General features: G+C 33.2%; 3 protein-coding genes and 1 long non-coding RNA gene across 4 annotated transcripts; 1 reads left to right on the top strand and 3 right to left on the bottom strand.

The window, feature by feature from the left end:
- Positions 1-12,629: 12,629 nt before the first annotated feature.
- Positions 12,630-32,601, bottom strand: LOC126740348 (protein Red). Its single transcript, XM_050446322.1, has 9 exons — positions 32,169-32,601; positions 31,958-32,102; positions 31,074-31,228; positions 30,816-31,020; positions 20,593-20,733; positions 20,300-20,537; positions 13,119-13,291; positions 12,931-13,060; positions 12,630-12,868 (listed from the first exon to the last, which is right to left on the bottom strand). Exons 1-9 carry the CDS (start codon positions 32,391-32,393, stop codon positions 12,781-12,783), a joined length of 1,500 nt encoding a protein of 499 aa, XP_050302279.1. The 5' UTR covers positions 32,394-32,601; the 3' UTR covers positions 12,630-12,780.
- Positions 32,602-33,247: 646 nt separating this feature from the next.
- On the bottom strand, positions 33,248-35,341 carry LOC126740411 (uncharacterized). The gene is made up of 2 exons (XR_007661900.1): positions 35,177-35,341; positions 33,248-34,186 (listed from the first exon to the last, which is right to left on the bottom strand). It is a non-coding gene; the product is annotated as an uncharacterized LOC126740411 (long non-coding RNA).
- A 2,243-nt stretch (positions 35,342-37,584) lies between these two features.
- LOC126740344 (uncharacterized) lies at positions 37,585-39,639 on the bottom strand. The gene is made up of 4 exons (XM_050446319.1): positions 39,139-39,639; positions 38,867-39,040; positions 38,612-38,788; positions 37,585-38,118 (listed from the first exon to the last, which is right to left on the bottom strand). The coding sequence occupies exons 1-4, from the start codon at positions 39,355-39,357 to the stop codon at positions 37,882-37,884; spliced, it is 807 nt and encodes a 268-aa protein (XP_050302276.1). The 5' UTR covers positions 39,358-39,639; the 3' UTR covers positions 37,585-37,881.
- Positions 39,640-46,995: 7,356 nt separating this feature from the next.
- LOC126740275 (mitochondrial import inner membrane translocase subunit TIM16-like) lies at positions 46,996-52,853 on the top strand. The gene is made up of 2 exons (XM_050446227.1): positions 46,996-47,311; positions 52,574-52,853. The coding sequence occupies exons 1-2, from the start codon at positions 47,082-47,084 to the stop codon at positions 52,728-52,730; spliced, it is 387 nt and encodes a 128-aa protein (XP_050302184.1). The 5' UTR covers positions 46,996-47,081; the 3' UTR covers positions 52,731-52,853.
- The last annotated feature ends 1,421 nt before the right edge of the window (positions 52,854-54,274 follow it).

The following is a 54,274-nucleotide window of genomic DNA, read 5'->3' as shown; positions in this document are numbered from 1 at the left end:
AATAAATCAGTGACAGTCGATATCTGAAAACAAGTATGAATTATTCAATCGACGAAAAAATAGCCATAATTAAGTGGCATTATGCGGGAAACGGTTTTAGAGCAGTATCTGAAATGTTTTCAGTTTATTTCCCCACCAAGCCCATTCCGTCCATTTGAACTATTAAACGTATTGTCAATAAGTTCGAGTCCAAAGGTACTGTAATAAATAATTGTAAGTGTTCAACACAGGATATCGAAAATAGAGCCGAAGAAAGAGAGAACAGAGATCTTAATATTCTACTGAGTGTGGAGGAAAACAAGATGGTTAGTACGAGGGTTCTTGGTACGAGGGTTAGAGGTAAATAAACATCATACAACGGTATTGCGCACTTTAAAAAAACTCAAATATTATTCGTGTAAATTCGAAAAACATCAAGAGCTACAGAAAGGAGATGAAGAGCGAAGAATGGCATTTTGTTTTGAAATGATGGAAAGAGCAAATAATGATAGGAATTTTTTAAGAAATATTTGTTTTACCGATGAATGTACATTTACCCTCAACAATGAACCAATGCTCAGAATTGCTGGTATTGGACCTAAGAAAATCAACATCGCTTTGTTCATACTCGGACACAATATCCTCAAAAAACAAATGTATTCGTAGGAATTATCGGACATCATATCAATGGACCCTTTTTATGGACTATAACCTAACAGCTGAAATCTATTTGGACTTATTTCAAAATCAAATTGGACCCGCCTTGGAAGAAGTTGTTCAAGAATATCAAATGATCTGGTACCAAATGGATGATTGCCCGGCCCATAATGCCTGTATGGTTAGAGAGTGCTTGGAAAATGCTTTTAACGGCAATATTATTGGTCCACGGTACCGGATACTTTGGCCAGCCAGGTCACCTGATCTTTCACCGAATGACTTCTTTTTGTGGGGTCATTTAAAAAGTGTCATTTATAAAAGTGTAAAATTTGAGAATCTAAACCAGTTACAAGACGCTATTTCGTTAGAATGTAATAAAATTTCCCAATATCAACTTAGTAACGTTAGAAATGAATTTTATGATCGGTTAGGATATTGTTTAGCTGTTAATAGGGGGTTGTTTAAACATTTAATTAATTGATGTTTTTGTGTAATTCTCTATTATGTTTAAAAAAGTTATTGTATTTTATTTTATTTTTCCACACTTAATATTATTCCACACTTAATTCAATAGTAAAATATTAAGAGTTCTGTTCTCTCTTTTTTCGGATCTATTTTCGATCTTCTGAGTTAAACATTTACAATTATTTATTGTAATGTCTTTGGACTCGAATTTACTAACAATAGGTTTAATAGTTGAAATGGACCAGATAGGCTTGATGGGAAAATAAATTGAAAATATTTCAGATACTGCTATTGGTTTAATTAAATTTTAAGTATGATAAAATAATTTTTTTAATAATCGATAATAATAGTTGTTATTGGTTTAACTTCATCGTTATATTAAATAAAAGTTTAGATAAAAAAGTAATGTTAACGTGTCTTACTTTGATTGTATGTTTGTGAGATTGATAAAACGAAAAAAAAACATTTCTTGTATTCGGCTGTACGTCAGATTTGACAAAGCCTTATAACAAATTGTTTGCTGGTGGCTGGTGTTTGGTTTTACCTGAATCGAAAATTTGGTAATTTTGCAATTACATTTAATTGAATAATTCAAGATTCGCTTAATAACATTTTTTGAAACTTTGCACGAGGGTTTGCCAGATTGGTCTCTTCAAAAAGTTATCTTACATTTTTTCTGTAAAATGTACAGGGAAGCCAATAATTGACCCCCTTAAAATTTACATGGGATTTCTTATGTTCCGCTCGGCGACGCACCACCCGGTATGTATACACGTTTGGCGGTTGAAAAATTTTGAATATGATTTTTGCGTAATGTGTAAGAAGGAGACGGAGTAGAGCGAGAACAAACTTGGCTCCACCCTGGGCGGCTATCGCGTCGTCGTTGCGCTTATCAGTCCGGTTAAAGTTCGGTTGCAATTCCTCGCATACCTATGTACGTGTTAGCCTATCATGTTTACAATTTATTTCAACCTTTGGTACACAGAACACAAAGAGGAAAAAAATTAAGTTGATGATGGTGTCTTCGAAACGAAACGTCGTACGAAAAATCTCGCAATGGTATTTTTTAGAGCTTAAAAAGTGGCCATAAGAAAGTGTCTTTTGTTTTTCCACATCTCTTTAAATAACGCCAGAAAAAATAAAAACGAAATCGGCAAATTTCGGTTTTTCTCGAATGTCTCCGGAACTACTCAAAATTTTAAAACTTTCTAAACGGCGTATTGTTAGGCTCTAAAATGCGCAACTTTTCTCTAATTTAATAAACCTCGTATCTCCTATAGCTGCCGAGATCCCCATGATAGACATCCTTATCTTGGACACACTGTATAAGGGCACTTGAAAGTAGTAGTCTCAGTTTAGTTTTAATCTTCTCCCGAAGATGCTAACACCGTTAGCGACGCACGCGTCGACAGACAAATAAAGTAAAGTTATTTACGAAAGACATACGTCATTTAATAAATGACACAGTAGTGATACAAAAAAAAGGGAAGTGTCAATAACTTTTTTACTTTTCAAGATAAATGAAATTTGGTATATCAATAGAATAGTTATAAGAGCATCTTTTGACATATCCTATTGTTTTCCATCACTTCCGGTTTAACAGGAACTGAAACTAACTTTCATATTTTAAATGGGACATTATTAGGTACGTATATACGTATATAGATATTTGGTATATTATTAGGTACGTATTTCTATAAAAAATTATATTCTGAAAACAATGAGACTATATTTTCTACTTTTTGTTCTGTACTCATTGAATTTTTTTTTAAATATTAAAATAGAGTGCCATGAATACCGTTGAAAGTTTTAGTTTTTAATCAAATAACAGAAAATAGTTTTCTTTACATTTTATGGCTTAAATCTTTTACACGCCTATTTAAAATGTCCAAACCATTAATTTTGGCATTTACTTCATTTTCTTAAATAGCACATTAAATAGACAACCACTTTTAAAATGCGGTTTCTTTTTCCCAATAATTTGATATAATTATTTTTTAAATCGGTTGATCAATAAGCCCATAAGAAAAGAAAAAACCTAAGTCACATAAATAAACGCATTTAATTAATAAAAATATCATAGAAGGCTTTGATTGCTTGAAAAGGCTGCGTTTTGACGCGTTCTTCAATTATTTTTCAATTCAATAGTTAATACATGACATCTTGTTAAGCGCAATTATTATTTATTATTTAAATAATCTTGCTAATATTTGAATAGATAGAAAACAATAGAATATGTTAAAACATGCTTTTATAACTATTCTATCGATATACTAAATTTCATTTGTTTATCTTGAAAAGTAAAAAGTTATTAAATGTTCCCTTTTTTCTGTGTCACCCGGTAGAGTTTATATGGATAAAGTTAAAAATGTAAAAAAAGTATCATAAATAAATAAAATTTAAAAAAGCTATTCAATAAGAGTTCATAATAATAAATTGTCTTTTTTTTAGGGAAATAGATTCGGTAGACACAGAAGAAGCTTACACATTTAAAATTAAAACTTTTTGTATTGACTATTATAAATATACCTATATAGTAAATTAAATTCTTTATTGGTTTTATTCTTAATGAATTTTCTTTATAAAACCAATTTTTAATCAATCAAATTATGCAATGATAAAATAGAAATATAATACGAGTAAGTATACTATTACATAACATTCAATATACAGGGTGTTTGGCGGAGGGTTAGCCAAACTTATGTTCTAAAAGTCTCGGGTTTTTTTATATCATTGATTTTGTGTTATTTTCAGGATTTTCAAAAAATTATGCCTTTTGACATCTATAAATTTTTTCAGCATATTTTTCACGTTTTTTTACATTTGTATTTAGTCTGTAATGTATCCTGAATCTAAAATAGAAGAGAAGACTAGAATCAATATCAAGTACAAATAATACCGAAATAATTCGTTTTGAGCTCAAAAAGTTAATACAAGTAGCAAAAAAAGTTATGAAAGGTAACTTTAACTTGACGCAAAAAAAAACTAAAATCTATCAAGATGTTCAGGTAGTTTTAAAAACATCTCCAGTTAATACTCTTTTCAATGATATACGATGTGTAACACAAAGCCGACTAACTTGCCACAATTCATGACTTTAAAGGACAATAAAGTAAAAAAAAATATTTTTTTAATTTTATGTATTTATTTCAAAATTACAAATTTTATTAAAACTACGCTCCCCTGGCTCTAATACATGCCCTACGTCGCCGTCGCATTTCCACTGTCGTAAGACGAAGCCGCATCTCTTTTCTGATAGTTTGAAAAGCCGCATCGATTCTTTGAATGGTCAAATGAGGAGATCGTGGTACATGCTATGGGATTGTTGTTGTGATAACAACAATATGTGCTACATATTGTTGTTGTCATTTAACATTTGTCGTGGTGTAACTTTTTAGCTTTCTTACGTACCCAAGTCGTTAATTTAGTATTGTATCGTTTCTGTATTGTTATTGTTAATACTGTTGTTATTGTTGCTGTTAATTGAGTTTTTATATTGTTTTTGTGACTTTCTTTATTTTCGTATCATTATCGCCACAATGGCTGTATACACTACCGAAGAATACGTCGATATTGTCTTTGCTTATGGAAAAGCCAATGGTAATAGGCGACAAGCATAAAGAATTTATGAGGAGCAATACCGCAATAGGCGTGTGCCCCACCACAACACTTTTGCTAACACTTTTCGTCGATTAAAGGAAACAGGCAATCTAAATTTTCAAGAACCAAGGATCAATCGGAGGCAGTATGATGTTGCTGTAGATGAAGACGTAATTCGCGTATTCGATGAGGATCTCACCACTAGTACAAGGAAAGTAGCTACAGATCTGAACATTTCTACATGGAAAGCATGGTCAGTTGTCAAGGTAGAAGGAAGACATCCTTTCCATTACACCCCAGTGCAAGGTAATTTCATACTACATCAACAACTTAATTCCGCAATTTTTACTGGCATCGTGATACTCTATTCTAGGTCTTCTACAAGCCGACTACGAGCGACGGGTACAATTTTGCCGCTTTTTGCTTCACGCAGACGTTGAAAATGGACACTTTTTAAAAAGCATCTTATGGACAGATGAATCAACATTTACACGTGCGGAGATATTTAACCAACATAATTTACATTATTGGGAAAACAAAAACGTAAATCCGCATTTGACCAGAGCCAAGTCTTTCCAAACAAGGTTCAGTGTTAATGTTTGGGCAGGTGTGATTGGGAGACACCTCATCGGTCCACACGGTTTGCCGAGAAACCTCAACGGGGACAATTACTTACATTTTTTACAAAATGATCTCCCACAATTATTGGCTGATATACCCATATTTAATGAAGACGGGTCAATCGTCTTCCAGAATGACGGGTGTCCTGCACACTATCTCAATTTTCTGCACACTATCTCAACTTTTCCCAATTCGTGGATCGAAAGAGCAGGTCCCGTCGCATGGCCTCCACGGTCCCCTGATTTAACCCCTCTCGATTTTTACGTATGAGGACGTGCGAAAGAACTCGTGTACGAGGTGGAAATTGACAATCTAGACCACTCAATTCAAAGAATCAATGCCGCTTTTCTAACCGTCAGAGAAGAGATGCGACTTCGCCTTACGACAGTAGAAATGCGACGGCGATATAGGGCATGTATAAGAGCCAGGGGAGCGCAGTTTCAACAAAATTTGTAATTTTGAAATAAATACATAAAATTAAAAAAATATTTTTTTTTACTTTATTTTTCTTTAAAGTCATGAATTGTGGCAAGTTAGTCGGCTTTGTGTTACGCATCATATATCATTGAAAAGGGTATTAGAGATTGAAAGAGTAGAGAGACTTTTAAAACACAAGTTTATTAAGAAAATATCTTCTATCTGAGCCTATCTATATGCCCACCAAGTTTGGCTAACCCTCCGCCAAACACCCTGTATAGTTCTACATAAATATATGCTATGCATAGATTTAGGATTCAAAACAAAACAAAAACATAACCATAACATTTCTAACGACTACATAAAAATGATATTAATGATGATCCACGAGCACGGTCGACATCCGGAACAGGAACAGTTACATTAATACCAACAATTTTCCAAATAATATAAATAGTAGGTAAAAGCATTGTTTGGGGAATTTCGCAAATACGAAAAACCTTGTTTTTCAACTTTTTTCTTGTAATATTTCCTACTTAAACAAATTAGGCTCAACTATAAAGAGGACATTTAATCTGCAGTAGGTCGTCAACTAGACTAGGCATGTAGATCGTGTTGTGAAAATATGTGACTTTTGAGGTTAGGATAGTTTTAGCAAACGTGGTTGAATTCGAGTGTAAGCACAAGGGGTGTCTTTGAACTTTAAAATGGGGCACTGTTGAACATTGTTCAAGGTACCCCATTAGGAGTAAAAAATGTTTCTAAGTAGCATTGTTTTTCCAGATTTGCAAATCACGATGGTAAGACAATATAAGAGGAAGAAGGGAACTGGGTTTACTGAGGAAGACATGGAGAAGGCGATAGCGGCTGTAAAAGAAAAAGAAATGTGTTTAAGAAAAGCTGCAAAAGTTTACGGCGTAAAACTTACTGCTTTGTTTTACCGCTTGAAAAAACAACCCAGGGAACAGGTGTTTTCCTCTAAGCATACATTCAGACAAGTGTGAAGAAAACCACCTATTTTTAAATTTTATGCGTAGTATTTTATATTCGTTTAGATTTGGGATTCAGCATGTAGCGTCGCCTTTTGTCGAAAATCTTTTTTAAATTTTTTGTATAACAACAGCCCTATTCATGCGCCGAGGGTTGTTTGTGTTAGCATTTCTGGGCGTTGCTTTCGGGAGATGTTTTCGGTCGCGCGACTAGGGAACGGCAGAAAGTAAAATCCAGCCATCGAGGGTACTACTTGAAAAATATTAAATCGTATTTAATTTGTGTTGAAGTGGTTTTCTGAAGATTTTCTACAGGTTAGTAAATTTAAAACTTATTAGTTTGTTTTTTTTTATTGGCAATGTGTATATATATATTTTTATTAATGTTTATAAATTTAATATTTTGCGTGAATAGGAGGAAATAACTTATGCATGTATTTATCTAAAATTGTTTCATGCTGAAGAGAAAATTAATATTTAAAGTGATCGACTGAGATAATTTATTTATTGAATTTTAGGTATATTTTCGAAATTAGTTTTTTTTTGAATTATTTGTGTGTTTCAAAAGTAAGCTAGAGCCTTGTTGAATCTAACTAACATTTCGACCCTGACTGGGTGAATATTCAGACGTAAATACCACAGATAAATAAAAATATGTTTCGCGAATTTGTCCGTTTATCTGTGATAATACCTAGAATATTGACTCAACTATTCAACTCATAGCTGGGTAGCCTCCCGTATGGGACCTCAGTACCTTCTAGTGATGGCTGGATAACTAACCCAACTCTCTTCAGTTTTAAATGGATAGTATGTATGAGGAATTAGAAAGGAACAGTAAATAAATTATCTTTATTTTTTTTGTAACCGAAGGTAGAACTTATTTACTCAGCATGATTTGATTTTTAGGGAATTGAGATCGAGGGTTTCTCTGCCGTGCTCTTTCCCCTCGTGAATTCCAGGCTGAGTACGGCATTATTTTTTTTACATAAATAAACTAAGTAGGTGTATTATCAAGACTCCATTTTCTTTAATACCATCCTAATAATTCAAGTTTCCCTAATTTTGTCTTGTCAAGCGCATCCGAGGTAAGTAAAAGAGAGAGTGATTCTATTACAAAACACAACGTAGGGAGGGTATTGGTTTCTTATTTATTTTTTTTCTCGTTCGATCTTTTTCTTATTTATTAAAAAAAAAACTTATCTCATCCATTCTTTATGGACGAACCTGGGTTTGTTATACTACAAGTGTTTAATAATGATCAAGAACTTATGTTGGTAAAATATATTTTAACGTGTTCTAAACTACAATATGGCTTATCGTATAAAAATCTGAGGGTATTGGCATTTGATTATGCAAAAGCTATGTCTATAAAATATCCACCTAGTTGGGATACTAACAAAATGGCAGGGTTAGATTGGGTTCAAGGGTTTATGAAACGTCATCAAAATCTTAGTCTCCGAAGGCCTAAAAACACGAGTATGTCACGTGTTACGGCATTTAACCAAACTGCATTAACAGAGTTTCAAGATAATCTTGTACGCTGTTACGAAAAATACAATTTTCCTGCACATACAATTTTTAACTTGGATGAAACGGATATAACCACTGTTGTAGATGCGCCAAACATTATTGCTGAAAAGGGAACTAAGCAAGTGGGCCAAGTTACTTCCGCGGAAAGGGGCACTCTTGTAACTATGTGTGCCATCGTGAGTGCAGATGGAAATAGTTTACCACCAGTTTTTATATTCCCACGAGCTAGATATAACGACAGTTTCCTCACAGGTGCTTCAGCTAGAAGCATAGGACTAATAAACAATCCTCCTAGCGGTTGGATGACAAAAACGTTATTTATAAAAGTTGTGGAACATATAAAATCTTTTACAAAATGTAAAATGAAAAATGAAAAAAATTTAATAATAATGGACAACCACGAATCCCACAGCTCGCTAAATGCCATTAAATTTGCAAAAGAAAATGGCTTGGAGGTGGTCACTATACCGCCTCATTGCCATCGCCTTCAGCCACTGGACGTTTCAATAATGGCTCCTTTTAAGACTAAATTAAAAATAGCGCAACATGATTATTTAATTTCGAATCCCGGAAAAGCCATAACAATCCATGACCTGGCAAATATAATTCAAGCATCATTCACACCAAAAACCACAATATCTGGTTTTCAAAAAACAGAGATCTGGCCGTTAAATAGAAATATTTTTTCATATAGTGATGTTGCTGAAATACCAAAGGATCAAAATGACTCTCTACCGTCTACTTCATCTGTAGCTCCGATCACTTCTGTAGCATCAGCTTCCACGACCTTATTAATTGAACCTGAAGTAATATCTCCTGAGGTGGTCCCGATATTTGTTCGACTTCCAAAAAGCGTCGCCAAAGTCGCAAAACAAAAAAGTCTTTGTTTCTTACAGATACACCGATTAAAGATGCCATTGAAGCCAAAGCAGTTGCTCGGGAAGCTAAGAAAAGAGTTCAAACGGTAGCCAAGAGTGAAGAGAGCAATATTGGCAGATAGTGACTCATCATGTGATGATGCCATATCCCTACAAGATGATTCTGAAAATGAGTCCGAGCTGTCAAGGTCATCTGATGAAAATGAAGATTCGTCAAATTTGTCGTCGGATGTACAAATTGACGATTATGTTATAGTCCGATTTTGCACTAAGAAAACATTGGTTCACTACGTAGGAAAAATTATCGGGCAAAAAGAAGATGAATATATCATTAAATTTTTAAGGAAAAAAGGACGGAAATTTTATTATCCCGCAGTCGAAGATATAATCACAGTAGCGTCTATAGATGTAATTAAGAAATTACCTGTTCCGCATCAAAAAGGTAGGGGAAGGTGGGGAATATCGACCGTCGGGCAAAATCGACCAGTTTCAAATCTTATAAACTTGGCGCCATCCGGGCGTAATATACCAACCGACCGAGAGATGGCTTCGTATGAGCCTGATTTATACGACTAGTATCGTTCCATAACTCGTTCTGTGTTGTTGTTGTGCTCGTGTTTAGACTTTTTTTATTAAAACTCCGCTGCCGTTATTAAGGTAGGGAATTCTTTTTACATTCTAAATGTATTGCATTTCCTGTTTATATGATGCTGCAGATATGCTTTCGTTTATTAGGTCCAATTTGGTGCACTTATAATACATATTTTGAGTAAAAAAAAATCTGGGTTAGGTTTACCGGTTCGGGTAAAATCAATCACATTGGTCGATATTACCCTGCAGTGGTCGATATTACCCTACCTAATATTTGTGGCCTAATTATATATTTATATAATAAAGTGCGCAATAAATGCAAGCATTAGGTACCTACATGTCAGCATTTCATTTCAGATGCCGCGAACATACGTCCGAAAAACTAGACGTTCCTCATGGACGGAGGATTCCATGAAAAGAGCAATCAAGGCCGTGGGAGAAAAGACATTATCCATTAGGCGTGCCGCACAAATGTTTAATGTACCATATGGTACTCTTCAAGATAGACTAAAAGGTAGATTTCAACCAAAAAAACTTACGTTGGATAGAAACCCTGTCTTTTCCGAAAATCAGGAAAAAGAAATGGTTGAAACCATATTAAAACTGTCAAAATTATTTTATGGATTGACAGTTCAAAACATAAGATCATTGGTTTTTAAATACGCAGAGACAAATAAAATTAAACATCCTTTTAATAAGGAGAACGGGATGTGCGGCAAAGATTGGATCTACTCATTTATGCGACGTTATCCGCAGCTTAGTTTTCGCAAACCAGAAGCTACTAGCCTTAGGAGAGTTACCGCATTCAACAGAGAAGAAATGAATATTTTTTTCAACAATCTAGAGTTACTATTTGGAAAATACCATTTGGAAGTTCATCGCATCTATAACGTTGACGAAAGTGGTATTTCCAATGTTCACAATCCGGGTCGCATATTGGCAAGAAAAGAAGAGAAGCAAGTCGGTGCGATAACAAGCGGAGAAAGGGGTCAAAATACTACGATTGTGTGCTGTTTTAGTGCATCCGGACAATATATCCCGCCTATGTTGATTTTTAAGAGAATGAGAATGAAAGATGGCTTGGAAAAAAATGGTCCGGCAGGCGCGTTATACAAATGCTCAAAATCTGGATGGATTACCGAAGAGTCGTTTACCGAATGGTTGCAACATTTTGCGAAATTCGCTAATGCTACTCCAGAGCAACCTATTCTTTTAATACTGGATAACCAATCCACTCATTCTTCTTTAGGTTCCTACACTTTTTGTCATTCATTTACTATCGCTTCCACCCCACACGTCTCACAGGACACAGCCTCTGGAGGTAACTTTCTTCAAGTCCTTAAAAACTGCTTACCACCAAGAATGTGATAAGTACATGAAAAGTAGAAAAGACACTGATATTGCCGAACTTTTTGGAAATGCTTACAATAGGGTGACCACGATAGAGAAGGCTCTAAACGGATTTAAAACGACCGGAATATTTTCCATCAATCGTGATGCGTTTTGTGAGGAAGGCTTTGTACCTATCCATGAAGATAATAATGATCCGCCAAATACAACGGCTCCAGGAGATTTACCATTACAGGAAAATACATCAGAAAATATTTTAGAACCCATAGAATTCAGACAGAAGACTTCTTCTCCAAAACCAGGGCCAAGTGGATTAAGTGGATCTGTTCCAGGAAGATTGAATACCTTACGTAATACTAGATTGTCATCAGATTCGTCTGATTCTGAATTCAGTTTGAAAGAAGTTGCGGAAGACAGTCTAAGCGATGATGGTGATAAAACCCTGAAAATTAAAGGAACACTGGAAAATACTTCCTTTCACGAGTTATGTCCACCTTCAGTGTTTCAACGAAGAATTTCACAGCGAAAAAGGCAACATTCTCAAATATTAACATCTACCCCTTTAAAAGAAGAGCTCGAAAATAAGACATTAAAAAAACAAAAAAGGAGGAAAATGAAAAATTAAAGATCACAAAAAAATTACAGGTAAAGAGGAGGGAAATGACAAAATTAAGAAGGTCACAAGAAAAATTACAGGTGAAGAGGAGGGCAATAATAAAATTAAGAAGGTCACAAGAAAAATTACAGATAAAGTGGAAACCCCGGTTGGATAGGAAAGAGAAATTGATGAAATCTGCGCTATTTGTGAACAATTTGGATACAATAATGAGATTTGGTGGCGGTGCCGTTCTTGTGCAACCTGGGCTCATGCTGACTGTACTAGCGCAGAAAAAGCTTCAGTATATATTTGTGACTTTTGCTCAGTATAAATTAATGTTTAAATGTTAAAATAAAATGAATTCCAAAATATTACTGCTTGGTCGATATTATCCTATCGGTCGAAATTACCCGATTTTTTTCCATGTTTACAAAAACCCATCTTAGAAAAAAAATATTTGTTCATTTGCGAAAGCAATAGAAAAATCTTCTACTAGATAATGTAACAAAGCAATTTTACCATTTTCAACTCAGTAGCGCTTAAGCAGTCGATATTCCCCCACTCTACCCCACTGAGAGAACATCTTCATTACTGGAGTTTAAGCTGCAATTAATAATTTTAATTTACGATAGATTTTTTGTAATAAAAATCAATAAAACTTCCAATATATATGTACTGTTTATTTGTGCCCCTTTGCCTGTTCAAATATACCCCACAGCTGGGGTACATTTGAACAGTATGACATTTATTGTTTATTTGCGTGTCAAACAAAACACACTAAAATTTCAATAATTTTTTCAGTCCGAGCTTAAAGTAAACATATTCTACCTCTGGCAAAGCTGTTCCTCACTTTTATATTGAAATTTAGATTTTTTCAGGACTTTAATTTTAGTATATATGTTCAAAAGTGCCCCCTTCTCCCCTATACCTAGAATAATATTTAAACTCTGTAGCTCTAAATATTTAACAAAATGTTTTAATAGATATTTCATGCTATCAGGGTTAGTTCTTTGTCTATGTCTAATTATACACTAATATTTTGCATAAACTATATAGTATATATTTTTACCCATTGGCAAAATCAAACATATAAGCCATGTTTCTCTTAATTCCGCTTATGAATAATATTTTGAATCTTTTGCCATTCTCTGTCCAAGTGAGCCTTTTCATTCTTGTCCTTATGTTTTCTGGACCTACAAGTATTTGAAAAAAAAGAATAAATAAAACACCTTATTAATAAAAAAAATAAAAAAACCTTCTGCCATCGGCCATTTTAAGACCATACTGGAACGCCGCCTTTGGCAAAGCCTCCTTCTGGTTCATATAGTCGGAATATTCTTCTGCAGTGTCAAAGTCCCAGCGACCAATAGGACCTTTCTTATTACCTACAAAAACCACAAAAAAGTTGATATCACAAGAAACTTGACAATACTCAAAAATTACCAAGGTCCATTTTGGAGTAATCAACTTCGTCATCACTGTCGTCGATAGCATCATTCATTTCTTCCAAGCCAGGATAGCATTCAGCATATCCTTCAGGCTCTTGTTGCAGTTTGGTAAGAATTTCTGCTGATTTGTTAACTCTGTATGATGGGGCAGCATTGTCAACAGATTCCCTGTTTAAAACAATAGCAGTGTCATAAGAAATTAATTAAATAAATTCATTGACTTAAATAGGATGCTAAATATCATGTAGAAACCAAGATGGTAATGCGCAAATGCTATGTCAAGTTATGAATTTCAAAGATTTTGTTATTGTTTCCCTGGGGCTTCTACAATTTTTAAAGTATTTATCCCAAATGTTGAATATAAAGGATGTTACTTAATGGTATATCTTAGTTTAAAGAGAGCATTCCTGAATCAGCAAGATAGATTTAATTATGTTTCGAGGGGATTTTCCTGGTCCTAAGCGAGCTGTAAGATTTTTATGTGGCGCAGGTGTTGGGGACCAGTGAAAGCCAGTTTTTATTTGAGAACGAATACTAACATTGACGGGTTTTTTTATTTTATTGACTTCAGAGTTAATTCGTAAAAAGTAAAAGGGGGTAGTGAGTTTCACACGAATACGACAAGATTTAATTCTAATAACTTGCGTCTGTGCATCCTAGAGGAACTAGGATGCACAGACGAACTAAGGATGACTGTGATGAAATACTTGTTTTGCTTTCTATGACATTTTATGTATTATGTTGACTATTTTATTGCCAACAAGTATGTTTTATTATTTTATCAATATCAGTAATAATATTTGTTTGTCTTGGAAAATCGATTTTATTTATTCTTTTTGTCTGTTTTTATATTGGTTTCATTATTTTGACAATTTTGGTTTATGTATTTTATTTTTCTTCCAGCTTTGTAAATAAGGGTGTAATATACTCTTTATACAATAAAGCATTTTTTGAAATTGAATGTATGAATCTCACCTTTATTGCTTACAACTTAATGCTAAGAAATCTGCATTTATGGTCTTCGCAAGTACGGGCACTCGAGAAAATTTTTTAGCGGTCAACAAAACTGGATTTTTGTAATGGAGGGTCAATATAGTTTGTCGAGCAATATAAAAATTAGGGTTTAATCAGGACCGGCGTTTTGCACAGCATGAAGGGGCAGTTATCCAAAAACATTTTTTATAAATCGAGTGCGAGTCTGTAACTTGGAATAAATTCGATAACAAATAAATGGGGTCGTGTTCGGAAATACTTACAATTGAGATTGTAAGTTTTTTTACTGGAACGCCGCGTTTTACAGCGTGTGCCATGTAGGCGAGGCAAATTAATACCAACTTTCTTATTTTAAATAGGACATCCTCTATGTTATTATATTTTTGGATTCTCCAAAATTCCAAACATTTTGATGTATCACATGCCAACCCTTTATTTGATTGTTTTTAAGATAACGTATTCCATAAACTTAAACAGGGTTCCTTTAAATCTTTTTCTTCAATAAATTAAATGAATAATTCAAAATGTGAACCATTTAATATTTGGCAATGCCCTAAACGTACTACAAATTAATTTTGAACGTTTCTTATGCATTCTGGAAAAGTGTTTCGACACTCTTGCCTTATTCTAGTTTTCAGTCAGTTAGTCAGTTTTATTCTAGTTTCAACTTATCAATATTTGCCGGCTTGATCACATAAACTTTTGATTTCAAATATCCCCATAGAAAAAAATCCAGAGGAGTCAAATCAAAAATTAAAAAAAAAAATCAGGCGATCTTGGTGGCTATTCAAAAGGTCCTCTCCTGCCAATCCATCTGCCTGGAAAAATTGTATCCAGATAGTTTCGAACAGGTCTTGCAAAATGGGGACCATCTTGCTAAAACCAAATGTTTCTATCCGGCATATTGGCTTCTATTGGATCAGGAAATAGAACAGCTATACTTGGGTTACCGAACAGATGGAGTGGTCACGTTATCGTTCTGCGCCGGAGGTGTGGCCTAGAGCCTCGATAGGGTCCATGACTTTGGGTTTTATTAAATTTTATTAGTCGAGCGGCTTTAGATCGTCTTGGTTGAATTTTCTGCTATTCGAATATTTGAATATTCGCAATATTGAAAAGTTGAGATTGTATTTATTTTTTTGTTAATTTGTTTGTTAACAAATAATGGCTGACGCGCCACGTACACCCCCATTGTCACATTGTGTGATAACGAGCATCCAGCATACAACAAAGAGCAAAAAGTCCATTTTACAGCAGAAGCAGCAGGTAATAAATATTTTTAATATACAGTGTGTCCCAAAATGAGCGAATGTATACGTGAAAATCACAAAAAATATTGTGGTTAAAATTTGACCATTTGGCATCCAGCCCTGCTTGATTAAAAAATAAAATTTAGCATATTATTATTTTTTTTAAATCAAGCTTGCCTTGTTACGAACATTTTTAAAATTTTATAAGTAGGTAAAGTGGAGGGTAAAGTAGTAATTCTAGGCAAGATATAAAAAAAGTTTATAAGAAAAGGTTGTTTAGAATGCAAAATTCTGTCCGAATACCGCATTTCATAACCATAGACCTACTTTGATTTTTACGTTTTGTGTACCAATGATTTTTTTTATTCATATTTAATTATTAGAGATTGAAATTTGTAAAAATCAAAGCAGGCATATGGTTATGAAATTTGGTATTCGGGCATAATTTTGCATTCTAAACAACCTTTTCTTATAAACTTTTTTTACATCATGCCTAGAAATACTACTTTACCTACTCATAAAATTTTAAAAATGCTCGTACCAAGGCTTGATTTTTAAAAAACAAAAATATGCTAAATTTCATATTCAAAATTGCTAAAATTCTCCTCGTCTAAATCTGCCAAGGTTGCATCGATGGGCGGGCCTATATTTCGCGCACATTATTTACTCCATTTTTTCGGTAATCCGACTATAGATTTGGAATTCGTTCTTCTTGTAAAAACTGTAAGTATCTTGCTCCATTTAAATTTTCTTCGCAGAAAATTGGGCCTATAACTTGCTAACCTAGAATTGCTGCCCAAACACTTTTCCTGGGTGTTGAGTGTGGCCTTGCCTCATCCAACATGGATTTTCTTGTGCCCAATAACGGCAATTTTGACGATTTACTTCTCCGTTCAGCATAAATGTCGACTCATCGAAAAAGACAATGTTTTTTGTAATAAGATTGTTATTCTGAAATAATTCCATAAATTGTTCACAAAATTCAATTCTTCTATATGCATCCTCCTCATTGAGTTCCTGGAGAATTGTTAGTTTATAGGGATGAAATTTTTCTGCTTCAAGAACCCTTACTACTGAAGACTGGCTCACTTCCAATTTGCGCGCTACCTGCCTAGTGGCGTATAACATAATAATAAATAATTATTGTTAATGTTCTTCTAATTATTGTTCTTACGTGACCATTTTCCCGAAACTGTTTTTCAATATTGCTTAGTAGTACTAGATATGGGTGGTAAATCAGGATATTCTAAATAAATGCAAAACTTTATTTTGGGTTCTTGTTTTATCTCCGTACCCAATCATCATTAAGATTTCAATCTTGTGCTTTTCACTTAAATAGCCCATTTCGTAAAAAAAATTAAAAGAAACTTAAATCTGATTATCCGACAGTAAAGGCACATCTTGTAGCAATGTCAAAATTATAAAAATGCCACATTTTTATAGGACATTCATAAAATACATTACGAAAAAAACTGTTTACTAAAACGCATATTTTTTGAATTTAAAACATTTTTAAAATAATAAATCAAAACTTAAAAATAGGTGAATAAAGGTATGGCATGTGATACATACAATTTTGTGCAAAATCCAAAAAGATAATAACATATAGGGTGTCCCATTTAAAATAAGAAAGTTGATATTAGCCCCGCCTACATGGCACACCCTGTATAAAAGAATATAAAAAATGCGCAACTTACATGTGTGATAACTTACATACAGTGAGACGTGTCTCACTGTTCCTTTACTGTCTCACTGTTCGTACTAAGTATATTAGATATTTGCTTGATGAAAGTTATGATAAAATCATTAAATTTAAATTTTGAGTATATACAAAACTCATAAACTTTCACTTAATTTTGGCTACACAGTAGCCTTCTATATAGACAAATACACAGTATTTTATCTATATTAAAAAGTAAAAAAAATCTATAAAAAATTATTTTTGTAAACTAAAATTATTAACTGTACCAACAATTTATTCCAATACAGTCTGTACACACAGTGTCTCAGAACCGTCAGAATGGATAGATTATAGTAAAATTAAAATTAAAATAAATTAAAAAGAAAAAAAAACACAAATACCTACTCAAAATTTAATTTTAATGTATCACTGTTCCTTTACGGATTTTATAAAACAGGTCCTTTGCAAAAATCTTCTTTTACAGAAAATGCCACGAAAAAACAAAATCAATCGACAAATATTCATATCTGATATGCCCCAAAACAGATCCTTGGGGAACACCTATGGTTATCCCACTTTTTGCTGATGACACCCCACCAACACTTACCATCTGATCTCTATTGGCCAGATAGGAAGCGAGAAGTTTAACACTGTCGGGACTAAGTCCATATTTAGCAAGTTTTTACAGCAATATCTTATGGGGACCACAGTCGAATGCCTTGCTCAGATCGCAGAACAAGACACTGCCATATTGCAAGTTATTAAAAGCATTTAACAAATAATCAACTAAGTCTAAAATGGCCATAGTAGTACTTTTACCCTTCCTGAAACCAAACTGGCTGGATGTGAAAAGATTGTTACTCTCAAAAAATTTCACAAGTTGAGCAGCAATAAATTTTTCAAAGATTTTTGAGATTATGGGCAGCAAGGAGATAGGACGCTGGTTATCGGGCCTATCAGGATCATCCTTTTTAAAAATAGGTATTACCCTGGCTGATCCGAGCACACCTGGAAAAGTGTTCTCCCTGAAGCATCTGTTTATTAGTTTTGTTACTGGAGCTATGATAATGGTTTTAACAGACTTAATTAGTTTGACTAATTAAGTCTGCCCATAGATGTGTTGACTAGTCTTATTTTTTAAGCCATTAATAATCTCTCTTAGTTTTATGAATGATACAGGAGAGAAAGAGAACACATTCTCCGGCATACGCAGAACAGAGAGACTTTGGATTGGGTCACCCTGCGACAGTGGAATTATGGGCAATACGTGAAAAGAAATTATTGAAATCGTCAGCCGTTAAAGTACTTTCGTGAGATTTTTTCGTTTTTGACGTACCTACACTACTATTAACAACTTGCCATACGGCCTTAGTTGGGTTAGAAGCTGATGAATTTATCATTGGCTTTTATTGTTCTATCGTTCATTTGACTTTATGGAGGCCATAGAAGCTGTGAATGCTATTAATTTGGATCTTTTAGCCATATCTGACTTGTGTAAGAGTCACAGACTCGTATTGAATGCTGCAAAGTCCAAACTCCTTGTCTTTGGCAAGCCCCTTCCAGATACCGTGAAGATCAGCATAGATGGATCTCCTTTACCTCCTTCTAATAACCAGAAGAATTTGGGGATTGTCCTTGACACGGATCTCAGGTTTGAGGGGCATGTGTCGAATTTGTTGAGGGCATGTTTTTATAAATTAAAAATACTCTATATGAACAAACAGTTTTTGACAGCTGATATTAAACTACATCTTTGTGATACATTAATTTTGTCAATTGTTAGTTATGCTCAAGTTCTGTTTTGGCCTGCCTTGCATCAACGTGAAAAGAATAGCCTTCAGAAAATTCAAAACGCGTGCCTCAAGTTTAGTTTTGGTATGAGTAAATGCGACCATGTCACTCCCCTATTGGTCAGATCAGGGTGGCTTTCTTTGGATGAACGCTTTGTACTGCAAATGGCTACACTAGTCCATAAAGTTGTGCTTTTCGGACAACCAGCTTATTTATCTAATAAATTAATTTCAAACTCCAAAATTCACGGCAGAACCACACGAAACGCGCATAATTTTGTTATTCCAGGGCATAAAACTGCAAAATTCCAGGGCTCATTTAGTTACAATGCTCCAAAAATCTATAATGCACTACCACCTGAAGTTAAGTCTCTTCTCTCTGTAACAACCTTTAAACAAAAAACTAAAAATAATATTTTTCAAAACCGACATAGGTAATCATCTCTGGTCCTTCATTGAAGTACCTACTATGATTTATTGCGCATAGCAGATTGTATTATATTTATTATTTTACATTTTTATTCTGCTATTATGTTCTATAAAATTTTGCATTTGTGCTTATTAATATGATTAGATAGAGTAGCTTTAAGCTAGATCTCGCCATTACTTATTTAGTAGTTAAGAAAACATGTATTTTTATGCTGAATAAAGAAGACATTTATTATTATTATTATTATTATTATTATTATTTTTGCCCTCTGTATAGCAGCTCTATAAACTTTTTGAAAGTCCTTAATTTCCCCCTCAAAATTTCTGTTTTTGTATTGTCGAGACACTCCACTCAGCAGCTGAGGATGATCCCGCATGACTTTTAGGTTATTGTGAAACCAAGTTATTGTATTTCTCTGATCGGTCCTCACCCTATATGTTTTCAGGGGAAAAGATTGAGTATATGCTTTTTCTAGAAAAGATAGAAATATTTTGAAACAGTCATTGACAGCTATACTCTTCTCTGTCACAAAATTCCAGTTATATGAGAAAACCAGTTCAAAGAAAGACACATGTAGGATTCAATCAGAATTCGATCAAGATATCGCACATGACGCAATTTAACTCCTTTAACGCAAGGGTTAACCAAGCGCCAAAAGTCGCTTTTGAAATTTGAGATAAACTTTCACAGTCTTAACCTAAAATAATAGTAAGTGTTGCGTCTCAGTGTTCCAACATGGATAGGTACAGTGAGACATCTGGTATTTTTTAGTTTTATTTTTTTTGAGAAGTTACATTTAGTTTTCCTCAAAAAATAATATCGTTTTTCAGTTCCTATTTATATGCCAAATAGTAGAGATAAAATATGAGCTTAAAATAGCGTTTAATAAAAAAGTAATTAATATTAAAAGTTTTGCGTCTCAGTATTCCTACCTCTCCCCTATTATCTGATATAAACTTTTTCTTTTTCATACTATTTAAGTTGTATTTTTTTTGAAATATTTGTATGGGAATGAATAAACAAAAACAATACCTATGGTCCTGCTTATCAAAGTAAGAATTTCTATCATGTTTGCTTGACCTAGACTCTCTATGATGATCCCTGTGCTTATGGCTGCTGCGCGATGGCACATAATCTCCAATGTCGCCATAAATTGAGTCGTCTTGGTTACTAGACCTCTTTGATGATTTCTTAGTCGGCTCAACTTCTTCTTCTTCTTTCTCGTTTGCATCTTCTAAAGCTCGCTTATGCTTATTCTTTTTACGATTACCTAATAAATTGAAAGATTTTAAAATTTATATTTTTTTAAGTTATATGAATGTTACCTTGTCTTAAGTAGCTCAAAATCTGCGTCAGCTTGTTAATGACTATGTCATTTGTTGACAATGTGGTGGTCAATTCGAATGAAGGAACATCAGCTACAGATCTCATTAAAGTTGTCGGAATATCTGTATCAGCATCATCATCTGTAAAACAAAAGGGAGGAGGAAAATTCTACAAGAAAACAATTTTTAAGTTCTCATTTTTGCTACTAGAAGAAATATAAAAATAAATCTAAAAAAAAGATATTTAAAGAGGGTGAAAGAATTCTGTAATAGGAAAAAGGAGCGATCTCTTTGATTTTTGCTTTCCTTAACCTTAGCATTATGCAAAATACTCTACGCCTAGAACATATAGGGTGCGCAAATTTGGTCGTTTTTATAGAGTATCTCGAAAAGTAAAGCAGATATTAAAAAGTGACATATTATGATTTATGAGCTAGATTTTGAGACACTATCAATGGTATGGTCAAAATTCTTGTAACTTTGTTTACCAACTTGGTTTTTATTGTTTTGAAATTTTATTATGTTTCTTATGGAAAATTTAGTTCAATAAATAATTTTTTTTTACCGGATAAGATTGAGAAGTTATGGCCAATTCTTATACTTTTTAAAGAAAACACTCGATATTTTATTTAGTTCTTAAAAAGATTGTAAACATATAATACTTGAGTCTGGTCCCTAGTTTTCCCATCCAATGAAATTTATAAATAAACTGTTCCTGTTTAAAATATAAAAGTTATATATATATTTTTTAAATTCTGGTCCATTCTCTTTAAAGCATAATTCATAGGATCATAGGATGTGGACAGATCTCAGTGACGGAATCTGCAACGGCCTTAAGCAACACCCACTCTAAGACAAGGCCTTAGTGCTTGGCGCGTGACGTCATCGATGTGGGCCACCGATTTTTAAAAACCAAGGGATTTCATATGCTAATATCTCAATATTTGGCTTATTTTAAAAAATGCTAGGAATAGAATAGAGTTCAGGAAACATTCAAAGGTATGTTTTAGTTCTGGTTGAATGTCAGGTTAAATATTATGGTGTAATATTAAATGCAGACTCCTAACTCCCCTACATCTGCGCCAAAATTCAACATACGTTTTTAGGTATTTTTTTATTTTTTTTATACCATTAAATAGTAAAAAATGTTATTATATACACATAAATACATATATTGACTTTAAAAGCTTAAAAAGCTTAGGTATACTCCAGTTCATGTAATTTTTTAATTGCAGAAAAAGAAGCAAATTTTTTCTTCGAGATGTCAAAATCAGGAAAATAAAATTTTTGGTCTGGTTTAGAGTTAAGCCAATTATTAAATACACATTTAAGTAAGTGAACTGTGTCAAATAGGTAAAATAATGGTCTCTGATTATCTATGGGATGGGGATAAACAATGCTAAGTTGGTCTGCAGTTGAAAAATGACTAATGGCTTTCCCGTTAATGGCATTATTATCACACTATTAAAAAACTATGTACCCAATCTCCTCTAAATTTTCAATAATTGTCTTAATAAAATTATAAAGTATGTCTGATGTAATTTTGGAGATGGGAGCTATGTGAACTACTTCCTTAAAGCTGGAACACACACTTGTAATCATTAAAGTAAATGCTGGAAAGCTAGAGACTTATTATTGACTGATGTTCCAGTGATATTACCGCCTTTATTGTCCATGTAAGGGTCAATATGAATTTCATCAAAAAGTAGTGTCACAAATCTCTCATGATCCTTTAGTAAACTAAACACATTTCGGGCATAAGTTAAAAACATTTTTTTTTCATGTATGTGGGGATCGGTCATGTGTTTGTTACAAATACCCATTATAGTTTGAGGATGTGGTAAAATTAGGGATCCATAATCTCTTAAATACTTGTATGCATGAGGACTAATAGTATAGATTATAGAAGTCAAAATTATTGTACTACTTGAATATCTGTACCTTTCCTTTGCAGTTGTAAGCAAAGCTAATTGTTCACAAATAAAATCTAAAGAATGTACTATTTTGTTGTCTTCAATGTTTTTAAAAATTTTGAGTATGTTTGACACAAAATCGAACACACGTTTCATTTTATTTATGTCATTTGATGGTTTGGCATGATCGAGAATAGTATTGCCAAGGGTATTGATAGCAGTCTCGGTAGCAGTATTTGTAGGTGGCAGATTTAAGTCACAATCGGGGTTGTCATTATTGGTAACATTTTCCTCCAAAGGCAGGGTAATAATAGTAAGGTCTATTGCTTCAAGTATTGCATATAAATCATCTAAACTATGGGAAGTATTTGGAGTTTTAAATTTTGATGTTAAAACACAAACTGGCTCACTATATAAAAAAGTTTCAAAAATTTCAGTCATGGTTTTAGTAATTCTATTGTAAAAATTTTACCTGTGTTAGAATCTTGAACTTAATATGTATAATAAAACGTATAATAAAGTACTCTTTATTATACTACCTTCAGGAAAATGATCTTCACATACTTTGGTGTTGTTTGTGGGTTCAAAGTCATCTCTATGTATCGCTTTTACCCATTTTCCCCTTAGATTTAGGTATATCCTTAGGAAAACCGAAGACATGCACTTTAGGTCCGTTTTTATAGTTTCCGTTACAACCCGGAACACAACACTTTTGAGGCATATTTACACTCTGGTATAAACTACAAGCCGAACTAGGAGAAAAATATTAAATTAAACACGAACTAAAGTATTAAAGTCTGATATAAACAAATAAAACCGCGCCCGAGAAGCGGTTTACCGAGGATTTTTCTAGTCCGAAATAACGATTTTGCAATTTTAAAGTACGCGAAGAGTTTACATAAATATAACATACACGTTTCGCGGAAATAAACAGTTCCGATTTTAGAGAAAAACACAAAAAATGGGCTAATGTTTACTGCGGATCTCGTCAGAAATACCGGCAACTACAGAACATAAATATAAACAACCTAACCTCTCGTTTCATCAGGTGGCACAACTAGTAGATGCGCCGTTGTCAGATTTATATAGAAAGAACTCCTATTGGCAAGTAACAAGGTATTAGATAAATGATAAAATCTGAAAAAATGGAAGTTTAAATTATAAAAAGAGAAATAAGGATGCACTCTTTTTTTTAACTAAATTGTAAAGTAAGAGCAGTTAAAGATATAGATTTAATTATTTTAAGATAGTAATAGATCATCATAACGTTCACGGCAATCTGCAAAGTCTGGCAGCGTTGCAGGCAGCCTTCCGTGGACGAACACCGGCAGCGTCAACAGCTAAATTCACGCGAAAATCAACCCGAAGTGCATGGCCCAAACGTGTGACGTCACGAGCAAAATTTTTTGGAGCGCTTTGTCCTTTTGTAGAGGTGTTATTGCCTTAAGCCATGTAAAATCAATATATTTCTGAACCTTCTATTATTTTACAATTTAAAAAAACTGTATAAGACAAAACTTTATACAGCAACTATATTGCACATTTCACTATGAAAATAAACATTATTTTTACATTACAGCTAAACTAAAACAAAATCGTAAAAGATGATTTGTGTATGGTACAATTTCAATTCCTGGACCAAAAAAAAACATTTAAGACTCATATTTTAAAAAATAAATAAATAATTAATGTCTTCATTTTAACTCCCTTTAAATACAATGTATATTATAATCACACGGAAGGACCTGACTGGTGGAGTCAAGTTAATTTTTTCTTCTATCAGAAAGAAATCGAGTTGCAAAATGAGATTTGGCACAGATACTCCCTAATTAATAACAATATTTCATATACGATCCATTACCCCTTACCGCCCGTCAGAAATGTGGAGTAAAAAAACAAAAAAGACATATGTGACCTATTTTGAAGGACACTATTTACAAATTAACAGCAAAATGCTAACACAAAAAAACATCGCAAAAGTAACAATCAAAACAACAGGAGTAGAGAACACCAGGGCTTTGCGCAGAAAATGTAACGCTTTTCTAAAAAACCTGTGTCTCTCGAAGTCGGAAAGAAAGGACTTAGAACAAAAAACAAGGCTTCAAAGAGAATGCGATCTTTGGAGAAACGAACGATCAGTTCGTGTGACAGCTTCATTTTTTGCAAAAATTTGCAAAGCAAAAGAAGCTAGTTCATTTAACTCAATAAAGTAATTCGCACCCCTGCAACCGATTATGGAATTTTGAATGAAGATAAAGCAAGAAAAGCATACTCTAAATTAAAAAATGTTAAGGTAACTAAGACCGGGTTAGTAATACACCAGAACTATCCATTCATCGCTGCTTCACCAGATGGACTCGTGAGCGATGATGGAGTAATAGAGAATAAATGCCAGTACAAAATAAGAGACAAATATCTTTTTGAAAACAAGAATTTAGATTCCGGTCTGAGGAATTTTGAAAAACAATGCTAAGTAGATAAGAATCTTTTTATTATTTTCATCATCCGGTTTTAGTCAATCCTATATAGAATCAATTTAACCTACGATCAAAGAAAATGGCGTACTGAACAACATTTAACATTCTTTGACAATGATTCAGTCCAAAATATGAACTACCAAAACTTAAAACCCAAAAGGCAATAAGCCGTTAGTTGTTTAAACAATATTGTTTATAGCGTAAAGGAATTACTCATTGACGATTATCTGTCACTAAACGACAGGGAACTTCCTTTAAGTTTTGTAATCGATCATACATTATTTCTATTAAACAAAAATGCATACCAAATTTTTTCCAGTTGAAAAATCATCCCTTATATTTGGAGAAGACAATTTTGAACCTAAGTTTTTAAACAATATTCAATTTACTGCAACACATGTTGTAATGCCAATTCAGAGAAATAATCACTACGTGTTAGCACTTTCAAACTTTATAAAACGCGAATTTTTATTTCTGGACCCATTGGGAAAAAAAGCAGAAGTAGGCAATTACTTTTATAAAAAAATTTAAACTTGCTAAAGCTTAAAAAAATTGCTCCACAAACTTGGATATTTAAAACAGTGCCACACTCGCTACAGAAAGATTCGTTTAGTTGCGGAATTTTCGTAATATTTTTTTCACACAACTAACAAATTATGATAGCTTGTCAGAAATTGATACAAATAGTTACAGAAATGAGCTAAAAAGCATGCTTCTCAGTAGCTCCGACAATATGAAACAAAAATGTCTTTTTTGTGCTCAAGAAATTTTGGCTAATGTTAATATTTTTCAGTGTATTTCATGTTTTAGATTAATCCATGTTCAATGTTTATTAATCTAAACAAATAAAAACACTTAATCACCTTTGTGATTTGTGCCGGTTAAATTAGTTTCTTGTGTCACATATTTTATAAAATAATATAATATTGTCTATAATGTAGATACCTGATCTAAGTAAACATTATATTATACTTATCTCTATCTTTAGACAAAGATAATATGTGTATATTTCTATATAGTCCCGATGACATATACTGTGATAGCCGATTTCCTTTATGTTACAACATTTAATATACCATTCTAATTTTGTGATTTTGTTGGTTCGTGTATATTATTTTTGTTAAAAAAATGGATATTTGATATTTCCACTTACATCTTATAAACCGTTTTTTTTTTCATTAGTGCAAAGATATTTATATTAAATATATGTTATTTCCCAATTAAGTTTTTATAGAGTTAATGTATATTTATAGTTTATCTCTTTTTTGCTGTGATCTTGTCACCTTTTGCCAAATATTTTAGTAATAATGTAAAAACTATTTTTATACCTATTATTGTTTGAAGTAAATCTTAAATTATATGCTAAATATGTAATAGATTAAAAATATATTATACAAGTACATAACAATTGTTTGTCTAATAATTTCGTAAATTAGAAAACGTTGAACCAATATAAAAATTTCAAAAAACCTATCTACGTTTACTTACTTTCTAAATCCTGAAAATTAAAAACATCACAGAAAAAAACTTTTTTATAGGAAAAAAATTATCATTTACAAAGTCATAAAGTTGAACCACCCCTCTGACGGGCGGTAAGGGGTAATGGATGGTATATGAAAATTTGTTATTAATTAGGGAACATACTCCTGAAATTGATCCTGTAGAAATCAACCACAAAATACAAGTTTTTAAGCAGAGCATTACGACAGTAAGAAATTCAATTGACGAAATTATTAATGAAGCCAAAGATATTGCATCCTTGCTTGAATGTGAAGCAGGACCTCCTAAAAGAAAAAGAAAATATGACAGTCAATTCGATCACCGTATTGCTGCGTTAGAAGTTTGTGACATAATTATTAATTGCACTAAGGATAGGTTTCATTTTAAAAATCATTTATTAGCTGCTTCATTGCTGTATTCTGACCAGTTCGCTAACTATATTAATTATTTTCCTGATGAAAAATTAAAAGTAACTTGCGATTCATACCCCAATTTTGATAAGGAGCGTTTAAAAACAGAGCTTTCAGTGATTTACTCCAGCCCAGACTGCAGGAAGATACAAGGAGCAATACCTTTTTTAAAATTACTCATGGAAAATAATTTGACAGATTCATTTTCAGAAACTAAAAAGCTCTTGGAAATACTCATAACTATTCCAATGTCGATAGCTGAAGCCGAACGTTCTTTCTCCACTTTAAAGCGCATCAAAACATTTTTACGTAATTCTATGGTGGAAGAACGTCTGGTAGCACTATCGATGCTTTCAATGGAAAAGCAAATCGTCACGCAAACTGTAAACTTCAACGAGATGTTTATAAACAAATTTGCAGCTAAAAAAAATCGAAGAATAAACTTAATCTTCAAAAAATAACTATTATTTGTTACAATGTAATTATAAATATAAATTTAAAATATATAAAGGGTGAGTTTTTTAAAGTGTTACAATGCGATATGTCAAAAACGGCTGCAAATTTTTTTTTGACATTTTGGTGACATTTCAAGTATACCGGGGGGCACTTTTTGTGATATTTTTGACATTTGTCCCTTCACCCCCCTAAGAGGGGGGAAGGGTCACTTCCTTATTTTAAATGGAATGACGTGTTTTTTATTCTTAAATACGAATCTACATAAAATATGAAGTCTGTTTATAAAAAATTTTTAAAATTGCTCTGCTGGTTACGGAATTATGATCAAAAATGTTTTGATTAAATTTAAAAATAATTCGAATATTTTACCATAATAACAGCCGGTTGCCATGGAAATCCTACTGTTTATTTTACTAGTATGGATGGAAATGAAAATCCTAGTAACAGTAGGATTTCCATGGCAACATAACAAGCAGTGTCACATAAAAATTCTGACGTGTTATTAACAAGTAAAAAAAAAAACAAGTAAAAAAGTAAAGTGTTTAAAAAGAAAAAAATGGAAGCGAATTTCAGTGTAGAAGTAGATATGTTGTTAATTTTGGGGGAGTGCAGAAAAAATTATAGGGAGGCTGCAGTAGTGTGGGCCGAGAGGTTTCCGGATATTCCAAAATCTCATATGGCCTTTAAGAGACTGGAGACCAGAAGTCGTATGACTGGTAGTCTAAAAAGTAAACGACGAAATCGGATTAAAACGCAAACAGATGAAAATAAGGCAGTTGCTGTATTAGGAGCAGTAGCTATTGATCCTCAAATCAGTACCAGGCGGCTTGCTTTAGATGCTGGAATTAGTCAATCATCAATTATAACAATTCTGCACCGGTACAAGTTTCATCCTTACCACATTACACTTCATCAAGAGCTTTACGGACATGATTTTGAGAATCGCATTAATTTTTGCACTTGGATTTCAACAAAAATGCGTGAAAATAACCATTTTTTGAGAAACGTTATTTTTTCTGATGAGACTTCTTTTAATAATTGCGGGCAGGTAAGATTTAACTTATTTAAATTAGAACATATTCAAGTTTTGGTTGTTTGTTTTTCTATAAGCATGGGTTACTGAATGGATTCATTGATAGTCCTGTACTTCTTTCCGGTGTACGTTTCATGGTGCCTAGGCTTAATGCTAGACATCCCCTAGCATTCTTTCTGCCAAGGCCTCATACTAACATCCTGTTGAAATCGCCACTATATACAATATGCGCTATATTTAATCGGATCTGTCACATGTGCGATATAAATTTCTCTCCGGTTCATGTGATTGTCGATATCTTGGTGGATCATTACTCTTGGGATTAAGACCCATGTGTTTAAGTTATAGTTAGTAGGTATATTGCAGTTAATTTAATTTAATTTTGTTGAATATGCGATTATCTTGTTAAACTTTTATAATTGGGTTTTTATATCATATTAATAGTTATTTGTTCTAATTCTTTGGATAACTTTTGAGAATGTGACTTTACTTTACTCTTTTTCTTTTCTTTTCATTCTTTTAGGTTTGTTTGTGTGTGTTTTTTTTTTAACTATATTTTTCATTGTTTTGCAACTGTTTCCTGTTATTGGGCAAGTTGCCTGTTGGAAATAAAGGCTTATTATTATTATTATTATTATAAGGTAAACAGGCACAACATGCATTACTGGGCAGCAAATAATCCTCACTGGATGAGAACTGTACCAAATCAACATCCCTGGTCTGTGAACGTATGGTGTGGTATTTTCGAGGATAGAGTTATTGGTCCGCATTTTTTCCAAGGTCATTTAAATGGACAGGTCTACACAGATTTTTTAAGAAATCAGTTACCTCGTCTACTAAACCAAAATTTAAATCCTAGCGTATGGTTTCAGCAGGACGGAGCTCCACCCCATTATGCCATACAGGCCTGTACTTATTTAAATGAGATTTTTGAAAACAGGTGGATTGGTCGAGGTGGTCCTGTCAACTGGCCTGCTCGTTCGCCAGATTTGACCCCCCTTGACTTTTTTTTATGGGGATTTATAAAAGACAAAGTAATGGCTAGTGCACCTACAACTCCAGAGGACATGAAGAACAGGATTCGTTTTGCTTGTTCATTAGTGATACCAGCAATGTTACAGCGGGTACGAAACTCATGGCAAGAAAGGATAAGAAAGTGTTTGGAAGTCGAAGGCGGTCACTTCGAACAGCTCCTTAGGCATAATACATAGACAGTAGATAAATAGTTAAAAAGTAGAAAATAATTTGTTTTTATTGTAGTAGAATATTCGAATTATTTTTAAATTTAATCAAAACATTTTTGATCATAATTCCGTAACCAGCAGAGCAATTTTTAAAATTTTTTTTATAAACAGACTTCATATTTTATGTAGATTCGTATTTAAGAATAAAAAACACGTCATTCCATTTAAAATAAGGAAGTGACCCTTCCCCCCTCTTAGGGGGGTGAAGGGACAAATGTCAAAAAAAAATTTGCAGCCGTTTTTGACATATCGCATTGTAACACTTTAAAAAACTCACATATATTTTAAAATAGTATATGTGTATGCAGTTTATTTCACATTTTCATATTTAGGTGAACAAGGTAATAAGAGTATGCTCCAGTTTTGTTTGAATTCTAAACAGTAAATACAAGGCACAATTTTGGTAAGTTCGCAGGTTGCATGTTCTTTTTATGTTTATTTGATATATTTTTGGAAGGTAAAATGTCAAAAAGGGGCTGTTTTCAGACACATATCTGGACTTAATACTAGTTTTTTTTTTTTTTAATAAGAATACCTATATAAACACCATTTAATGAAAGCTATAAGAAAAAGTTTAATTTTATCTAGTTTAAAAAAACATCTTTGATTTCTCAGTGTTTCTCCCCTTTTTTGCAATCTTTTATATTTTATTGATGAATCTGCAGAACCCATCTCTCACCTAACCACGAGCTGCTACTGCTCTTCAAATAACTGTATTTTTATCCAAATTACCTTTAACCTCTAGATATAACACCATAAATTCGATTACTTTTGATATTCCTGATGTGGAATGTGGCAAATAACAATCATCAACTAGGGTCACCCCTTCATAATATTTGTAGATTATATATCAAATTAAAAATAATGCTGATATCTTTAGTGATGATTATAAGAAGTTTTCGTCAACCATAAAGACCTTAGTGTAATTTAAAAATACTGTTTTCCCTTTCGGTTTAAGTTAGGTTCAAGTTTACATTCAGACATGTTTATATTTAGTAATAGGATTTGAGAGATCTGTTAGTGCATATTAAATTAAATAAATACATATATGAAATTACAAGGTGGTTCATGAGAATATTTCTGTTAGATAGAGCAAAAAAAGTAACATTGTGGTTTTTTCAGGATTAACTTTTAGTTTATGTTCCCTAGAGCATTACAACTGAATTTGAAAAATGAACGTATATACTTACCTAAATCAATAACATAAGCCATTCTTCCTGGAACAAACATATCTGACCTTTCAATAGTTCTTGATTTTAAAACTTGAACTGTATGATATATAGATCTTCCTAGCTTAGTTTTAAACTTCATCTCTTCCTCCTCTTTTTTTAAGAGATCTTTTCTTTCTTTTTCCTTCTTTTTCTCTTCAGATTCAGAAACCAGTCTTTCTAACTCCTAAAGAAGATATCATTTAATTATGATGATCAAAAAGATAAATATGGACATACCTGCTCCTGCTCAAATTCTTTTTGTTGAATTTCACTCCTGACTTTCTGAAGAAGGGCATAATCGAGACCTTTTACCAAGTGAGTGTGCTCCATGTCACCACCCAAGAACTTAGACTCTTGTATCATTTGTCTTCTTCTTTCAGCAGCATCAAAACCTAGAAATCAGACAATACAAAGAATAATAATTGAGTAATATTTATTCAGTTACATAGAGTGGCAACCTGTACTGTAATTTCTGTTGTTAAATATCGCATTCAGACTTAAAGATTAACATATAATTGGCTCATTTTATAACAAAATAACAAGCATAGTTTTGGTAATAATGATATTCCTGCAATTCTTCTTAATGCGGATGGCCCTGCTTTTGTATTTGTAATTTATTTAATAAATAATTCATTAAGGGAGGACATGTTCCCAAAACAGTTAAAGGTATCAGCTATTAGAGCTTTATATGAAATAAGTGAGATATAAATTTTTTTGATAGTTACAGACCTATAAGTTTGCTTCCTAGCTGTTCCAAAATATTTCAGATTGTAATAAGTGTAAGACTTATTGAATTTATGAAAGATTCCAATATCTTTTCTAACAATCAACATGGACATCTTGGAAAAAAATCTACACAAACAGCTTACTTTTGGAACACTTGGAAAATGGCAACATTGCACTAGGTATATTCCTCAATCTATCAAAGGCATTTGACTACTTAAAAAGAAATATTCCTTTTAGAAAGCTCTGGCTTTAAGGAGTTAAGAGGACAGGCTCTTAAGTTATTTAACTCCTATTTAAGTGACAGAACTCAGTGACTAGTTGTAAGGAAGGTGTTTGCTATAAATGAGAGATACCTATAATGTGTATATAATTTTAATAAATAAATGTTTCCTTACCAGATTTTAAATCTGGTGCAACAGCCCTGTATGCTTGAGCTGTAGAAACTGGATCATCAGCCTGATAATCCGGATTTTCTCCCTTTCGCCTTTCACTTGCCCTATCTCTGTATTTCTCAGTTAATTCGGCCATTCGAGTATCCTCCTATTGAGTTAAAATAGAACAAAATCAAATAAACATCCTTTGAGATTAGCACTCAGAAGTTCCTACTTGTTTTTTTAATTTTGCATAAAAGCTTTTTCTTTTCTTCCTTGCTTCATGCTTGTCCTCAATTTTAGGCGGTGGCATACTCGAACTATTCTGCATGGCTTCTTTGATGGATCCCGGAGCCGCTGGGGCATTCGCGGGGGCCGAACGGGGCGTCATAAGCAACTTACGGAAGTCATCGTTGGTCAAGCGCTGAGACCCCGGGGTCTGTTCTACTGATTGGGGCATTTTGGACACTTACAAAAGAGTAACCGTATTAACCGAACCAGATATTAGTAAAAGTTACTTAATATCCTATAAACTATGGAATTCAAGGTTTTGTTTTTTACAATAAAGAATATTTCAAAATTAGGACCCTTTAAAACATTCAATATTTATAGCAAACAAGGGAAAATAGTAAACACATAACTTCATAACTTGAGGACAAAAATGACAGTTGACAGATGTGTGACATAAGTGACAGTAATGGTGTAGATCGCATGTATAACAGATGGCATTAAGCTGCGTCCACACCGAGTCGACACTGTCGATCGACTATGTCTATTGATATTGTTGATAAACAAGCGACAAAAACTGCATCTGTCCAGTCGACACATATGTTCGTCGATCAGTCAAATCAACATGTCCGACGAAGAAGACGAAATTCTTGCTTGTGCCGCGTGTATTATTATCGCGACTAAAAAAAGGAAAAATTGCGCGCAAAAAAAGATTTTGGGTTCGACCAAGTCTTCAAAGTAGAACTAGATACGATGCTAGTAATTTGACAGTCGATTTAAAAAAAGATGACATAAACATGTAGAGCCTTGAACACAGGTGCAATGGTGGTTTTAGGAATTTTTTTCAAATGTCAGAAGGTGAATTTGAATATTTATTACTAAAAATTGGGCCAAAAATTTGTAAAGAAGACACCAATTATAGACCTGCCATTCTCGTAAAGGAGCGTCTTGCTGTAACGTTACGATTTTTATCAACTGGAGATTCGTACCACTCACTAATGTATCTTTTCAAAATTTCAAAACAGGCAATTTCCAAAATTGTTGTGGAGCTGTGCGATGCCCTTATTGATTTATTACAAGACTATATTAAGGTAAGCACTTTATTTATTAAGATTTAACGAGATTTATATAAATATGAAAATATGAAAATATAGTTAAAGCTACTTCTTAAATCAAATTTTTATAACCATAATAAAGAATAAATAAGCACAACAGTAGTAAAAATAAACTATAACTAAAACAAAACTAAATATTTAAACCCTAAATGAGAATAGTTGTGCGCATATCTATACTTATGACCGAGCTTATGAGGTATGACTTCCTGGAGATTGCAGTTGGGTGATGAAACGATCTGCAGCTTCATCTTCATCAGTTGTAAGGGCAGTAGTTGATTGTGCCGAAGTAGGGGGACTGCTAAAAGGAGAGCATGAGGAATATGATTCCGGGGAATGCATCAGTAAGGTCGTCAGTAAGCCACCTGAATTTGCTGTACTGGTAAAATATTGCTGTTGCTGAGAATGCTGAGATTGAGGATAATAGTGTTGTTGCTGAGCCTGAGAAAAATACTGATGCTGTTGTTGTTGTGCTACGGGATAATTGTAATTTCCCAATTTTGCTTCAAACAGAAGTGTGCTTATTTTGTGTTGCACTGTAGCTTGAGCATAAGTAGTGGGCAAATTTCGCAATGTCACAGCCACTTCTTGGCCAAATATGGTAAACACATCCTTTGATTGTTTTGTCGCTAATGTTTGCGTCATTATCTCGTAGGCTTCATTGACCATTGGGTTTTCGCATTTCCTTTTTCTTGAAGGTACGTGGCCAAGAGCTGGCGACTTAAACTGTTTTTTTTTATGTAGTTAAAGTATCCTTTGCTTTTTTAACATTATCAGCATTTACATTACTCCTCGTAGAGTCTTCAGAGTTGCCTTCTCCAGTATTTAAAATGGCATCTTGAGTAATCTCATGCTCATCAGCAGTATTATCCACATCGTTGGCATCTTCCACTGCACCCATCCCTGATAAAACCTGTAATAGAAAGATTTTTTATTTTACTTCTGTTGGTACTATTGCTAGTTTGAAGTTTAAAAAATAAAATATATATATTTTTAAATTTCAGATGCCTAAAAACGAAGCAGAATGGAAAGCCATTGCCGAGGACTATTACAATCGTTGGAACTTTTTAAACTGCGCCGGAGCTATGGATGGAAAACACATATCGTTGCAGGCTCCAATAAACAGCGGCAGTGAATTCTTCAATAACAAAGGATTTTTTAGTATTGTTTTGTTCGCCGTAGTCGACGCAAACTACAATTTTATTTATGCTAATGTTGGATGCCAAGGGCGCATTGCCGATGGAAGCGTGTTTAGTAGTACTATGTTTAATAAGCTTCTAAAGGACAATACAATGCATTTACCTGGAGAAAATCAACTCCTAAATAGTGATCTAAAAAGCCCATATGTTTTAGTTGCAGACGACGCATTTCCTTTGTCAACAAACATAATGAAACCATATGCAGGAAGTCACACTAAGGGTTCTAGTGAAAGAGTATTTAAATATCGCCTCAGCGGAGCTCGAAGAATATGAGAAAATGTGTTTGGCTTAATATTTAATGTATTTAAAATATTTCGCAAACCATTACTATTGGAACCTCAAAGTGCCTGCAAGGTAACGTTAGCAGGATGTTACTTGCACAACTTTCTTAGAAAAAGTGCATCTAAGAACATTTATAATCCCCCTGGAACATTCGATTCTGACTGCTCTGATTCAACTGACGTTATTCCAGGAGCTTGGAGAAATGATAATGGTAATGAGCCTGGCTTAGCAGATTTACCCAGAATACCCAGAAGAAGTGCAGTGCAGGCCCAACAAGTGAGAAACATATTAAGAGACTATTTTATGACACCCGAAGGAGAAATTCCTTGGCAATACGAAATATGTTAAAGGCGTAACAGTGTTCTAAACAACCTGTCGTTTAAAAATAAAAATACATAGATAAGCCCTCAAAGTCTACGTACCTGTGAATCCAACATCTCCCTCGGCTTATTTTTGTCTAGTAAAAATTTCATACTTTCAAAAGCAAACCACATCCTCCGTACCAGAGCCAGATTTCTTGCTGTTCTTTATTTTTTTTACTTCTCTTGCAAATTGACTTTCAAGATTTTTAATTTTTTGTTCTACCGCTTGCTTCTCGATATTAAATTCTTTACCAATTTCCATAAGGGCATCGTGCCTCAAGTTCCTGTTATGTTTTTGCATAGTTTTTGGTTTTAGAATCCCATAGATTTGTTTTTAGTTTATATGCCTCAATAAAGGCTATGACTTTAGCTTGTTCCCATTCCATTTCTACAACGAAAACACACGGCCACGATGTCAACAAGGCAAGACGTCACTGAGTACCTACTCCTATTTTAACACTTTGTCGATTGTCGAACGTCGAAAACACGTCCACACAGTAAAGTTGATCGACTGCTCTTTCATGTTTACTGACAAGCGATGGAAAACAAATCGACATGTCGATCGACTAATTTTGTCGATCCACATCGTCGATTGCAACGTACACACTAAGTCGACAACGTCGATAGACATAGTCGATCGACAGTGTCGACTTTGTGTGGACGCAGCTTTACGTTTACGACGCGACTACAGCGCACCCTGCGCAGCCTTTAGAACTATTTAAGACATAAATATGCATAATCGATATTAGCAGCAGCGGGATTCTGATTCGCCAGTCGTTACGTCACGTTACGAGACCTCCCGCTCGTGACAAATGTCGGTGTCGTCTGAAATGTGATTCTAATTCGGTCTCGTTCGTAGCACCGTTTTCAGTCGTAGCGATGCCTAACTTCACGTTTGTTTATATCTTTTTTTATGAATTTTATTGAATTTTGCACTTTTTTATATGTTTAAAGATTTTTGTTTCTTTACTGACCTACATTGCAGTTTTTTTTGTTACTTCTTTTGTTTTAAAAAATGCTGCCGATTTTTCACGCAATTGTTGACCAGGAAGAACACAGGGAGACAAATTTGAGGCTGAGGATGAAGAGAAGGGGAATTCGAGAAGAAATGGACCTGGCAACCCTAAATGATGAGCGATTTAAAGAATTATTTAGAGTGGACAAAGATTTATTTAATTTTTTGTGTAATAGATTGACACCCCACCTACGAGAACCCAAGTATCAGTCTGGAGTAACTATCCAGACAAAAATTTTGGTGGCTTTGCGGTATTATGCCATTGGATGTTACCAAAGAAGTCTTGGAGGTGACTTTAATTTGGGTGTCAGCCAAACAATGGCTCATAGATGTATTCATGAAGTGACCAATGCAATAAGTGTTCATTTACATGAGTTTATCCATTTTCCAACTACAAGAAGAGAAATGGACCAAATAAAGGAAGAATTTATGGAAAAATTTGGATTTCCTGGTGTCATTGGGTGTATAGATGGCACTCATATAGCCATTTTAAAACCTACCATTGAAGAACACAATTTTATTAACAGGAAGGGATTTCACTCCCTAAATGTGCAAATAGTTTGCGATGCAACCTTAAAAATACTATCAGTAAATGCCACCTATCCAGGTGCAACACATGATTCATTTATATGGAGAAATTCCCGGGTGAAAGACTTTTTGATGAATCAATACAATACAGGGCTTAGAAGAACCTGGCTTTTAGGAGATTCAGGGTATCATTTGCAACCTGTTTTAATGATACCTTTTCTTAATCCAAATGAGGGATCTCCAGAATCACGATATAATAGATCTCACATAATGGCAAGAAACTGTGTGGAGAGAAGCATTGGGGTACTAAAAGCAAGATTTAGGTGCCTTTTAAGAGAACGAGTTGCCCGATATTCTCCAGCATTTGTGGGACAGCTGGTGAATGCTTGTTGCATTCTTCATAATTTATGCATACAGAGGCACATTCTGTATGAAGGTGAACCATTTGTGGAGGAAGGTAACCAACAATACGCTTTACCACCAATTCAAAATTTACCTAATATTGGGCTTCGAGAAGGAGAAGTGGTGAGAAGAAATGTGGTCAATACATATTTTGTTAGGTAAAAGCATGTATAGTTAAATTCGTGATTTAAGTGTCAAGTCTTTCTTCACCAGTGATTAGGTAACAGTGGTAAAATGTTCTGTTTGAATCAAAAGTATTTTCTGTTTTCTATAAATAAACAATTTTTTTAAGTTTGTTTTGTGTTTTATTTAATTAGGGTTTTTACATTTTTTTAGATGTTTTATAATAATCTTGATTAAATTTTTTTTACATTTTTTTTGTTATTGTTTTTTACTTTTTAAATAAAGATTAGCACATTTTCTTACTTGTTTTTTCAACACATACTTTGAAGCTATTTTTCTTTTTTTAATTTTTTTTTTGCTTTAAAAGTTAAATTTTGCTTAATAAAAAAAGACCTACAAAAACAAATATGATTTATTTATATTCTGTAGCAGAAAAAATACACATTAATACTTTACCTTAACTCTATAGGAACACATGTTATTGCGGCTAGAAACGTAAAAACAAAAACAACATTCTAAATAAAAAAAATATTCTAAAGCTAAAAAAATAACCAGTAATAGTTTGCTTTTATTAAGAAAGGAACACAAGATGTCATTGTCACTACAACTAGAAAAAGAAAAATTCTAAAAATACCTAAAACTAAAGTCAGAAGAGTAAAGTTAGGTCGAATATCATCCCTAAAAAGTGAAAGTTCCTTTAAGAGTGTCTCTGTCTGATGGCCTCTGTTATATCGCCTAATTTTTCATTTAGGGTATGATTTAGGGTTTCTAAATGACTGTCAATACTTTTTAATAGATTTATTGTCTCTTGATAATAGATTTCATTTGTGGGAGTAACCTTTTGTCTTTTAGTTCTTGGTGTGACTAAATAATCATGATCGACTACATGAAGCTGTTGTGAAATACTCCTTTTTTGTGGTCGTGGCTTGTTGGTCTAAAAATAAACAAAAAAATTTTTTGTTCACAAAACTGATAGTATAATGTTTGAATCAGTTTTGCCAAAAATGGTAAGCTAGTTACTGAGAAAAACAATATAAGGTCGACCCTCGGTAATGTCCGTTAAACAGACATTACCTACATATATGGCAGGTCCTTCGTCCTTCAACATTAGGTCTTCTGTTTTAATTTGTTACTGTTTACTCCTGAATGTCAAAATGTAATGTGGTATATGACTTCTCTTTAATGTATGTAAATGGTTTCTCTTGTGAGCTTTCTTGTTTTGTCTTTTAAGTGTAGTATTATTATTATATTATGTAGGTAGCTAATAAGTTACTGCTTTTAATGTTAATATTTTAATTATATGTTTTAATTTTAATTGTGATTTTAAGGTTTTATAATTTACAGTGTAGTCTTATCTATTTTTTACTTGACTTATGTAAATACTTATGTATGTATTTTAACAACAAAAGTTAACAAAGAGCACTTACTTGTTCTTCTAATGCTTTATTTTCTGTAGGAATCTGCATAGAAATATTTGAGGGTCCGGGCTGTGTGTATTCACTATTGTATAAACTACCATTGAACCGAGCATCCACTATACTTGATGGAGCACTCGATGGACCACTAACGGGTTCTTCCTCTGGATAATATTTTCCATGAGCAAACTTAAAATATTATACAATACAAAAATATCGGACAATATAATAATGCCTTTGTTTCTTAAGCCAAAAAATGCAACTTACACCCTTCTCCTCCACTCCACATCCTTCAAAAAATGTTTTTCCCAAAATAAGGATAACTCTTTGATCAGTATCTGATAGCATATCAGGATATGCTGGCCCACCCCCCGTCTTCATTCGCTCCCTTTTTATATCTGCAGCTCTTCTCTTAAGTCCCTGTTTATAGTCAGACCACGTCTAAAAATGTAAAAATGAAAATAAGTTATTATAACTGGTAATTGTTGGTAAAGATTGGTATATAATATATTATATAATATATTGGTAATATAACTTACCCTTTGCCATTTTTCTATAGTTCTAGTCCCATAACCAAGAGAATTTAGATTATTGGCCAGTTTTGCCCATAATCTCTTAAATTGTTCTTTTGCATTGGAGCAAGATAACCTCCCTCTTGCTAAATCCGGGTTTTCTTCCATAAACTCCACAAATACTCGTAAATGGTTTTCATTAATTTTAAATGACATGTTTTTTTTTAGCAAAAGCCGGACGCTCATCAAAAAATTGAGGTTAGATTTCCATAATCGGGATCTCCGGTGGTCTCGACTAATTTGACATTTCAAAACGAGAGGTATCGAGTGCCTTTAACGAATTAGAATCGCAAATTGTCCGTAGTCGTTACGTGATGTCACGAAATCATGAATTAGAATTCCACTGCAGGTAGTTACAATACCGACTCTGTCAAGAAAAACGCGGGACTATTCGAATTCAGTTTAAGGCGGAAGATTTAAACACAGTACACAATTTTGTTGTTTTATTATAGAGAGCTTCAATTAATCTAAATCATTTTATAGGAATTTACAAAATATATTATAAGTAACCTAAAATCGCTATAGTGTTCAAAATATTGTAAATTCTCATGAATACAAAATTCTTTCTACTACCGAAGAAAACATTATAAAAAATCACAAATACCATATTACTTTACGCACTAGTGCAAAAAAAAAGCAATTTTTTTTTACAAATTATAAATTAAATGTCAAATAAACGTGCCTTATTAGTTAGTAAATTATTTAATACTGACTTTAGCTAGGATCAATGAATACTTGTCGATACATCTTAGTTATGTCTGCATTCATAACAAAAATTCACACCAAAGTTTAATAGAATAGTCAGCAGATTGTTCTGGATAGTACAGCCAATATTGTACCCCATTTAAAAAAAGTCTCTGTGCCAAAGCATTAAAAACAACTCACTTTAGTTGTCAAATGACCTTCCTTAATAATGGGATGGTGCGGAAACTAAAAGTATTCATTTGAATCACTTGTCTCAATCGAAAAATCAACTTTGGTCTTATGGTCAAGATTCTTATATGCATCTAACAAGAAAAAGTAATCTGCCTCTAAACTTTCATCTTTAAGTAAGCACCTTTCCAAATAAACCAATCTTTTATATGCCGTTTCTAAAGGCGCAACTGATTTAAGCTTTCTTTGAATGGATATTTGACAACAGGCCGGTGAGCGAAGTCGTAGAAAAAACAGTGATAGAAAAATGATCCTCACAATATTGTTCAATATTGTAATCTTCTGTCTTAATTCTGAAACACAAGCCAATACTCTATTCTCAGAAATGGGAACCTTATGTGGAATAAAATGACCATCAAAAATTTACCTCAATCCTGACTTCTGAAAAACTAGCATGCCTGAACGATAAATCTGTTTCATAAGCAGAATTCGACAAAATATATCATTAGAGATCGACAAGTCTATCTGACTTCGTATAATAAATGGTTCATCAGCCAAATTTAAAATTGCCACTGAGAAATATTAAAAGAAACAGATGGTAAATGTTGTTTAATTTTAGGTATAATTAAAGATTAACCTCTTTAAAGTCATTATAAACATTAGATATAGTAACGTATGAAAGGCAGATCTGCCACTACAAATTTGGATTTAGTTGGTTGGTTTTGTTAGGGTAATGGCGCAATTTCCCGGCACAATTTGGAGATTCGCGAAAACGGCCGGATATGTACCCTGTTTCCCGAATCGAAACTTTCACAACACTAAATAAATCACGGCGTAAATAGGGTCAGCTACGACGGGCAAGGGATAGGGAAGGGTGTGGGAAAGGGTTTGAAGGATAGGAAAGAACAAACGAATTGACTGGGTGAGGGATGACGCGGGAGTCCGACGAATAGGTTAATAATAACATTTCATAAAGTAGACTCGTACCAGCTGGCAAGACGGTGGAGTGCCTAGAGGGGCTCAGGCACCGTGCTTGATGATACGGGTGACATTCATCTCTAAAACCCGTCTAAAACCCGTCGTCATTTGACTAATTGAACCGTACCCGGAATCTGAAGAAGTGACAGAACCTACATGAAAAAGACGTCATGGAAGTTAGCAACAGAATCAAAAACGAAAATCAAATTTTTACAGTCGCCCAGATAAGTTCTGCACGCAATCTATTTTTTTGCATATTTAAGGATTAAATCTGATTTTAAACATTTAAACTAAAGTTAAGAGTGTGTGAGTTATGAGTGTATTAACTATTGGTGAGTGGTGTAATTGCAATAGTTTGGAAATGAATATAAACAGTAGGGAAGTATTTCGTTTGGTCGTTCGAATTAAATTATTAATTATCTATATACAATCAAAAATAATAAACTTAGGTCATAAGGTTAGGTTGATACAGTTAAAGATTTAGGTGGTGTTTTCGATGCCAAACTAACTTTTTTACCGCACTTTTTTTACTGCATCTTGAATATTATTAACAGGAGTATAATACTTATATATATATAATTCTTATATATTATTATGAAAATGTAAATACGTTAATTATTTTGCTAGTTTTTGTACAATTTTATTAGTATTCTTTAGGGTTCTACTTACGTTTGGTTTATTATTTTCATCTATAGTGTTTAGTTTTTAAGTAGTTCATCTTGTTCGAGAGCCCCATTTTGGCCCCAATTTAGGTTATTTAGGTTATATTATTGTAAATCCCTGTAGTTCTAATTTTCTAGAATTTGTATACTTGCTTGCTTTGACTGTCAGTATTCTCCTAAAATTATTGGTCTCTTTGGGCAAAAACAATGAAGATAATTCTAAATATTTCGAAACTGTTCCATCGGGTTTTAAAAAGGACGCGCTTCGTGACAATTCATTCAGTTTTAATTGTTTACTCAGTTTTTACCTTGAAAACAATTAAACGACAGTCAAGGCGAGTTAGGTTAGTGCTTTTGACGTTGACAATAAAAGTGTGTTCCCGAATTTCGTCACAATATAATTACTTTATTGCTCTATGGTCCATTTCTCGCTTGAGTATGGGCCTGTAATTTGGTCCTCTTTTTATGGCTCTCATATTCAACGCCTTGAAGCTGTATAGAGAAAATTCTTAAGATTCCTTGCTTATAAAGCTTATAGAAGGCAATATTTTCATAATTATTACATTAGCTGTAATGCTATCCGTATCCAGTTTGATATCCCTAATCTCGAAATCAGACGCTATCATTCTGACACTTTAGCACATAAGATCTTGAATGGTTTATATCTTTGTCATACTATCTTAGAAGCAATTCCTTTTAACACCTGTCAAAGAAGGGTCAACTCCCCTATATTTCATTTATCGTTTCATTCAGCCAACTATGGGTTTCTACACTCACTAGGACTTTGCGTTACTTTAATAAAAATATTTGGATCCATTTTCTACCGGATTACGGTTATTTAGATTCAAGACGGGCAATTTTAAACTTTAACCTACCGTGTTAAGTGTTTGGGTTTGTTAATGGTTACTTGTTCTGATTTAGGCTTCTGAGGTTTTATCTTGATATATATTTTTTTCAAATTACGAGACAGTTTACATCGTTAGCGAAACACGTGTCGAGAATAAAAATAAAGAGTTTTGGTTAGTGGAAAGATTGTTTCATAATTATTGAGTGTCACACTAAAGGTTCCAACCATAAGACTATATATTTTTTTGTAATTTTAGTATTATTATATTATCTAGTATTTTGTATTATCTAATATTATTTTTCTAAATTGGCTCTGCCGTATATTAAAATCAATAAATCAATTATACCTAATGCATGTTATTTATTTGGGGAAATTGTTCAACTTAAATTTTGGGAGACCATATAAGAGTTTTGTATATTTTTGTATTACTTAACTAGGGTGCATGAGCAATTTAAGACCCAACGATTTTCCGTCAGTCGCTGAAATGAATTCGTTATTAGGAATTAAGAGTTTATGTTTTTGTTTTTTCTTTTCTGTTTAATTAAAAAATGAAGTCGATTTTTTTGATTTTCCAAACCCTTAGCCACTCTTTTCTCTCGAATAAAAATGCTTTTATTGGATCTAAAATAAATTATATAATATATACATATAATGGTCACGTAAATTTACATGGGTGAAGCCATAAACACCTTATTGCCGGGATTAATTTGAAATTTTCTCTCCTTTAATTTAACTTTTTTTACTAAGCAGCGTATTGCCACTTGTTCTCCTTGATAATTAAAAACTAATTGGTATTTATTTTTCTTAATTTATAAAGGGCGCATATCATATTGCAATTCTCAATCAATTTTTTACAATCTAAGCATAGTCCAAAACCGGGTAATAATTGGTAAATACCAAACGCCAAAGCTGATCAGTGAAACGCATTGGTAAATACCAACTAAAAGCCATTCCACGCTGAAAATCGGCTTTGGTAAAAAGCTTTAAAAACTGTAAGTAAAAATATTTTAGGTCAATTAAAAGTGATTAGCCTGCAATAATACCATAGTATATTTTTTAATATTTGTCTCCATAAATAAATAGGAGCATAGGAAAATCGTCATCAACAACATAAAACTTAATTTTTTTAAAAAATGGTTCATCCAAAAATTTTTTTGTTATATAATAGATTTTAAAAAAAAAACACACGAGACTGTTTGCAAGCGGTTTGCGCCGCGACGGCGGCCGGTGGACCGCCGCTCGACTTAAAACACACGCGACGGCTTTCGCAACTACGAACGGCACGAAAAATTAAAGATCAGTTTGATGTCGCCAAGCTTTACGTACAGTTCACAGTTTTTTATTTATCGTGAGCAAAATGGACTCCGACAGTGAAGATGATTTTTTATTTTTGTTGGCGGCATCGGCGCTGGCATTACGCAAAAAACTAAAAAAAAATAGAACGAAACGTAAGCTATGGATACATCCCATAGTTATGGAAAGAAACAAGAAGGGATATTTCAATACCATCTATAAGGAGATTTGTGAAGATCCGGAATTTTTTTTAAATTTCACCAGAATGTCAAAGGAATCATACCAGGAGTTACTTTTATTGATCCAAGAGCCATGTACAAAAGCTAATACCATTATGAGAGATAGCATATCAGTGGAAGAAAAGCTTTTGATAACTTTAAGGTAGGTGATAAATTTATACCTATTTCTACAATTTTTGTCTTTATTAAATTATTGGTTGTACCCCGTTTGCCTGCCTAATGAGGATTTAGTTACCTACTCTACATCTACTCGAAATAGTATTAACTCAATGGAAGTCTTAAAAAAACGCCTAAAAATGAACTAGATATAGATATAATATATTTAAACACAAACAAAAACAAACAAAAAAAAAACTAAATTAAACTTATATGCCTATAAACTCATATCCTCTGAACCATCAAGAGAATATGGTGAGAATTGGGATACGGGTGGCGGAACTCGTTGTAGCCCAGAAGGTCCTGGCTGATTCTGAACGTGTGGTGTTGAAGTTGGTTGATGTTGTTGTGGTAGTGAATTCTGTGGAGGCAATGAATGTGTATACCATGATGGTTGTCCAACGTGAAGTTGGAAGTGACTAGGTGGTTCGGAGAATATAGTAGCATGATGTTGGTGTGGAGGTGGACAAATATGCCTATTTAATAAAGCCAATTCCATTCTGACCAACAACTTGTTATCAACTGGAATTTTTTTTAAAAATGGCAACAATGACAACAAAAAATGCTTGTCATCATCCACACTTTCTTTTTCTTTCATCAGTTTTTCTTTTTGAATATCGGTGTGTGTTTGAAGAGCTTCACACAAAACCGTTTTTACCGAATCATTTTTTTTCTTCTTCATGCGCCCTTCACCATGATGCTGTTGCTGCTGCCTTTTTCGGGATTCCTGCCTGGTTGTATTTGGTTGATCTGGTGGCTCTGTCGATGCATCTTCATCTGTAGCTTCCTGAGGCGTGGCTGCAGTCTCATCGTCTGTGGCTGCCAATTCATGTGTTGCATCGAGCGAACTTTCGGTTGCCCTTCTTTGGACCACATCCGACAAAAATTAGAGCTGTTGGGCAAACATATATGGGGTTTTTTCTTTCCGGCCTTGCCCAGATTTGCCTTTACTTTCGGAAAGGTGTTTGGAACATCTGTCCCTGACATTTTTCCACTTTTTTTGCAGCATAGGACCTAAAAAATTAACAAAATTTTATGTTTTTTCAGGTACCTAGCAACTGGTTGTTCATTTGTGGATTTGCACTATGCATTTAGAATTGGAAAATCTACAGCAAGTTTGATTGTTCAAGAAGTTTGTAAAGCACTATGGGCGCATGTTAGGCAAATGGCTTTTCCAGTTTTAAATGCCGAAAAGTGGATGGAAATCGCTGAGGGATTCAAGAAACATTCCATTTTTCCGAACTGCATAGGTGCGATTGATGGCAAACACATTAGACTGATACGGCCATCTAATAGTGGTTCTATGTTTTATAATTTAAAAAAATATTTTTCGATGGTACTATTTGCAATGTGTAATAGTAATTATTTATTTACATACATTGATGTTGGCTCGTACGGAAAATCTAGTGACTCTGGAATTTTTAAAAATTCTACACTTTTTGAAAACATGGTTAACGGAACACTACATATTCCTGTAGCGGCACCGATCGAAGAAGATGCTACTACAGATTATCCTTTTGTTATAGTAGGTGATGAAGCATTTCCTCTATTAGAAAATTTGCTGAGGCCTTATGGTGGATCAAACTTATCTTACAACAACAAAATTTTTAATTATAGATTATCCAGAGCTCGATGGTACATTGAATGTGCTTTTGGTATATTGGCTAATAAATGGCGCATTTTTCATAGACCCATTAATGTACAGATCGATCTAGCTGAAGACATAATTAAAGCCTGTTGTGTTCTTCATAATTTTGTCATAAGAAGTAATAAGAGCCAGAGATGGAAACCGTAGCGATGACATTGAAGCAGGAACAACGCATGACAATTTGACAGTTGATTCATTTAGCGTAGGGAATCCAAGAGCATTAAATGGCCGAGATAAATTTGCAAATTATTTTGTTAATATATATCCACTAGAGTGGCAAAACGAATATACACATATATACACGGATATACATAAACTATATGTATATTATATCATTATTATTAAAATAAACGTCCCTACTTATAGCATATAATATGTACATACTTATAATTTTTTTTCCTCAACAGAAGCAGCTGCGCTTAGAAATTCTGTAGTAACTTCTTCCCATGCCTGTTTTTTATTCTGTTTGAATAATTATCATTACGCATATCCCAAATCGCTGGCCTCAATTGAATCTCAGTAATTAATTTTTCTATGTTGAATTCCCTGGTTTCCATAATAAATGAACAATTTTCAAGCACAAAAAAAAAACGCGCCTAAAAACCCTACGTGTGGTTTGCAACACAGAAGATAAGTAAATGATGTGCCGCGGTATGCCGCTAAAGCAATAAAAACCAAGCGGCGTGCCGGCGTCCCATGGTATCGATCAGGGTACGCGCGTCGGACGCCGCGTTTTATGGGTTTAGGCGGCGCCGTCTGTTTCAAAGCTCACAAGTCCCATAAAGGAGGCGCCGAGCGCGACCACGGCGCGACCACCGTCGCGGCGCAAACAGCCTCGTGTGTTTTTACAATACTATATTTACCATAATTGTTACCTTTAAAATGTTCCTAAACATACCAAAAAAAATGTAAAATCGTTGGGTCGTAAATTGCTCAATCACCAATACGTGCGTAAACGACTGACCACTTTTTTTTTATTATTACAAAATAATAGATTCAACATAAACATAAGATAATTCAACTTAAAGTTTATTTTAATAGTATTTTTAGGAATAACAAATATATAGCTCCGCCACTGCCTATCGCTTTTGACAGCTGACGCACTGGCAGTCAGCTGATATTTCCTATTGATTAATTTTTGAGGTTATGTCATGTGTCATGTTTAAAATTTTCAAAATTTTCCATATATTTGGTCTAATAGTTATCTACTAAGTATGGCAAAGTACATAGCTCAAATAATTATAGCAGGATCTCAGGTAATAGGTAGAGCTTTTGCGAGAGCCCTGAAACAGGAAATAGAGGCTTCACAGCAAGCCGCCCAAAGATTAGGCAATGCAAAGACCAGGAGTGAAAGAGTGGCAAACCAAAAGTTGGGACTGTCTTTAGATGAAGCCAAACAAATTTTAAATGTTTCGAAGTTATCCAAAGAAGAGATTGAAGAAAGGTGAGTTGGTAAATTATTTAATTTTGGCCTTTTAACTTGCTAACTCGAAGACATCCACAGAGCTTCCATAACTTGAGACTTGAAAGATGGTTTAAGAATTGAAGCAAAAAAATTAATCATCATAGATATTATCACATTATAGGAACAACACGTAAATGATGCCCATGATATATTGGTGAGTTAGGCTACAAACTCCCTATCAACAATGCCTATTTGAATGACTGAAATTATTGAAATAAAGGAAAAAATATAAAATTATACCATAGTTAGTGTAAGATACATTTCCTATGTTTAAAAGATCATTAAGTACAAAGTATAAGACAGAACATCAGAGGTCTATGTAAAAGTATTGGCCTAAATTGTACATTAAACATATATACTAAAAATATCCCCTTTATAAACTATTTTTTACCTCTTCCCAATAGAATCCTGTTATTTTTACTCTTATACTGTTCATAATGGAAGCTCTGAGGATATTATCATATTAGTTGCATGAAACATATTTAAGCCTTTCAAAATGGTTGAGCCTATAAGAGCAATAAATGGGCTAACCCATACCTTTTTAAATAGAAGTTGCAAATAAAAATTAAAGATTATTGTTAAATATATGTAGACTGAGGTCTGATTGTGTCAAATTTACTAATCTTCCATGTTCACATGTGGTTGGTTGAATACCTTACACACAAGACTGACTATAAGATTAATGGTTCAAAGATAGTTATTTAGATTGCTTAAAAACACTGATTTCTAAAAATAAACTATAAGGGCTCATGTACCTACATGTGGAGATGAAGTAGAGACCCTCTGGTAAAAAAGTAGCTGCAGAACTTTAAAATTGGTCCTAGCAATTTTAACCCTGTTTTTTTAAATTGAATTTTTGCACATCTTTGTTAATAACCTTGTATTACTATTTGTCAAATATTATGCAAATACTAAAGTCAATCCTGTTTTATGAGTCATCAAACCCAAATTTCATAATAAAACTCTCTGTAGAAAAAAAGTATGAGTTTTGATGACCTGGAAACATATTTTTTTTAATAAAATTTAAAATATCTCCAAAGCCATTTGATTTAAGTATAAGAAATTATACATAAAATGTAAAAATACATACATCCCAAAATTTAATAATATATAGGGTGTTCCATTTAAATTAATGAAATGGATATTTAAATCTATGAAGAGAACTAGATATTTCAAAACTATGAAAATATTTCAACAGCTCTTTATTGCTTTACAGCCCAAACCACAGCCAAAAGTTCCTTCTCTATGGTGCAATAATTTTTTTCTGCTTTATTAAGAGAACGGCTAGCATAAGCAGCTGGCCTGTCATCTCCATTTGATAAAACAGCGCCAATTGCAACCCCTGAAGCATCTGTTTTTAAGGTAAAAATATTATCTGTTTCGAAATTGGGGTATTGCAAAATTGGGGGATTAACAAGAGCAGTTTTAAGAGTTTCAAAGGCATATTCGCATTCAGATGTCCAGTTAAATTCAAAATTTTTTTTCGATAAAAAATTTAAACGTGAAGCTATTTCCGCAAAATTTTGAATGAATTTTCGATAGTAATTTGCAAATGCAACAAACCTTTTAGTTTCGTCACCATTTTTTGGTGTGGAAAAATCAATAACGGCCTTAATTTTCTCTTTATCAGGAAAAACTCCTTCTGAAGAAATCACATGTCCTAAATAAAGTATTTATTTTTTTAGAAAATCACATTTGTTTGGATTTAACTTGAGATTTACGTCTCTTAACCTTTGTAATACTTTTGTCAAATTTTTATTGTGATTTAATAGGTTATTACCAAAACCAATCGGATCATCCATGTAGCAAAAACAGCTGTCCCAGCTTAATCCAGACATAGCAATTGTCATGGCTCTTGCAAAAGCACATGTACTAATTTTTAAGCCCATTGGAAGCCTTGTCAATTGAAATTGTCCCTGATCAGTCATAAAAGCTGTACATTGCCTACTAGATTTATCCAATTCAATTTGATAATATCCTTGAAATAGGTCAAGATGCGAGAAATACATTGCACCTGAAAGAGAATCTAATATTTCATTTATGCATGGCAAAGGAAATTTTTCATCCTCCAGTTCTTTATTGCATAATCTATAGTCAATGACACATCGCCACGCTTTTTTACCATTTTTGTCACTCTTTTTTGGAACTATTAGCAAAGGTGCTGACCACTGTGATTTAGTTTTTTCTATTATACCGTCCTTTAACATTTTATTGACCTGTTCGCGAAGTTCTTGTTTTTGTGAATGTGGTAAACGATATTGTTTTACATAAACAGGTTTTGCATCATTTTTTAACCTAATGTTCTGTTTATAAAAATTACAAGTTGTTAAAGGATCGTTTTTTAAATAAAATGTGTCAGCATACTTCGCTATTATTCGCTGAATAGAAAATTGTTCCTCTTTATTAAGATGCGCCATACTTATCCAATATCTTATCAACTTGATCCACCACCTTTTCATCTAAACTTTCGGTAAAATGACATATTTCATAATTGGTTAATTTTTCAAACTTTGGATTAAAATTCTTTAAAATTACTTCTTCGTCGCGAGTATTTAATAATTTACCAGAAATCATTTTATTTAAATTTGATTTGCCTATACTTCCGGCGACAAAAACCCCTTGACTTAGTTCGCTAGGCAAAATTACACATTCATCATTTACATCTAAGTAAAAATATTTAATAATCTCACATCTTGCGGGAATTTTTGTATAATTATATTTATTTGATTCTATGGGCATCACAACCTTCTTATCATCTATCCATAGAGAAAACAAAAACTTTTCGTAATTTATGGTGGCTGCATATATTTCAAAAAAATCAAATCCTATAATGATCCATGTATACCCTTTTGAAATTCATTAACTAACAAAAACTCATGACGCAGGTTTACGTTATTTACGTGCAATTCTATGCAAGCAGAACCGTGTGCTACCAGTGACCCAGAAATACCGTTTATTTTTGTTTGTTTTGTGAAGTCGACACTTTCAGTATTTGGTATATATTTATGAAAAATTACACTTAATGATGCACCTGTATCTAATAAGAATAAAATTTTGTTTCCTCTATAAAGTACTCTCATTCTAATCATATCTCATTCTAATCATATCTAAAAAATATATGTACATTTTTAGACTCGAAAAAACCGATTTTTATTTGAATTTATCTCGGAACAATTTTCTACTCCCGAAGAATCAGAATTTTGCATAACAAATGCCCTATTATGATGACCTCGACGGAAATTTCGTCTATTGTTAAAATTTCCGCTGTTAGAATATTGCCTTGACCTGCTATTTTGGCCTCTAAAAGAATTATTAAAATTTTGCCTAAAATGAGTATTATTAGAATTACGTCCTCGGAAATGTGTACTATAGCTTCTACCCCTACTACCATGTTGATAATGTTGATATCTATTTCCGCGACTATTATAATGGAACACCTGATGATAATCCTTCCTGACCGTAAGCTCCTCGTCTTTAGCTCCTCTTATAGCCTCACTTAATTTTTAATAATTTCGCGCATTTACAATGGTTTTTAGGTCATTATTTTGCAACCCATTAGCAAATGCCGATATGGCTAATTTCTCATTTACTCTAGTCAAAACAGCCAAACTGTCATCATCACCATCTGCCTGATTAATAGTAAGGTTTACAAGTAGCTCCTCTACCTGTTTTCCAAAATCCTCAATTGATTTTGAACCTTGCTTACTATTATTAAGCTGAAAAGACAATGCTGATGTTGACTGCTTTGTTATAAAATGATTTCTTAGATCAGCTATAAGAGCACCACAAGAAGTATAATTATTGTTAAGTCTTAATTTAGCACTTTGCGACAAACGGGTTTTTAAGACATAATTTATTAGCGACTTTTTCCCATTTTAATTTAATAAATCTCCATATAATTGAATGGCATCAATAAGTAACTTTGTTGTTGATTCCAGCCCATCCATAACCGGCAGCAAATTCGCCGCGGTTCTCAAATCAAAATTATCCGACATAATTTCATCTTCCGAACCACCACAATCACTATTTAATTCAGTATTACTATTATATTCTTTTGATTCTGGTTGTTCGGGTCGATGTAAAGCTAGCCTATCTTTTAAAATATCCTCTACAGTTGCAAAATATTTTTCTAAACTACAATTGTAGTTACACTGTATTCTTTCGCCTCAACAAATATTTTTTCATTATGCGCACTTTTATTAAAATTTACTTTTTCACTCTCTAATTCACTTCTAAATTTATTTAATTTACTTACATAGCGTTCAATTTTCTCTTCTTCGAATCTTTTCCTAAATTCCTATGAAATAGTCGGACTTTCTCCAATAAGTCACGAAATCCGGTTAGTGTCGATATGAACTATTAATTCTCACTGAGACTGGACACTACTACACTTTTTACACAAGTTATGACTACCTAACACACTAAACGCACTCATTACTGTAACTATTAACTATTTACACAATTTACTCTCTGCTTCTAATTACTTCCCGTCTGACTTTCGGCTCTAAGACATTTTTGCAATATCTTAAGCCTTCAGACAAAGTGACACTATTATCACTAAAACTATAATTAGGACATCAGCCACACGCCAACCAGCTGCTCCAGAAGCTGTGGTACCACCACTGTTGCCACTTTGCACAATCAGTGTTTCTTCTTTGGATTGGTTTTTCCCCATTTTGTTGCTTTATTTGGTCCTCTGATCCAGTAAATTTATTGCCATATTTTATGCCACTGGCAGGATCGCCATGTAATATGTTAGGGGGTAGCTATGGGAAATAGTTCAAGATGGACAAATAAAACAACCATTTTCCACCATACTCTTAATTAGACTATATTTTATTATATATATTAAACAGTTACACCAATTGTTATTATTCATTTATTTCCCTATGTCATCAACCCACTTAATTATATTAATATGCAATTTCTTAATAGTTACAATATTTACAACTTAACCCCACGTGCCTAATTTATATAACAATATTAATAATTAACCTACTTCTATGCTACAGACCCTGCTATATTACCAAATTTTTAATATTTTCCTATTATTCAGTTTTTCTATATATACTTATGATCAATAATATTTTTTTCTAATACTGTATATATTATTGTGTGGACCTAGAAGAGATTTAATACTAAGTTATTATGTAAGATCAATATTAATCATTTTTGTCATGTCACCAGATATTTACAGTACAGTTTAAAGAGACTGGCTGACCTTTTTTATTCTGACTTTAGGTACAATGCTCTATTCAAAGCAAATGAAAAAACCTCACTGTATCTTCAATCAAAGATAGTCCGAGCAAAAGAGAGACTAGATCATGAACTGAAAAACCCAGAACCCACAACCAAGAGCAAAATGAAAGAGGATATTTCTGGAGGTGGCAACACATAACGACTCAAATTGTTAGTAGCAGAATTGTGATCCACTTTGTATGTAAATTTTCCTTTATTGTTAAATAGATAAGTTGAACTTGTTATACAATAGTCTATGAAATAGAAATTTGAGTAACATGAATTCAGTGTTTCCTTATTTTATCTCACATATTTCTTATATATTGGCCTTAGCCAGATTCTTAGGTTAAGTGATTTATGATATTTTGCCTGTATAGTACATGAAATGTTTTAAATATCAGACAATTTTTTATAGTAATAACCACCTTATTGCACATTTACCCATAAAAATATAAAATAACTAAGAAAGTGTTTCTGTATTATTAGTTAACCTCAATTTTTTTTTAATAAATATTTCTTCCTTCAGGCATACATTTTTTTTGACAACAAACTTATTCAATTTTTTTCAATGAAACCAGCTGTTTTAAAATTTGTATTTTTTAATGATCTTTCTGGAGTGTAAATTGACTTTAAAATACTTTTTTTTTCTGCTAACTTGTGCATTTTGATTTTCTCTGTTTCTTGTCTCATGACAATGAGACAATGGCTCCAAAAAAAAAAAATCTGTGAACATTCATAATCAAATTCAAGCACTAAAGCTTCCTCGTATCTAGAATTTTGTATTCTTTATTAGTTAAATGTATTTACCTAAAAAAAATATTGCAATCATGGACTCCTTTCCATACCAACAACCTGTAATTTAAATGAGATTGAACCAATAAAAAATATAATGTTGTTAAGTCCTTGACGTTATTTATATTAAAGTCTGATTTGGGAAAGATTTCTTCTGTAAGATGTAAAGATCCTTATATACATGGTGACAATTTAAAAAAATTAAATTTCTTTATTATTATTTAATTAAACGTTCAAATTTTTATTAGGTATTTTATATTAATATATTTTCTATACTTTTTTTGCCGAAAGCAAAAGTATTGTTTAGAAATATTTTATTTCGAAAGAATGTATCCTTAACCCTGGAATGCTACTTGGGGTACATTTGTACCCCATCATTAATCATATCTCAAGTTAAATGGAAGTGGGCGGAGGAACGAACGCCGACGTCTTATTAGTTTCAAGACGCAGCAAGTCAGTTCGCGTGCACATAACACCTAAGAATTCTTAGATGTTATGTTCTTCGCTTCTCAGTAGATTTTGGTGATTATTATTATATGAGTAAGTATCTTTTTTTTGAAAAATATTTCTAAAATATGTCTATAATACTTTGAAAATATTTTAGTTTTTTTTTAAGTTATTATATTTTTCTTTGATTTTTAATTATTATTGATTTTCTTTGTTAGGCTGCACGAATAATGGCTGGGCAGAAAAAGTTCTTCGACCTAACAAAGCCTGAAGATGTCGGAGAAATTCATCGCATTCTCTATGAATCTGATTCAGACAGTTTTTCGGATGACAGCGAGGAGGAAGATGCCGTTATACCTGATTTTAGAGAGGAGCCAGAATCAGATCAATCTTAATTCTTTTATTGCACCAGAACAGACTCAGGATACCTTTCCATCTGATATAGATTCGGAAGATGATAATATA

Source organism: Anthonomus grandis, chromosome 9 (assembly GCF_022605725.1).
Source record: "Anthonomus grandis grandis chromosome 9, icAntGran1.3, whole genome shotgun sequence".
Taxonomy (NCBI): Eukaryota; Metazoa; Arthropoda; class Insecta; order Coleoptera; family Curculionidae; genus Anthonomus; species Anthonomus grandis.
The sequence above is the reverse complement of the archived record's forward strand: the minus strand, read 5'-3'. Positions and strand labels throughout refer to the sequence as shown.

Coding starts and splice junctions, on each gene's coding strand:
- LOC126740348 (XM_050446322.1), bottom strand. CDS start 32,393: ATGCCCCAATCAGTAGAACAGACCCCGGGGTCTCAGCGCTTGACCAAC. Junction 13,292..20,299: donor TTTGATAAGCAGGACCATAG/GTATTGTTTTTG, acceptor TGTTTTAAACAG/GGAATCTGTTGACAATGCTG. Junction 13,061..13,118: donor TTACTCCAAAATGGACCTTG/GTAATTTTTGAG, acceptor TGGTTTTTGTAG/GTAATAAGAAAGGTCCTATT.
- LOC126740344 (XM_050446319.1), bottom strand. CDS start 39,357: ATGAGCGTCCGGCTTTTGCTAAAAAAAAACATGTCATTTAAAATTAAT. Junction 39,041..39,138: donor CTATAGAAAAATGGCAAAGG/GTAAGTTATATT, acceptor TTACATTTTTAG/ACGTGGTCTGACTATAAACA. Junction 38,119..38,611: donor ATAAAGCATTAGAAGAACAA/GTAAGTGCTCTT, acceptor GTTTATTTTTAG/ACCAACAAGCCACGACCACA.
- LOC126740275 (XM_050446227.1), top strand. CDS start 47,082: ATGGCAAAGTACATAGCTCAAATAATTATAGCAGGATCTCAGGTAATA. Junction 47,312..52,573: donor AAAGAAGAGATTGAAGAAAG/GTGAGTTGGTAA, acceptor TTCTGACTTTAG/GTACAATGCTCTATTCAAAG.